The 72,089-nt window shown below is 35.7% G+C and overlaps 1 pseudogene; it reads left to right on the top strand.

Annotated features, from left to right (window-relative positions):
* Positions 1-29,943: 29,943 nt before the first annotated feature.
* On the top strand, positions 29,944-39,195 carry LOC138306503 (uncharacterized; annotated as a pseudogene).
* Positions 39,196-72,089: the final 32,894 nt, after the last annotated feature.

Raw genomic sequence — 72,089 nt, 5'->3', positions numbered from 1 at the left:
TCCTATTTATCATACAATTGTGACACTTACATACAGCTTGATGCGAGTTCCTAGCAAAAACTTCAAGTTTTCATCTGAATCTTGCTTATTATCCAAGATATTCACAAAATATGACTGATATACAAATTATTAGATTCATATGTATCAATTTGATATGCGCTTTGCCATATTTGATGAAGAATAAAGAGTGTTTGACCCATTGTTTACATCGTTGTGTCAGCCTTTGCGCAACGGTTTTGATCGATGATATTGCGAAAAAGTGTACGGTTTGGAGTTTGAGATTGCAACGGTTTGGTATTATTTATATGATGGCATTTCCATGCGTAATATCATCCAACCGTAACGTATTAAGCACAGGGATCTGAGAATTAGTTACAGTTTATATAATTATTGACCCGCCAGAGTGCCCATAGACTATTTTAGACGTTTTAAGGACCTAGATAAAAAGAAATCAGTAAAAATCCTATTCTACATTAAACACACATAGTACAATGTAGAATAGGATGTTTACCGATTTTTTATTTAGACCCCTAAAACGTCTAAAATGGTCTTTGGGTACTCTTTATTGCGTATGCGTAACTCTATATACTTAATTATATCGTTTTTATGCCCATCATTACAATGCCTATAAGGTCTCTCAAATCCTTTGATGTGGGACTAAGGAGTTTTTACTTTAGAACACTTTTGAATTTATGAAACTTTTTATCGAATACCTACAAAAACTATTTTGGGAGAATTTTAACGGCAAAATTTGCTGTTAATATGCAATAGAGTCGAACATCTGAACTTGCTTGTCCCGCCGTCCTCGAATCCTAGCGTAACCACACGGATCTGAGAATAAGCTTTAGTTCATTTCAATATGGACCAAAGAGCCCATAGACCATGTTTACACGTTTGAGAGGTCTAGATAAAAATCGGTTAACTCACATTCTACAAAGTACGTATATATTGCGAAAGATGGAAAGCTCCTCAACACAAAAAAAATCAAAGAAAAACCTACCACGCCTGCGCTTTAGCGGCCAAAAAACCATACTTTTAGGAAGTCTTAAGAAACAGATTACTGTCGTTGGAAAGAACGATACTTTTTGCTTTTAAAATCGTATAAAATGGTCCATGGGCACTGTTTTGGATGTAGATTGATACAAACTTTATCTAATTATCAAACTCTTGTGAGCGTAACGTCTTGGTTTCTTGATGTCCCTTCATCGTTTTTGAAATGACGTCAGATTGAATTTCGTGCCCGTTAATAGCCGATATTTATATTGTCACTGTACATGTGTACAGTACCTATGTATGGCTATTAAACCCAATGTATGATAATTCTCATTATTAACATTGGCAGTTACATGTAGATTTTGGTGTGCTAATTATTTCTTCAGAGTTCAAGAGGTCACATAAACACTGAGTTTAAGTCAATGTGAGAATTCGTTGAATAATATCAATGTATTCTTAAAATTGAAGAAGTATATATATCTTTGTATATTTGGTTTATCGGCAGTCAGATACTGTCATTGTTTAATCGGTTGCTGATTACAACACACCAGAAGAAATTCCCCAAAAAAATCATCAACTGTTTATCAAATAGTATTCTTACTCTATACAGACGTATAAACGAACGCGTTTTTTTATCAAACTTAAAGGCCCACTACCTTTGCGGAGCAAATTTTATAGGTTTCTTAAAAACATTAATAACATAAGAAAATACCTATCGATGGCCTAAGATGAGGTTACAACACCAAACAAATGCAAGATTTCCTGCGTAATATATGAAAACTGTGGAGATTCATTTCGCTGTTTTGCCGTCTGGCGCAGTAGTATTCAACTACCGCGCGGTAATTAGGACGTCGGCGGGAAACATAAGACGACCCGCGTTATGAAAATTAACATTTTATTTATTTTAATTATTTTGTTCAGGAGATGATGATGAGTGTAGTATTAACGGTAAGTTAATAACTTTTGCGACTCTACACAATTATCGATCTCGTTTTACATTCCCATTTTAAAAATTAAAAGCCGTTTCGGAAAGGTAGTGGGCCTTTAAGCTTTTTTTTTTCCCTTTATAACTGGAACGCTAGAATGTCGCTACGACAAATACACAAATGACGGTACCGTACTCATAATAGGAGATTTCAACGCCCACGTCAGTAAAGATTTTGGGACAAAAACCATAAAAGTGCAAACGGAAAAGGAATTTTATTACAATCATTCATACAACAAAGACAACTGTGTTCAATAAATAGTCAAACTTGGTCTTTCGGACCTGATTACACATATATGACAAAAAATGGAATTTATAGAACATTTATCGACCACGCCTTGTTTCCAAAGTACGAAATGGATATGGTTAACAGAAGTGGAGTAATCGATGAGTGTGTTCTAAATACGTCCGATCATTGGCCGATTGGCTTGACACTTACTCTTCCGCATTATAGAGCAAACGCGATCCCTTACCGATCGGACAGTTTTGTTGTTAACTGGAAACGAGTTTCCAAGGACCAACTCGACACTTTTCGTCTACAAGTGCAACAAGAAGTCAAAGCGCTAGACGACGCTATATCGGCTGATCTCAGTGACAATGATATGCTTCTGAAAAGGTTTTGTAAACAAATTGATAAGGCTGCGAAGGAGTGTTTACCGCAAAAGACGCATAGACCTTATTTGAAACCATATTGGAAAGACGGTAATGTAAAATCAGCACACAAGCTTATGCGAGAACAACGTATCATGTGGATCGCACATGGTCAACCGCGCGGATTCTGCTATGCATCATACGCTAAATATAAAGAAGCAAAACGAAACTTTAGGAAAGAGATGAATAAAGGCAAGAGAAGAAGCTTACTTAAACAAGCATTATTGAAGGGACTTATGACGGGCCGCCAGGGAACTTGGGACGTCGGAAACATTTTTTCTAAGGGAAGTGCGCTCAAATAAATTATACCGAAAAGAATCATGTTACGAGGCTGCGTGTTATTGGCGAGTTATTACGAGATCCTGATACACTTCAGAGATAATATTGTACCTATCACTATTAGCATTTAAGTAGTCCTAAAAGGCAAGGGATCTCTTTGATGAAGAGTTTATAATAACCCATATTGAATCGGAAATGGCAAATTCTTCAGGTGCAGTAATTTGATTATGTTGATAACAATTCTTGGATTACTCCAATTACTAGTGAGGACAATTTTTGTTTGTATGGAAATTCATGAAAAGAGTAAAAAGCCGCCTGGCACTTGGAAATGATATCTGTTGAACATCTTCAATGTTTGTCAGACATTATTGTGGAATTATTGACAAAATTATTTAACAACATTATACGAACCGAAGTCTGCCCGGATCATTTCAAGTTAGGAATAGTTATAACGCTATATAAAGGAAACAATAAAGACAGACTTGACGTCAACAGTTATAGGGATATATCATTAATGTCGGTAATTCAAAAGCTTTTCGAGAAAATAATTTACAGACGTTTACTTATATTTTCGGAGATTAACAATTTTCCCTCTAAATTCCAACAAGGATTTCGCTGGGGATGTGGTAGTATTACGGCAGGATTCATTCTAAATGAAAGTATATCTAGCTATATGGAAACGTCATCTCCGGTATGTGTAGCATTTTTAGACAATCAAAAAGCCTTTAACAGTGTTTGGATAGCAGGCCTCTTCTACAAGCTATACCAGCTCGGAGTCAACTCGAAAAAATGGAGACTTGTATAACCTCCTTTCAAAATATGAAAGCTATGGTACTATATGGCGGGAAAATGTCGGACACCTACTTCGTCAAACAAGGCGTCGGTCAAGGCCGCATCATATCTGCCTGGATGTTTCTCGTCATGATTGACAGCTTAGCGCATGAATTGGACGTCTCTCGAAATGGAATAGTTGTGGAAAATATACATATTCCATGTATACTTCTAGCGGGACGATACTTGTGTCATATCTGGAAGCAATACCACACTGCAACGACTCCTCGATATCGTATACAACTACTCACGGAAATGGCGGCTCAACTACAATTCAACTAAAAGTGCAGCTGTAATATTTCGTAGAGAGAGAAGAAGAGTCGATTTAGGAAAATGTAAAGTATCACTTGGTGAAGAAACAACTTCCTATGGAAAGATCGAAAATATACGCGGGCATTACTTTCAACGAGAACCTCAAAAACCGACCTCGCTATGCAGGAGTCGACTGCCAAGAATAGGAGGAAATTGAACAGTTTCATTTCGATAGGAATCCACAAAAATGGAATGAACCCTATCTCAAGTGTTTCAATATGGAAAAAAGTGATTTTACCATCTCTCTTATTCGGATGTGAACTGTGGAGTAATTTTTCCAACACCACGTTAAACGATATGGAAATATTTCAGCGTCAAGCCGCGCGCAGAATACAAGGATTCGACACCCGCTCTCCGAAAGCTGTAACTATATCATCATTAGGCCTTTGCGAGATAAATGCAGAAATTCAGAAGTACAAGCTCTTCTTCTGGAATAAGCTATATACAGGGGATGACGTCTTTCTATGGAAGCAATTATTTGATGTCAGACTGAAAACATATACGACAAACAACATCAATTCATTGGGATTTTATACCGGACGTGCACAATATAATGAAAAATTACAATATCGAGATTTTCTTTGGATTGAACAACCCTGACGACGATATTCCTTCAAAGGGACGATGGAAACAGTTCATAAAAACGAATAGTACAAAATCGCGAGGAGGAGAATATGGAGAGAATCTTTGGCTGCTAAAGAAAGTCTACACATTTTTGCTAGCATACATACTAAGCTGGATACACATCCACTGTGGATGATCTTTGAATTAAATTTGAAGGATACATGGCAGATGAGTGACCTTATACACCTATCCTTTGTCTGGGAAGTTGTTCCTGTTATTTGCAAATTATGTGGTAAAACGGTAACTGATATAGTAGTACATTTTCTGATAGAATGCCACATTCTGTTTGCTGAGAGGGATCTAATCCTGGAAATCATTGTTAATTTTCTTCATGTTAATGACTATGTTACATTTACGAACATGAGTGAAACTGATCAAACAAAATTTATCCTTGGCAGGCGATCACAAGATATCGATTTGTCAGACGAAAACTGGACAGAAATGATGAAATACATCTCAAAATTGATACCAAAAATGTATGCAAAAATTGATGAATATTTATAGTGACGAATCTAAGAAACAACTAGAATATGAACAATATGAACAATCAGTAAACCAGACATAACGTAGCAACGTTGCTCGAACTTGTAAATATTAATGTTCAAGTATTTCACATGAACTGATTGTACACTGCAATTTTTTTTCTATGTTCCTTGCTGTTGTAATCTCATAAAAATGAGGAAATAAAGAATATCTATCTATCTATCTATCTAGTGTAATTAAGCATTCGTTGTCATATTTTGACATGCATTGGTGTGCGACATAAATTGGTTGTTCTCGCATATCTATCATGGTGCGGATATATGTTAAAACACAGTTAATGATATACATCATGTACATGTATATGTATACATTTCTATTATGGTGTGCTAATTCGCACCAAGTATTTATAAGTATATTTTTTAAGTCCTTGTGCGTGCCATTTGATAAGGTTTTTTTTTAATTAAAATAGCCGATGTATGCAAAAATATGACATGAACAAGGTTACTGTATATCAAGCGCATTATGGGATAAACTAGTATACCCATTTCTAGTCTACTACAAAATTAAGATAGCACACACACGTTAAATATTACGTCTAATGAATTTAATTCTAATAATAGTACACAAATTGGTCCATTTTCATGTCATTATCTGAAAGAAAGAAATCCAAACCGTACACTCACTTTTGTTTTAAACTTGTGTCTCAACCGTACACTATTGAAATTCGAAACCGTTGCGACACTAGTCTGACATCGAACACAAATTGTTGAATTTCATATGTATTTTTAACATTATTGTAAACATATTATATACCAATGGAAACGGAAAAGTCTAAAGATTTCCAATATTGAATCACAGTAAAACTATACCTCAATATAAGTCGGCAAATCGAAGCTGAACGAAAAAATCTAGCTGTGTTTTCTGTCATGTGTGATATTCAAATGCATTTTTTGAAATATAAGAAAACAGAAAATAATATATTTTTTTGTATGGTTGAAACTTATACTCTTCAGCAATCACTACATACCATGAATCATGGTATCATCCGTAACGCCAGCAAATTAGTGATACAAAGCACAGTACCGTGGTCTTCATGTCGCCGAAGCGATACCGGAAACGGATCAAAACATCGTTGCCGTACTAGTTGCACTACAGTGACCCAGTTTCACAGTAAATAGAGTTTCTGCTTGAGAACGATGGTAATCCCGTAACAATGCGACCTGCCTCTATGTAATTGTAATTTTTCTAAGATTTCAGCTTCAGCGACCGTACAACCGTCCCACAACTCACAACAATATTCCAATATAGGAAGAATAAAAGTTCTATAAATTTTGCTTAACGTTTGTCTAGAGAGAATGAATTTTAATTTCCGTAGAACACCTAATTGTTTCGTGACAGTTTTACTGATATGGTCTATATGTCTGCCCCACTTACACTCGGAATCAATATACACTCCAAGATGTCGGTGGCTATCAACAAAGTCAATATTTACATTATTAAAAACAATATCAATTACATAATTAAGGTCAATATTCGAAATGAGGATGGCCCGTGTTTTTACTGGATTAAATTTCACTAACCATTTCTCGGCCCAAGACTGGATATTCGAGAGATCATTATTAATTTTTTGTTCTATAACTTGTGGGGATTTATCAGTGCATAAAAGAGAAGTATCATCAGCGAACAGCTTAGATAGGCTGTCTAAATTATCAGTAATATCATTAATATATAGAATAAATAAAAGGGGACCTAGGACAGACCCTTTGGGCACCCTGCCTTAGTAATTTTAACATTAGATTTAGCATTCCCCAAACATACTTGTTGCGACCTATTCTTAACATAATCAGCTAACCATATCAATAATTTTCCCGATATACCATAGCTAGTTAATTTTTTTCCAATCCCCTGTGCCACACTCTGTCGAACGCCTTAGAGATATCACAGAACACTAAACAGGTTGGTTGTCTTTTTTCCAAATTATCACATATATTTTGAAAGATTTCTATGAGTTGATGAGTAGTAGAATGGCCAGGTTGAAAAACCAGACTGATATTTATAAATAAGCGAATTATCTAACAAATAATTATGTAAATATTTTGCGACTAGTCTCTCAAATACTTTACCAATTGTACATAATAATCTTGTTTGTCACCTTTTTTAAATATAGGAATAACTAATGCACGTTTCCATTGTGTAGGAAAGGATCCAGTCTCTAATGAGGTACGAAAGATAATAGAAAGAGGGTAGGCTACTGCACTTGCAGTGTTTTTTAGCATAATGTGACTAAGGCATTTACGGTAACTGGTACGTCAGAGATTATAGAGTCAGTTCTAGGTTCAGCAATAGGAACTTCCACCCCCCCCCCTGTCATCAATATTGGATATTGATATAAAGTAGTCGTTTAAAATATTTGCCTTTGTGTAGTCATCAATTTCAATAATTCCAGTCGCACTCCGCAGAGGAGGAATACAGTTAGATACATCAGAATTTTTAATAAGTCTGCGGACAACTTTCCAAAAATTTCTGGGATTTGAATTACTAAAGTTATCGAGGAGACCATTAATGTCCGCATAAAACAATTCTTTTTTTCTTTTCTTTTGATTGTTAACTTTATTGCGCTGTTTTCTGAAGTTATTTAAATTTAACGGAGTGCGATTAGATTTATATTTATGAAGCAGTCTATCTCGTTTCCTAATTTCTCGTCTCATGTCCGAGTCAAACCATGGTTTATCATTTGGCCTAATGGTTACAATTTTGGAAGGAATGCACGTGTCTGCTATGCCTAAATATTTATCTGAAAAAACTTGACACATGTCATCTACATTACCTGTTGGAGAAAAAAGTTCAGTCCAGTCAGTCGTCTCTAATTTATTGTTAAAAAGATCAAAATTTGCATCATTATAACACCAGATTTTACGCTTAAAGTTTTTAGTTATCATTGTGCCTACAGTCAATTCTACACAAGTCGCCTGGTGATCAGAGATATCACGATCTATATCGATAGTGTCCGCAAAGGTGTGACTACACGTGTCAGATAGAAGAATAACGTCAAGGAGTGTGTCGCACGTGCGCCCGATTCTAGTCGGTCTGTCTATTACATTGGTGAGGTGAAAGTGATTTATTATGCTTATGAAAGGATGATTTCTGTCTGCTGTAAGAAGGTCTACATTGATATCGCCTACAATGAGTATATGTGAAGTCTGTCTGCTGTAAGTAGGTCTACATTGATATCGCCTACAATGAGTATATGTGAAGTCTGTCTGCTGTAAGTAGGTCTACATTGATATCGCCTACAATGAGTATATGTGAAGTCTGTCTGCTGTAAGTAGGTCTACATTGATATCGCCTACAATGAGTATATGTGAAGTCTGTCTGCTGTAAGTAGGTCTACATTGATATCGCCTACGATGAGTATGTGTGAAGTCTGTCTGCTGTAAGTAGGTCTACATTGATATCGCCTACAATGAGTATATGTGAAGTCTGTCTGCTGTAAGTAGGTCTACATTGATATCGCCTACAATGAGTATATGTGAAGTCTGTCTGCTGTTAGTAGGTCTACATTGATATCGCCTACGATGAGTATATGTGAAGTCTGTCTGCTGTAAGTAGGTCTACATTGATATCGCCTACAATGAGTATATGTGAAGTCTGTCTGCTGTAAGAAGGTCTACATTGATATCGCCTACGATGAGTATATGTGAAGTCTGTCTGCTGTAAGAAGGTCTACATTGATATCGCCTACAATGAGTATATGTGAAGTCTGTCTGCTGTAAGTATGTCTACATTGATATCGCCTACAATGAGTATATGTGAAGTCTGTCTGCTGTAAGTATGTCTACATTGATATCGCCTACAATGAGTATATGTGAAGTCTGTCTGCTGTAAGAAGGTCTACATTGATATCGCCTACAATGAGTATATGTGAAGTCTGTCTGCTTTAAGTATGTCTACATTGATATCGCCTACAATGAGTATATGTGAAGTCTGTCTGCTGTAAGTATGTCTACATTGATATCGCCTACAATGAGTATATGTGAAGTCTGTCTGCTGTAAGTATGTCTACATTGATATCGCCTACGATGAGTATATGTGAAGTCTGTCTGCTGTAAGAAGGTTCTACATTGATATCGCCTACAATGAGTATATGTGAAGTCTGTCTGCTGTAAGTAGGTCTACATTGATATCGCCTACAATGAGTATGTTTGAAGTTCCGTTAAATACTGATTCAACGAAGAATCTGAAGGAGTTCCAAAAAGCGTGTATGCAATTTGGAGGTCTGTCTACTGTGCAGAGAAGGTATTTTTTATTTGGAAATTGGATCTCAGTCCACATCACTTCACCTATGTGGAAAGTCGGCTCTACGACAAAATTTTATTCTGTTAACAAATACTGGTCAGATTTTACGTTATAATATGAAATATCAAATCTGTTACAGTAGATATACCACACATGTTCATCTCGCTTTCCAACAATTCTGAGTCCGACATTTTGTTTATTTTGATCCGCTCTGTCAACGTACAATGTAACTCTCTCTGCGCATGCGTTTGTCATGAAACACCACCTCCAAAGTGGCGGCACAGCTAGAAAGCATATTTTTCGGGCGTCGCTAAGAAAGTGTTCCGATGCTTAATATTGTTTCTTATAAGTATATATCATATAAAACTGACATCGTCAATAAGAAAATAAAAAAAATGAACGATCCGTAACCTTTTTTATTTTAAGGAATACCCCTTTAATCATCAATGTAATCCAGCTGAAACATAAAACATTTACAATAGATTTAGAAGTAATTGCAAAAATCGTCCGCCGAAGATGCGCGGAAGGATACTGTCTAGACTGTGTGATACGGGTATCTCCCGCTTCGATTCAAAATGGAGAGTCACCGTAACGTGATGAGAACGGAAAGGTTCTGGTGGTTTATGTAGCCTTTAGCCTTGATACAAGTTAACAACTGATTAAAGGTAAATCAACACTCATTGACTTTTATATAGTATTTCTTATAGCCGTTAAGGCTTCGTCATTTGTTTGTACCCTTGGCCTTACTGAGACGTTCTAACATAGTTTCGACACACGTTACACAAGGACATGGCACATTTTTATTTTGCTGCGGTAGGCAATGTTGCTGACTCGAACGATACACAAGAGTCACGGATTCAGTAAAATGAGAGTTCATAAAAATGCTTTTAAAATTGTAGAAATCTGTCCGTAATCTTTGCATTTTTTTTTAAACCACCACTGTTCAGATCTATGCCTAGGCTTAGTAGGAAGTTTCTGAGGTCTAGATAAAATATTTTCTTGCGCGAAAACCGATGTTAAGATACCCATGTTCATGAGCAAATGAAACCGCACGAATTTGGTCTAATTATATTATTGGGAAAAAGTCGTTGTTTAGTGGGTAGGGGTATAGAAACACTTATTTCTCAAAAATTCCGCGGTCATTTTTTTATATTCTTTCATTGTAACCCATACGACTGTCTAATTATGTAGTAAAAAAGTCAGGAAAATTAAACGACACAATTTTTTAAAATTATGTTATTTAAGTTGAAATTCAAATGGAAAAATTGGCTTTTTAGGCCTCATTTATACGCATTCGCGTAAAAATCACAATAAATGTATTTTTAAGAGTGGAAACGACATTGCGGTCAGTGATAGCTATATAAGCTTACATATTAAAGGTAAAAAAATGTTGTTGTTTGTAATATTTCAGTCTATTACCAAACTTTGGAAATATGTGTGTAAAATTGTATTTTGAGAAAAACAGATTGTAAAGTGGGGTTATTGAGAGTGCAATATTTCCAAAACCGCTCGTTCAAATTTCAAATAAAAGCCTTAATAAACAGTTTATCAACCAATCTTTCAGTGGGCAAATTTTAAAGAATATTAAACGAGGTTTATTTTTTTAGGCCTAACTGTATCGAACCAACTTTATGATTTTAAAAGCCATACTTACTACATATGTCGGCTATAACTGACGGCACAAAGTTTTTTATTCACTATTTATCAGCCCATTTTGTTACATTAATTATACATATAAAACATGTCTCAAACGGTATAAGTAATAAGAAACTATTGATGTTATATTTCCTCTTTGATATAAATTGATTGCCTATGTTTAACCCATCTCTATTGGTTAGATTAAAAAATATAGTTATAGCAGTAACATTCAAAAAGAAATGGTCACCAAAATCATTGAAATCTGTGATAAATATAGTTATAACAGTAACATTCAAAAAGAAATGGTCACTAAATCATTGAAATCTGTGATAATTTTGTGAAATGAATCAAGTTTTATCTCTGTCTCTCGTTTAGATATATATCTGTTTGAATATACGACGAAAATCATACTTTTCAATCATAACATGACATACCTGTCTATATTGTGCGCGAAATACAGAACAAAGTATAAAACAATAAAACCTTAATTTTGCTTCTACGCACTGGTGAAACATTCTACTGTTCCGTTGGCAACTTGTATTTTTTTTTATTATTGGCCGTGAGTTCAATACCGAGCAAATATTTATCACGTACGCTCCCCAAGACGACATTTTTCTATGTAAAAGAAGCGTTTCCACGAGCGTAAATAGCGTAGCTCGGTTTGTACGATTAGCCCATGTAATTCTGTGGGTTATTATGTGACACATTCCTGTTACGTGGATTTGTATATGTGACACGAATATACCTAAGTGATGAACACTCTTGTGGATTAATATGTGACACATTTCTTTTACGTGGATTTGTATATGTGACACTAAGATACCTAAGTGATAAACACTCCTGTGGATTAATATGTGACACATTCATTAACGTGGATTTGTATATGTGACACTAAGATACCTAAGTGATAAACACTCTTATGGATTTATATGTGACACATTCCTTTTACGTGGATTTGTATATGTGACACTAAGATACCTAAGTGATGAACACTCCTGTGGATTAATATGTGACACATTCCTTTTACGTGGATTTGTATATGTGACACTAAGATACCTAAGTGATGAACACTCCTGTGAATTAATATGTAGCACATTCATTAACGTGGATTTGTATATGTGACACTAAGATACCTAAATGATGAACACTGCTGTGGATTAATATGTGACACATTCATTAACGTGGATTTGTATATGTGACACTAAGATACCTAAGTGATGAACACTCCTGTGGATTAATATGTGACACATTCCTTTTACGTGGATTTGTATATGTGACACTAAGATACCTAAGTGATGAACACTCCTGTGAATTAATATGTGAGCACATTCATTAACGTGGATTTGTATATGTGACACTAAGATACCTAAGTGATAAACACTCCTGTGGATTAATATGTGACACATTCATTAACGTGGATTTGTATATGTGACACTAAGATACCTAAAGTGATGAACACTCCTGTGGATTAATATGTGACACATTCATTAACGTGGATTTGTATATGTGACACTAAGATACCTAAGTGATGAACACTCCTGTGGATTAATATGTAACACATTCATTAACGTGGATTTGTGTATGTGACACTAAGATACCTAAGTGATAAACACTCCTGTGGATTAATATGTGACACATTCATTAACGTGGATTTGTATATGTGACACTAAGATACCTAAATGATGAACACTCCTGTGGATTAATATGTGACACATTCATTAACGTGGATTTGTATATGTGACACTAAGATACCTAAGTGATGAACACTCCTGTGAATTAATATGTGAGCACATTCATTAACGTGGATTTGTATATGTGACACTAAGATACCTAAGTGATGAACACTCCTGTGGATTAATATGTAGCACACATTCATTAACGTGGATTTGTATATGTGACACTAAGATACCTAAGTGATGAACACTCCTGTGAATTAATATGTAGCACATTCATTAACGTGGATTTGTATATGTGACACTAAGATACCTAAATGATGAACACTCCTGTGGATTAATATAGTGACACATTCATTAACGTGGATTTGTATATGTGACATTAAGATACCTAAGTGATAAACACTCCTGTGGATTAATATGTGACACATTCATTAACGTGGATTTGTATATGTGACACTAAGATACCTAAGTGATAAACACTCCTGTGGATTTATATGTGACACATTCATTTTACGTGGATTTGTATATGTGACACTAAGATACCTAAGTGATGAACACTCCTGTGGATTAATATGTAGCACATTCATTAACGTGGATTTGTATATGTGTAAATGTTTTTTATTTGTAGAAATTGCACTCAATATTTTTTATTGCAAATTTCATTTTCCGGATATTTGATAGTATGCCTTTTTATATTAGTTTGTCCACGCATGCTCTGTTGTAACTTCCGGAACAAGAAGATGGCCATGTGCACTATAGAAGTGAAACACAACGAATTATACTAAATAATAGCTGCTGGTTGTAAGGGAATAAGGTACATATGTGTATTTTTTTTGAGATATTATGATGAAATGTTTACGCATCTAAAGAACCTGTGTGTTCCTCAGTATCTATCATATTTGTTTATATTATTGTTGAATGGATTGACGTTCGTTCCCGCGCATATAACATGTGTGTATAAGAGTTACGTCCCCTCCTCCATAGATAGTTTATAATAACGTTTCAACATTCTAGCTAAGGTTATTGATGTTAACTGATGTAACTAAAATCTGTTTAGTATTTCACATATACATGGATTTATTGAGATTGTGTTAATTCTGGCCATACAAGTGTTAATTCTGGTCATTTATAAGATCATGTAGTATAATAATTTTCTCGGATTCTCGGAATAACTTCCGGTTTCACTTTACTTCTTGGAATTGTCAATGTTTATGTTTACATATTTCACAATATTCATGCAAGCTTTGTATTACAAATTTAACATTATGTGTACCAATTTTACGCTGATCTCAGTTGTTACACTTTTGAGGTTTGTAATTATATAAAAATATTCTAAAATTGTATATGTACTTATTAACGGAGTATATTTAGGTTACTTAGTAATCGGTATCAAATATATGTACATGCACTTTGCTAATAACGTAGTTAAAATACAGTTATTTGTATTTTCAGTTTCTACGTTATATGGAGTTATGGAAAAAAGGGAAACGCAATAAACAGAATTCCACATATCAGTTCTTGAAATTTATTTATACACAACCAATCCAGCTACAATATGTGAACACTAAGATACCTAAGTGATGAACACTCCTGTGGATTAATATGTGACACATTCCTTTTACGTGGATTTGTATTTGTGACACTAAGATACCTAAGTGATAAACACTCCTGTGGATTAATATGTGACACATTCCTTTTACGTGGATTTGTATATGTGACACTAAGATACCTAAGTGATAACACTCCTGTGGATTAATATGTAACCCATTCCTTAACGTGGATTTGTATATGTGACACTAAGATACTCTAAGTGATGAACACTCCTGTGGATTAATATGTAACATAACGTGGATTTGTTATTACACTAAGATACGTGGATTTGTGGATTATATGTGACACTAAGTGGATTGTGTATGTGACACTAAGATACCTAGTGATGAACACTCCTGTGGATTAATATGTGACACATTCATTAACGTGGATTTGTGTATGTGACACTAAGATACCTAAGTGATAAACACTCTTGTGGATTAATAATGTGACACATTCATTAACGTGGATTTGTATATGTGACACTAAGATACCTAAGTGATGAACACTCCTGTGATTAATATGTAATATGTATATGTGACACAGATACATGAATATGTGACACATTCATTAACGTGGATTTGTGTATGTGACACTAAGATACCTAAGTGATGAACACTCCTGTGGATTAATATGTGACACATTCCTTTTACGTGGATTTGTATATGTGACACTAAGATACCTAAGTGATAAACACTCCTGTGGATTAATATGTAACACATTCATTAACGTGGATTTGTATATGTGACACTAAGATACCTAAGTGATGAACACTCCTGTGGATTAATATGTGACACATTCATTAACGTGGATTTGTATATGTGACACTAAGATACCTAAGTGATGAACACTCCTGTGGATTAATATGTGACACATTCATTAACGTGGATTTGTATATGTGACACTAAGATACCTAAGTGATAAACACTCCTGTGGATTAATATGTGACACATTCCTTTTACGTGGATTTATATATGTGACACTAAGATACCTAAGTGATGAACACTCCTATGGATTAATATGTAACACATTCATTAACGTGGATTTGTATATCTGACACTAAGATACCTAAGTGATAAACACTCCTGTGGATTAATATGTGACACATTCATTAACGTGGATTTGTATATCTGACACTAAGATACCTAAGTGATAAACACTCCTGTGGATTAATATGTGACACATTCCTTTTTACGTGGATTTGTATATGTGACACTAAGATACCTAAGTGATGAACACTCCTGTGGATTAATATGTGACACATTCATTAACGTGGATTTATATATGTGACACTAAGATACCTAAGTGATGAACACTCCTGTGGATTAATATGTGACACATTCCTTTTACGTGGATTTGTATATGTGACACTAAGATACCTAAGTGATGAACACTCCTATGGATTAATATGTGACACATTCATTAACGTGGATTTGTATATGTGACACTAAGATACCTAAGTGATAAACACTCCTGTGGATTAATATGTGACACATTCCTTTTACGTGGATTTGTATATGTGACACTAAGATACCTAAGTGATGAACACTCCTATGGATTAATATGTGACACATTCATTAACGTGGATTTGTATATGTGACACTAAGATACCTAAGTGATGAACACTCCTGTGGATTAATATGTGACACATTCCTTTTACGTGGATTTATATATGTGACACTAAGATATCTAAGTGATGAACACTCCTATGGATTTATATGTGACACATTCCTTTTACGTGGATTTGTATATGTGACACTAAGATACCTAAGTGATGAACACTCCTGTGGATTAATATGTGACACATTCCTTTTACGTGGATTTGTATATGTGACACTAAGATACCTAAGTGATGAACACTCCTGTGGATTAATATGTGACACATTCATTTACGTGGATTTATATATGTGACACTAAGATACCTAAGTGATGAACACTCCTGTGGATTAATATGTGACACATTCATTAACCGTGGATTTGTATATGTGACACTAAGATACCTAAGTGATGAACACTCCTGTGGATTAATATGTGACACATTCATTAACGTGGATTTGTATATCTGACACTAAGATACCTAAGTGATGAACACTCCTGTGGATTAATATGTGACACATTCATTTACGTGGATTTATATATGTGACACTAAGATATCTAAGTGATGAACACTCCTGTGGATTAATATGTGACACATTCCTTTTACGTGGATTTGTATATGTGACACTAAGATACCTAAGTGATGAACACTCCTGTGGATTAATATGTGACACATTCCTTTTACGTGGATTTATATATGTGACACTAAGATATCTAAGTGATGAACACTCCTGTGGATTAATATGTGACACATTCCTTTTACGTGGATTTGTATATGTGACACTAAGATACCTAAGTGATGAACACTCCTGTGGATTAATATGTGACACATTCCTTTTACGTGGATTTATATATGTGACACTAAGATATCTAAGTGATGAACACTCCTGTGGATTAATATGTGACACATTCCTTTTACGTGGATTTGTATATGTGACACTAAGATACCTAAGTGATGAACACTCCTGTGGATTAATATGTGACACATTCATTAACGTGGATTTGTATATGTGACACTAAGATACCTAAATGATAAACACTCCTGTGGATTAATATGTGACACATTCATTAACGTGGATTTGTATATGTGACACTAAGATACCTAAGTGATAAACACTCCTGTGGATTAATATGTGACACATTCATTAACGTGGATTTGTATATGTGACACTAAGATACCTAAGTGATGAACACTCATATGGATTAATATGTGACACATTCCTTTTACGTGGATTTGTATATGTGACACTAAGATACCTAAGTGATGAACACTCCTGTGGATTAATATGTGACACATTCATTAACGTGGATTTGTATATGTGACACTAAGATACCTAAGTGATGAACACTCCTGTGGATTAATATGTGACACATTCATTAACGTGGATTTGTATATCTGACACTAAGATACCTAAGTGATGAACACTCCTGTGGATTAATATGTGACACATTCCTTTTACGTGGATTTGTATATGTGACACTAAGATACCTAAGTGATAAACACTCCTGTGGATTAATATGTGACACATTCCTTTTACGTGGATTTGTATATGTGACACTAAGATACCTAAGTGATGAACACTCCTGTGGATTAATATGTAACCCATTCATTAACGTGGATTTGTATATGTGACACTAAGATACCTAAGTGATGAACACTCCTGTGGATTAATATGTGACACATTCATTAACGTGGATTTGTATATGTGACACTAAGATACCTAAGTGATGAACACTCCTGTGGATTAATATGTGACACATTCATTAACGTGGATTTGTATATGTGACACTAAGATACCTAAGTGATGAACACTCCTGTGGATTAATATGTGACACATTCCTTTTACGTGGATTTGTATATGTGACACTAAGATACCTAAGTGATGAACACTCCTGTGGATTAATATGTGACACATTCATTAACGTGGATTTGTATATGTGACACTAAGATACCTAAATGATAAACACTCCTGTGGATTAATATGTAACACATTCCTTAACGTGGATTTGTATATGTGACACTAAGATACCTAAGTGATAAACACTCCTATGGATTAATATGTGACACATTCCTTTTACGTGGATTTGTATATGTGACACTAAGATACCTATATGATGAACACTCCTGTGGATTAGTATGTGACACATTCCTTTTACGTGGATTTGTATATGTGACACTAAGATACCTAAGTGATAAACACTCCTATGGATTAATATGTGACACATTCATTAACGTGGATTTGTATATCTGACACTAAGATACCTAAGTGATAAACACTCCTATGGATTAATATGTGACACATTCATTAACGTGGATTTGTATATGTGACACTAAGATACCTAAGTGATAAACACTCCTGTGGATTAATATGTGACACATTCATTAACGTGGATTTGTATATGTGACACTAAGATACCTAAATGATGAACACTCCTGTGGATTAATATGTGACACATTCCTTTTACGTGGATTTGTATATGTGACACTAAGATACCTAAGTGATAAACACTCCTATGGATTAATATGTGACACATTCCTTTTACGTGGATTTGTATATGTGACACTAAGATACCTAAGTGATAAACACTCCTATGGATTAATATGTGACACATTCCTTTTACGTGGATTCGTATATGTGACACTAAGATACCTAAGTGATAAACACTCCTATGCATTAATGTGACACATTCATTAACGTGGATTTGTATATGTGACACTAAGATACCTAAGTGATAAACACTCCTGTGGATTAATATGAGACACATTCATTAACGTGGATTTGTGTATGTGACACTAAGATACCTAAGTGATGAACACTCCTGTGGATTAATATGTGACACATTCATTAACGTGGATTTGTGTATGTGACACTAAGATACCTAAGTGATAAACACTCCTGTGGATTAATATGTGACACATTCATTAACGTGGATTTGTATATGTGACACTAAGATACCTAAGTAATGAACACTCCTGTGGATTAATATGTGACACATTCCTTTTACGTGGATTTGTATATGTGACACTAAGATACCTAAGTGATGAACACTCCTGTGGATTAATATGTGACACATTCATTAACGTGGATTTGTGTATGTGACACTAAGATACCTAAGTGATGAACACTTCTGTGGATTAATATGTGACACATTCATTAACGTGGATTTGTGTATGTGACACTAAGATACCTAAGTGATGAACACTCCTGTGGATTAATATGTGACACATTCATTAACGTGGATTTGTATATCTGACACTAAGATACCTAAGTGATAAACACTCCTGTGGATTAATATGTGACACATTCATTAACGTGGATTTGTATATGTGACACTAAGATACCTAAGTGATGAACACTCCTGTGGATTAATATGTGACACATTCATTAACGTGGATTTGTATATGTGACACTAAGATACCTAAGTGATAAACACTCCTATGTGGATTAATATGTGACACATTCCTTTTACGTGGATTTGTATATGTGACACTAAGATACCTAAGTGATAAACACTCCTATGGATTAATATGTGACACATTCCTTTTACGTGGATTTGTATATGTGACACTAAGATACCTAAGTGATGAACACTCCTGTGGATTAATATGTAACACATTCATTAACGTGGATTTGTATATGTGACACTAAGATACCTAAGTGATGAACACTCCTGTGGATTAATATGTGACACACATTCCTTTTACGTGGATTTATATATGTGACACTAAGATACCTAAGTGATGAACACTCCTGTGGATTAATATGTGACACATTCCTTTTACGTGGATTTGTATATGTGACACTAAGATACCTAAGTGATGAACACTCCTGTGGATTAATATGTAACACATTCATTAACGTGGATTTGTATATGTGACACTAAGATACCTAAGTGATGAACACTCCTGTGGATTAATATGTGACACATTCCTTTTACGTGGATTTATATATGTGACACTAAGATACCTAAGTGATGAACACTCCTGTGGATTAATATGTGAACACATTCATTAACGTGGATTTGTATATGTGACACTAAGATACCTAAGTGATGAACACTCCTGTGGATTAATATGTGACACATTCATTAACGTGGATTTGTATATGTGACACTAAGATACCTAAGTGATGAACACTCCTGTGGATTAATATGTGACACATTCATTTACGTGGATTTGTATATTCTTACGTGACATTAAGATACCTAAGTGATAAACACTCCTGTGGATTAATATGTGACACATTCCTTTTACGTGGATTTGTATATGTGACACTAAGATACCTAAGTGATAAACACTCCTATGGATTAATATGTGACACATTCCTTTTACGTGGATTTGTATATGTGACACTAAGATACCTAAGTGATAAACACTCCTGTGGATTAATATGTGACACATTCCTTTTAAGTGATGAACGTGGATTTATGTGATTCCTTTTACGTGTTTTTGTGACACTAAGATACCTAAGTGATGAACACTCCTGTGGATTAATATGTGACACATTCCTTTTACGTGGATTTGTATATGTGACACTAAGATACCTAAGTGATGAACACTCCTGTGGATTAATATGTGACACATTCATTAACGTGGATTTGTATATGTGACACTAAGATACCTAAGTGATGAACACTCCTGTGGATTAATATGTGACACATTCCTTTTACGTGGATTTGTATATGTGACACTAAGATACCTAAGTGATAAACACTCCTGTGGATTAATATGTGACACATTCCTTTTACGTGGATTTATATATGTGACACTAAGATATCTAAGTGATGAACACTCCTGTGGATTAATATGTGACACATTCATTACGTGGATTTGTATATGTGACACTAAGATACCTAAGTGATGAACACTCCTGTGGATTAATATGTGACACATTCATTAACGTGGATTTGTATATGTGACACTAAGATACCTAAGTGATGAACACTCCTATGGATTAATATGTGACACATTCATTAACGTGGATTTGTATATGTGACACTAAGATACCTAAGTGATAAACACTCCTGTGATTAATATGTGACACATTCATTAACGTGGATTTGTATATGTGACACTAAGATACCTAAGTGATGAACACTCCTGTGGATTAATATGTGACACATTCATTAACGTGGATTTGTATATGTGACACTAAGATACCTAAGTGATGAACACTCCTGTGGATTAATATGTGACACATTCATTAACGTGGATTTGTATATGTGACACTAAGATACCTAAGTGATAAACACTCCTGTGGATTAATATGTGACACATTCATTAACGTGGATTTGTATATTGTGACACTAAGATACCTAAGTGATGAACACTCCTGTGGATTAATATGTAACACATTCATTAACGTGGATTTGTATATGTGACACTAAGATACCTAAGTGATAAACACTCCTATGGATTAATATGTATTCATTAACGTGGATTTGTATATGTGACACTAAGATACCTAAGTGATAAACACTCCTATGGATTAATATGTGACACATTCATTTTACGTGGATTTATATATGTGACACTAAGATACCTAAGTGATGAACACTCCTGTGGATTAATATGTGACACATTCCTTTTACGTGGATTTGTATATGTGACACTAAGATACCTAAGTGATGAACACTCCTTTGGATTAATATGTAACCCATTCATTAACGTGGATTTGTATATGTGACACTAAGATACCTAATTGATGAACACTCCTGTGGATTAATATGTGACACATTCCTTTTACGTGGATTTATATATGTGACACTAAGATACCTAAGTGATGAACACTCCTGTGGATTAATATGTAACACATTCATTAACGTAGATTTGTATATGTGACACTAAGATACCTAAGTGATGAACACTCCTGTGGATTAATATGTAACACATTCATTAACGTGGATTTGTATATGTGACACTAAGATACCTAAGTGATGAACACTCCTGTGGATTAATATGTGACACATTCATTAACGTGGATTTGTATATGTGACATTAAGATACCTAAGTGATAAACACTCCTGTGGATTAATATGTGACACATTCATTAACGTGGATTTGTATATGTGACACTAAGATACCTAAGTGATAAACACTCCTATGGATTAATATGTGACACATTCCTTTTACGTGGATTTGTATATATGACACTAAGATACCTAAGTGATAAACACTCCTGTGGATTAATATGTGACACATTCCTTTTACGTGGATTTGTATATATGACACTAAGATACCTAAGTGATAAACACTCCTGTGGATTAATATGTGACACATTCCTTTTACGTGGATTTGTATATCTGACACTAAGATACCTAAGTGATGAACACTCCTGTGGATTAATATGTGACACATTCCTTTTACGTGGATTTGTATATGTGACACTAAGATACCTAAGTGATGAACACTCCTGTGGATTAATATGTAACACATTCATTAACGTGGATTTGTATATGTGACACTAAGATACCTAAGTGATAAACACTCCTGTGGATTAATATGTGACACATTCCTTTTACGTGGATTTGTATATGTGACACTAAGATACCTAAGTGATGAACACTCCTGTGGATTAATATGTAACACATTCATTAACGTGGATTTGTATATGTGACACTAAGATACCTAAGTGATGAACACTCCTGTGGATTAATATGTAACACATTCATTAACGTGGATTTGTATATGTGACACTAAGATACCTAAGTGATAAACACTCCTGTGGATTAATATGTGACACATTCCTTTTACGTGGATTTGTATATGTGACACTAAGATACCTAAGTGATGAACACTCCTGTGGATTAATATGTGACACATTCCTTTTACGTGGATTTATATATGTGACACTAAGATACCTAAGTGATGAACACTCCTGTGGATTAATATGTGACACATTCCTTTTACGTGGATTTGTATATGTGACACTAAGATACCTAAGTGATGAACACTCCTATGGATTAATATGTGACACATTCATTAACGTGGATTTGTATATGTGACACTAAGATACCTAAGTGATAAACACTCCTGTGGATTAATATGTGACACATTCATTAACGTGGATTTGTGTATGTGACACTAAGATACCTAAGTGATAAACACTCCTGTGGATTAATATGTGACACATTCCTTTTACGTGGATTTATATATGTGACACTAAGATACCTAAGTGATAAACACTCCTGTGGATTAATATGTGACACATTCCTTTTACGTGGATTTGTATATCTGACACTAAGATACCTAAGTGATGAACACTCCTGTGGATTAATATGTGACACATTCATTAACGTGGATTTGTATATGTGACACTAAGATACCTAAGTGATGAACACTCCTGTGGATTAATATGTGACACATTCATTAACGTGGATTTGTATATGTGACACTAAGATACCTAAGTGATGAACACTCCTATGGATTAATATGTGACACATTCATTAACGTGGATTTGTATATGTGACACTAAGATACCTAAGTGATAAACACTCCTGTGGATTAATATGTGACACATTCATTAACGTGGATTTGTGTATGTGACACTAAGATACCTAAGTGATAAACACTCCTGTGGATTAATATGTGACACATTCCTTTTACGTGGATTTATATATGTGACACTAAGATATCTAAGTGATGAACACTCCTGTGGATTAATATGTGACACATTCCTTTTACGTGGATTTATATATGTGACACTAAGATACCTAAGTGATGAACACTCCTGTGGATTAATATGTGACACATTCATTAACGTGGATTTGTGTATGTGACACTAAGATACCTAAGTGATCAACACTCCTGTGGATTAATATGTGACACATTCATTAACGTGGATTTGTATATCTGACACTAAGATACCTAAGTGATAAACACTCCTATGAAATAATGTGACACATTCATTAACGTGGATTTGTATATGTGACACTAAGATACCTAAGTGATAAACACCCCTGTGGATTAATATGTGACACATTCATTAACGTGGATTTGTATATGTGACACTAAGATACCTAAGTGATAAACACTCCTATGCATTAATGTGACACATTTATTAACGTGGATTTGTATATGTGACACTAATAAGATTTGTACACCGGATATAGATAGTATAACGACTTGTACACCGGATATAGATAGAATAACGACTTGTACACCGGATATAGATAGTATAACGACTTGTACACCGGATATAGATAGTATAACGACATATACACAGGATATAGATAGTATAACGACATGTACACCGGATATAGATAGTATAACGACATGTACACCGGATATAGATAGTAAAACGACATGTAAACCGGATATAGATAGTATAACGACTTGTTCACAGGATATGGATAGTATAACGACATGTACACCGGATATAGATAGTATAACGACATTTACACCGGACATATATAGTATAACGACATTTACACCGGATATAGATTGTATAACGACATTTACACCGGATATAGATAGTATAACGACATTTACACCGGATATAGATAGTAAAACGACATGTACACCGGCTATAGATAGTATAACGACATGTACACCGGCTATAGATAGTATAACGACATGTACACCGGCTATAGATAGTATAACGACATGTACACCGGATATAGATAGTATAACGACATGTACACCGGATATAGATAGTATAACGACATGTACACCGGATATAGATAGTATAACGACATGTACACCGGATATAGATAGTATAACGACATGTACACCGGATATAGATAGTATAACGACATGTACACCGGATATGATAGTATAACGACATGTACACCGGATATAGATAGTATAACGAAATGTACACCGGATATAGATAGTATAACGACATGTACACCGGCTATAGATAGTATAACGACATGTACACCGGATATAGATAGTATAACGACATGTACACTGGATATAGATAGTATAACGACATGTACACCGGATATTGATAGTATAACGACACATACACCGGATATAGTGGACGATAGAAATCCTTTCCGTAGTTGGCGTGGTTTCCTCTTCGCGTAATCTTCCATGTTTGCAGTACATGATTTTGATTTAAACCAATATTTACTAAAATTCAGTTTTAAATGTAGTGTACCTGACGTTTGGTCGGAGACAACACTTGAAAAGTTGGGGGTAGTGTAGGGAGGGTAATAGGGTTCATTTTGATGGACAGGTTGCGTAGGGTGTTCGTATTTATAGTAACAGTAAGCTAAATTTAGGTAGTGGTCACTCCGGACAGCCAGTTAGGGTGAGGTTGGGAGGGGGATGGAAGTAGGTGAAGATACGTAATAGTAGTAGAGATTCAGCCAATGAACGTGAGTGAGGAGCGAGTGGGGAGCGACATGCAGGTCGGAGGAGCACGGTTTTAGCCAATTAGAGGACAGAATGAAAGCGGTATGCGACACGCGTGCCCAGAAACGATCACGTGGCGGCACGTAAAACTCTTCAATTCAAACGTAACTCCGCCGTAGCCGGTCCCAAGTCCGTGTTGAGGAAGGAGGAGGGAATAACCTGGTTACTGACAAGTCCAGAGTAAAGGTTGTAACCTAAATCAGGACTTTCAAGGTGACAAACATAGAAATTATGTTTACATTAGGATACATTTTCCAGTTCAAATTTATCATAATAAACGATATACGCTAAATTTTAGAAAAAAATAATGCTTTTGTAACACTTTGCCTCAAACAAAAACCCCGATTTTCAGTGTCGTTTTCTCGGTGAAGGATTCCGATACGAGTTACGTCCCCTCCGCTGTGACGTCATCTGAGCCACTCGCAGATGACAGATGACAGCTGAGCGCGCCATATGTCAAATACTCGGTCGTGTCGTAATATGTAAACAATGGTTCAGTGTGCGGCATTTAATTGTACGAACAAAACGGGAAACAGAGTGAAGATCAGTTTGTTTACATTCCCGAAGTTTCCAAGGCTACGTAAAGAATGGACTCTTCGATTAAAGAGGAAAGACTTCGTGCCGACGGATTATACAGCAGGCTGTGTCAGGTAGAGTGGGGGTACGTAATTTCGCACACTTTTGGCATTGATTTTAATGAATTTCAAATACTTTCATTCCGAACCAAAAAAGGCTGAACTTACATCGGCAGATGTACAAGTGCTTCACAACACACGAGTATGTAACCGGATATGCGCAGACGTATCACTGCGCACGGGAGCTGTTATTAACTTGATGTTAACCTGTAGTTGAACGGGTTTGGGGGACGTAATTCCGCACACCCCTCAAACTTTCTTGTTTTTGGAGAAAATAATTGTTTTCAAACATTTCATGGACCAACAACATCATAAACAAAGATTAAGTACAGTTCCAATCTTGAAATGACATCAAAACACAATTATATTTCTAAATGAAAAAGTGACATTTCGCCGCCATTTTCGTTATGAAAAATGACCGCTCCCTATAGTAAACAATGTAAACGAGGTCAAGAAAGTCATAGGGTGTGCGCAGAAAATATCTGTTTTCCGCTTATATTTGATGGATTTTCATACGGGTTTCGATATATTCTAAAAAAGGATAGTTTCTCTACATATTTGTACGTGAATCAGTTATTTATCACCCAGAATTATTTTATGTCAAGTGGTTTATTTTCTATAAATTTCTTTACTGAGATGGGCCGTATTGTTCCGATTTCGTTTTTTCAAAACAAACTTATCCTGAAAAGTTTAGCTACATATGACAAAATCACAGTGAGAGGCCTCCTTTAGTCACAACATAAACAACAGAGCAAATCTTTCTGACATTTAAAGGAAGATTGCGAAAAATCGTCAGGTGTGCGAAATTACGTACTGTGCGAAATTACGTACCCTCACTCTACACTTCACATCGGAATCTTTTACCAAAGATCCCCGCATTGTAAACTCCATCGGATATGAGCCTAAGACTGAAGCCGGATGCTGTCCCCACCATTTTTAACTTTTCTTCGCCTACATCTAGAGATGTCGATAGTGAAAGAGCAAATAGGGATCGAATCCCCTCTGTTTATCATGAAACACCAAGCAGGAAACGATCAACATCAAGGAGTCGTTACAGTCGTGCGATACAGAAAAGACGAAGATTTGAGGTATGTTATGCATTTTAAGTAAACATTCGTTTTTTATGTGTGAAAACGGATTTTTAACGAAAAATAATTTCATTGTGCGAGTATTATATATCTATACCATGTTAAAAAAATCAACAAAAGTTAAAACATAGGCCAAACATGTGCAGTAACATGGGTTCCAATATGGCTACCAGGTTATCAAGGTACACAAGTCAGAAGGTGTACAAATGTATTTTTTCTGCTAAAACAGTAGCTAGGCTATATTGAAAAAAAAACCTAACTGTATTGAAATATTGCATCATTAACATGTACAAAAAAGCAAATGTTGATAATATATATCCTTGAAATAAATTCTAATAGACAAAAATATTTATTGTTAGCTGATATCACTGACATATTGCATCAGGATGAGAATGAATATGACAGTGTGCACTACAGACCAGACCAGTGCCATATTGAGACACAGACAGAAATACCAGGCCCCAGGGACAAATGTGTTGGGACAGATGATCTGGATACAGGGAGATTTTCTGTTGGATGTCAGACTTCCTACAATATAGTGGTATGTTATACCGAGTCAAATATAATTGTACAATTCTACAATTTTACATACATCTTATTAGAAGATTTGATATATTATTTCTTTAGCATTACCAGAAGTATATTATATGTACCTGTAAGAAAGGAAAAGTATTTAATACTATTTAATTATTTATAATATGTAATTTATATTTGTATATGAATGTTTTGAAAACACCTTGATGAAAAAATATGCTCCTCATACTTCAGGGGTTACTGTAATTAATGGAGGTTAAATATATATCCGCCCCTAGACTATCTCATACATGTAGTAAAACTGGTAATGATCCTTGATGTACATCAAAGGATGGTATATTTACACTGTGTTGCTTTGAAGTGGGGCATCACTCTTTGAAATCTTCAAAGGAAGTTTCTGGAGGCCTGTGATTGACTGATTGGATCATTTTTTTCTCCTCAATTGCCTCCAGTTTTACTATGAGATAGTCCAGGGGCATCCGCGATATAACATCAGTGATAGTAACCCCTGGAGTATTGTGGATGGGAAATATCTTACTTTAATTTTAATGATCATTAAGAAAACTTAACTTGTTGAATGGAATTACCTTTTGAAGTACTTTTATCTTGATTTTTTTTAATGAAGGTTTTAACTAATTATATCTGTTTAATTTTCTCTTACAGCAACGACGGCATGTGTCGCTGCAGGTGACTTCAGCTAGACCAAAATCTTCATGTGGTGTTCAAGCGACTTGTATGATGGAAAACACATCGACACAGTGTACCAGATATTAAAACAAGAGGCCCATGGGCCTTAACGGTCACCTGAGTTAGAAATATATAATGAAACAAATAATGAAACAAATTAAAGACATATAAACACTATATGCTGGGCCTTGAAGTTGGTCAGTGATTTATAAATTTGACTTTTTAGACTATGAAGAGTATTTGCTTCCATCAACCTGTGAACTTAGAGGTATTTTTTGAAATTTTAATCATTTTGACCCTGTTTCGTCCTGCCCCTCTGGTCTCCCAGGGCGTCATCGAGGACAGATATGGATGTTAAAATGCTATATCTTAGGCTAATAATTCTAACCAAGTTTGACTCATTTCCTACGAAAATTGGGCAAATAATGTTCACAAATATGTTTTTCCAAGGACGTATATGAGAAGGATAAGTCACACTGGGTTTTGGGGAAGTCCAAGGCAGGCGCTTTTGTGTTTGTGCACTGACCGAGACGTTGGGCGACGACTGATTTTCCTTTGATATCCGCCGGCGCAGCCTTTGATGTAGCTTGCGGGTGCGAGGGTTACCGTCTTACTTTCTGAAGCGGTGCTGTCATTTCATGAGCTGTCGATTTTTTTAACGAAAATATAAGACATATCCCCTAAACATTCCGTCTTTAAAGCAAGTTATAAACGTCGTGAAATTTAATAAACTTTACAATGGTGTTTCGTTTGACTCGATAAGACAAGTATTTGTTGAGAAAAACGGTTTTTATTCCCGGTTCATAGTCGTCTCGCGTGGTATTAAGTAATGTAAAGAGACAGACACGAATCCTTCTCACTTATAAATCCTTGGTTTTTCCTATATAAACTAAAGTAAACTTGACCCCTCCCCAGGGGGTAACGTGAGACCCCAAGGTCATATAATTCACAATTTTTATAAAAACACCTTAAGACCTTTCCATCTATAATTATTTGATTCTACTATATCCAGAATTTTAGAAGATTTTTGAAGTTTCGGCCTATTTGACCCTTTTTTACCCCCGCCCCTCTACCCCAGGGGGTCAGACAGGACCAATGTGGATATGATATTAAAATGCTATCTCAGGCTAATAATTCTAACCAAGTTTGACTCATTTCCTATGAAAATTGAGCAAAAAATGTTCATTAATGTATTTTTCCTATATAAACTATAGTAAACTTGACCCCCTCCCCAAGGGGAAACAGGAGACCCCAGGGTCATATAATTTACAATTTTTATAAACAAACTTTAAGACCTTTCATCTATAAAGTGTATTTGATTATACCATTTTCAGAATTTCAGAAGAAGATTTTTGAAGTTTTAGTAGCTATTTGACCCCTTTTGACCCCGCCCCTCTGCCCCCAGGGGGTCGGCCTGCACCGATATGGATACGACATTAAAATGCTATCTCAGGCTAATAATTCTAACCAAGTTTGACTCGTTTCCAATGAAAATTGAGCAAAACATGCTCATAAATGTGTTTTCCCTATATAAACTATAGTAAACTTGACCCCTCCCCAGGGGGGAAACGTGAGACCCCAGGGTCATATAATTCACAAGTTTTGTAAAGGACCTTAAGACCTTTCTATTTATGAAAAGTATTTGATATTACCATTTCCAGAATTTCAGAAGAAGATTTTTGAAGTTTTAGCCTATTTGACCCCTTTTGACTCCGCCCCTAAGGCCCCTGGGGGTCAGTCATAGAAAATTTGTTAATAGGATTAAATGGCCTTCTCATACTGATAATTCTGACAACATTTGACTCATTTCCTATTACAAATGACCAAATAATGCGCAAAAATGTGTTTTCCAAATATAAACTATAGTAAACTTAACCCCCTTCCCAGGGGGAAACTAGAGACCCCAGGGTCATATAATTCACATTTTTTGTAAAGGACCTTAAAATCTTTCTATCTATGAAGAGTATTTGATTCTACCACATCTGTGAGTAGAGAAGAAGATTTTTGAAATTTTACTCAATTTTACCCCTTTTGGCCCCTCCCACAGCCCCCTGGGGGGTGGGGACCATATAATTCACAATTTTGATTGGCCTTATGCCTTAGAAGGTTTGTGCAAAATTTCATTGAAATTGCTTCAGCAGTTTTGGAGAAGAAGTCGAAAATGTAAATTGTTTACGGACATACGACGGACGACGCACGCACGACGCACGACGACGGACAAAAGGCGATTAGAATAGGTCACTTGAGACTTCGTCTCAGGTTACCTAAAAATGGGTACCGGTAGTGGAAACTGGAACAGACCAGAGTCTGGATGATTATCAGGAGGAGGTTGATTCATCAACATATGGTCCTGACTGGGTGCCGACGTGTGAGACTGAGGACGATAATGATGAAACTGCTGATAATCAACAAGTTAACATGGATACTCAGGAAACTGAACCGGACAAGGCCAAGAAATATGTGGTGTTTGAACATTGTCTGATGGAACCTTTAGATTCCTGTCCAGATTGTATGAGAACAAGTTTGCAACAAGTTTTCAGAACTATTATAGGGACATGTGTGTGTTTTTCTTCCAGATGTATGTGTGATTTTACACGGCAGTGGTGTAGTCAGCCATTTTCAAAATCTATGCCTTGGGGAAATATCATTATTGCCAGTGCAATATTTTTCAGTGGAAATAGTCCAGTTAAGACTTTAAATTTTATGCACCATGCAGGCATTTCCAGACTGTGTTGTACATCCTACAATATGCTGCAACGGACTTACATAGTTCCTTCCACTTTCCACTTTGTCCTGCTGGCAGTTTCAGCAGTCAATTATGTTTGAACAACTGCGAAACAGTGGTCAAAAACTTAAACTTGGGGGTGATGCTCGATGCTCTTCACCAGGCCATACTGCCAAATATGGGAGTTACACCTTAATGGATGCACAGACTTCAAAAGTCATTGACGTACAACTTGTTCAGGTAAGTGTAATATAAAGTATTGTGATGTTGTTATAGTTATTTTTAAATTTTCTTGTTGTTTTAGATATTTTGATAATATTTATACACATAAAACACATGATGGATCAAGAATGAAATGAAACTTTTTTTCTGATAATTATATACTAAGCATAAAAGTATATTAAAAAAGATTGTTTTTCAAATATTAAAAATTGGATAATCATAATCACTGTAATACATTGTGAGATCTGCAGAACATATAAAAGTCTGAATCAATTAGCAAATCAATAAGTGAAATGATTTGTGTGTGTATATATATTTAAGGATTAACTTGAATAGATTTTTGATGTTATGGAGATATAACTAAAAACTCTGAGTGTACTCTAAATAAACCGCGAAGCGGTTTATGATGAGAGTACACTCAGATTTTTGTGTTATATCTCCATAACATCAAAAATCTATTCAAATTAATCCTTATTATTCAAATTACGCTGTCATCTCAGCCAATCAGAAGCAACGTTATAAACGGCAACGCCATTTTTAACACAAAGGCATGTATATGCCTTGTGTTTATACAAGCACGTATGGCTGACCTACATTTGTACTCATTTAAATGCGGTTGACCTCTCATTTAAACGCGATTTTTTCTTTATCTTCCTCTTATTCATATCTACCTTCCATCTACCTACACATCTTTGAATTAACAAATATCTATAATGATGATTTAATTTGGGAATAAGATACCAAGGACTCATAAAAAAGTACGATAAAGTCGCTATTTACGTAAAATGGTCAAGACAATTTGCATAAATTATGATGACCGATGACCTTATTTCCGCCCGTCATTTGCATATGTGTACGTATCTGTGCAACTTCCGGTTGAAAGAAGGTCACACTAAAGACCAACCTGAACGACATCGGGCATTACACATAATTGATAAGCTCCCATCGGTAGCTCCGGTTGACTAATGACAGGATTTTGCCGATATTATTACGTGTAAATATGAAAGAATGTTCAGCAATTATATATAAAGCAATTGATATTAATAAAACAATCATGAACGGCCATGAGCGAGGTCTTTGTAACACGTGTGTAAAAACTATATATATATAGCTAGGAAACTTATGAAGTGAAATCGGTTGATAGCTTGGATCTGACGCACTATTCCATACTCAGCACATACTCGTAGGGCCTACCACAATAAATACCGTACAGAAGGCCTATGTTGTACCGATATTATTTAAGCAATGATATAATGACAATCCTCATCAGACATATGCCAAATGAAGTGGAAGTTCTCTGTAATCTTTTAGAATCTCGATCGTTACGGTTTTCACGACATGCCGGAAAATGTTCTTGATACAAATAGACAAAGTTGTCGTACATGTGATGTCGATCTAATATTATTTATATTACGTGAAGCATTATCCAAATAAAACAACATAATGCCTGTTAACTGTTTACTAAATAGAGTATTAACAACAAAACTTGTCGGAAGCGACAGTTCTTTGTTTAGAGAGTGTGTCTACGGCATTCTTTTGTGACACATATGTGTTAGTCACGTGATTATTCAGTGCGGGGAAACACAGGCATGTGTGTTTGTTTACGTAATGTCTGATTGCTGAATGTAAACAAATACGGACACAGACTGCTTGGCTTACAACCGATGTTGACCATGCTTATATTTTTATACACTGGAGAACATAGACTTCGTGAGGACAGCAGAATAGTTCTTCAATACATCGATGATTACGACCGGTAGGTATGACATACATATACGGCAAACTTCACAGTAATATTTTGAGAGATGGAGTTATTTGCCATGGCTGATTAATTTGTAATTATTGATTTTAGCTTAGATATTTGTGTTTATGATTGTTTGCCAAAAGATATAATGTGACGTTAAATAAAATCTATAATTTAAAGTTTAGTACCTGGTATTTAAATGTATTTAAGACATTATAGCATATTTTTTAATTTTTAAGAAGCAAAGTAAAATTAAAACTGGGAAAATGTAGAGATAAAAAAACAATAAGGCCGCCTACTGAAGTAGACTATATCAAATTAATTTTTATTTTTGATTTTGAAATATTTGTATACATGTATTAATTAGATTAATTTACCATGCAATCTGAGTGAGATATATCCAATTTGATTATGTAGTATATATCCTAATTATTAAACTACACAATTTTTGTCATCATGCAGAATGAGAATACATTCATTCCAAATTTGGCTGATCAATCATGAATATTACAGAGCTACATGTCCTCTATTATGAAGTCATTCAAACAGGTATGATTGTAGTGATTCTCAATATTGATCCATGTGAAAATTACAAAAAGTCATGATTTATGTATATCATGACAAAAAAACGTTATTTAAATTTTTATGAAGTGACATTTGATATTTTTTATCTGGAAATCATTCTGTTCAATTTCAACTTCAGAGATTTACATTTCAAAATTCAATTTGCCTTGTATTTAGAATCTAAATATTTATTTTGGTACCAGGTAATCTTCTAGTCAATGATCATAATATTCCTAAAGGTTTTATTCCCGAAGAAATAAAGAGCTTCCTAAATGTATGTTTTATTGTTTTTGAAGAAATGTACAAGAAATGAAATCTGTATCGCCGGCCTAGAAGAATGGAGACTGCGGGTACAAATGTGTAGTCTAATCAACTCCTTAATTTATACTGGGTATCTACTTTGTTGTTATGAAGATGTTTTTAATTAATGAAAAAGGGTCAGTATATTATAGCCATAAGGCCTTCCATTTTGTAATTGATTAAAACCCCTCCTTGGGAAGCAGTGGCCTTATGGCTATATAAATTGAGTCCTACTGCCTTCGTACACCTCTTTTGTCAGAGGAATGGCGAGGACCATATTTGAGATATTCATTTTAAAATCAAAGTTGTATGAATTTACAGTCCTTTGAATATGAAACTATTATTAGGATTGTTAATAAGAAATCTCAACAAAACAAAACCAAATAGTGATGAATACATCTTGTACCGTATACAAAAATACATCATTCAACAGAAATTCATCACACATGCAAAAACTATTAATGTTTTCTTTTTTATTACATGCATTTCAGACACTGAAGTAGACTGCGATGACAGAAAGACATATGCTGTTCACAAAAAGACACTAAAAACAACATGTGAATTATTTTAAAGTTAATATTAACAAAGAAGAAAGAAACCAAATGAAGAAAATGAAAACTCATGGATTTTGACCAAACTCATCAATATAAAATATTATTGTGTCTTCTCATATAAAACCTATTCAATCTTTGCAGATTACAGAATTACCTCCCTTGCGGGTAGGTATCCATTATGATGTCATTATTTTGTGTGTGAAATTCTGGTAGATTTCTCTTAAAAGTATGATATTATGCCTGCAAACACATGATATCACAATCAATACCGACCCGCTAGGGCAAATAACTCTATAATATGCAAATACAGAATATCATTAGTCAATATCTATACTGTTAAGTAATGACTGTGCTGTTATATTACAAAATATATATTTTAAATTGAGTATTTAGGGGATTATATGTAGATTGACATGCATGTTGTCATGTAATTATGGTATTTATTTCTAATTTTTATGTGTACTACCATTCAATATTTTATCTATGAATGTATTTAAAAAAAAGAAATAAGAATGTATATGAAATACAATAAACTATTATTTAGTTGTCTCTTTTGTTATTTTTCAGAAATAAGAGCTATTCCAGTAAAACATTTTTCACAAACCCCTAGAATCCAGGTTTGTTTAGATATTCAAACAACAGCTGTTACAGCAGTATATTTCTTTTCAGCAAGAAGTTACCAAAGATGAATTTAATGAAATAACTCTTGTTAAGCACCATTTGATTTTTAGACGCTTTAAATCCCCTAAGTGAGACCCTATCAAATCCCCCTAAGGATACCACTTAAAATCCACTGGTGTCCTCATTTACATATTGTAGACGTTTTTTAAAAAATGCCCTTTGTGTGACCGCTTCAAATCCCCTTAGCTGGACCACTGCAAACCCCCTTAGTGGGGTCAATTCAAATCCCCTTATCAAAACCACTGGATAACCCCTTAAATGGACCACTGCAAATCCCTTAGCAGAAACACTGGTAAATAATTCCCTTATGTGACCCACTTCAAATCCACTTAAATTACTGTAATTATGCGTGAAGCATACTTTTTAAATTTTTAGGTCACCTGACCATAGGTCATGATGACCTGTGATATTCTTTTGTCCATTCTTGTGAACACATTAACTTGAGTAATTTTGAACCAACTAAATGAATAAACGAGTTTGAAAATCAGCTTGATTTGACTGTAAGTTACGGCATTATTGCCCTTTGAACTAATAATTATTACTGGAATTTGTTTATACGATAACTTGAGTAAGTATGTTTATTGAAACTTTGTGTGTAAAACAACCCCGGAGAAATCCTTGGACGAGTATGAAAATCAGCGAACATTGTGAACATTGTAACTTGAGTAGATATGCACCAAGTGTAATGAAACGTTGTGTGTAGACTAACATTGGTAAGATCTCACAGGATTGTGAAAATCAGCTTGATTCTACTGTAAGTTACGGAGGTATTGCCCTTTGCACTAATAATTATTTTTGGATCTTGTGAACATGATAACTTGAGCAATAGACCGACATTGGAGAGATCTTTGACAAGTTCGAAAATCAGCGTGATTTGACATTAACTTACAGTATTATTGCCCTTTGCAATAAAAATTAATGAACATAGTGAACACTTTGAATTGAGTAAATATGCACCGATCTTAATGAAACTTTAAAGGAGACTAACATTAGAAAGATCTCAGACGAGTTCGAAAATCAGCTTGATTCAACTGTAACTTACGGACTTTTTGCCCTTTGAAATAATAATTGTTATTGGACTTTGTCTTTTTATAGAAATTATCCATTTATTTCTTATTTTCAATTTGTTATACCTACTTAAATGCTTTTTCTCTCTTTCTCAATTACTATTAGCATACGGTATGTATAAAATTTGTCTCTATCTAGAATGCAATAATTTCGTGCCAGTCTCGGAAAAGTACATACATTCATGAAAAAATTGTAATCGGCCAATTTACTCCTTTCATAACAATGGTAATGGTATTGCTATTAGAACCAACTTGATCAGGTAGCCTTTGTGTTCAGTACTTTCAGTACTTTGATTTCCTTTATGGGCTGATAAAGTAAATTTTTAAGCCAATGAAAAATGCTCGTAACAAGCAAAATTATGATAATATATATCAATTTTACAGTCAAATGAAGTGAAAACTCCTACGGTATGGAACTTGAAGGGCTGAAACGGGCACTACATCATCTGCAGGAAGAAGGTGTGACTATATCAGACTTGGTTACAGATAGACACAGTCAGGTGCAAAAGTTCATGAGAACAGAATGTCCCAGTATCAACCATTGGTTTGACGTGTGGCATGTTGCTAAAGGCAAGTGTTTAGATTTCAATCTCATATATTTCAAAAGAGTAATTAAATAAATAGTACTTTCTTCTTTCAGCTAATTAATTGTTATGCATAACTTATGTACACCAAATGCCACATACATATTGGTTAATTTATAGTAGTAATTATCACTACATTCACTACATTGTATTTATGGAGTCCCTTTATTCAACCACTTTATAATACAGTCACATAGTATTAAATTCTCAAAAGGTTATAACTTATATTTAGTTCTTTAACTGACGTATTTAAATTGAAAATATAGCAGTATACAACATTTTATGATTTTGTTGTGACTGCTATTTGAATATATAATTAACTTGAGGTTCTATGAAACTATATACATGTATTTAATAATTATAAGTCTTATCCAGATCAATGGCTATTCATTTGCCTTGCATCAATTTTTTATCTTCTGACCTTGTCATTAATCTAATATTTTCTGGTATTCAGGTGTCTACAAAAAACTAGAAGCTGTTGGCAAGACAAAGAAATATGCATTGGCCGGACAATGGGCAAGATCCATAGGCAACCATGTGTATTGGTGTGCTGCCAGCAGTGATGGGGATGGGGAACTCATACGCCAAAAGTGGACTAGCATCACTAATCACATAGCTAACATCCACGAGGGTCATGGTGACAAATTTCAGAGCTGCCAGCATGGAAATCTTGAAAGGAAATGGTTTAAGCCAGGTATAACTAAGACTTAACTCATAGTACAACCACATTATTTCAAACATTATTTGAAACAGACATACCAGGTAACTTTTGAGGAAATTACTAATTATGCTGTGAAGAAGACAGAAGTTTGTTGAAGTAAATAACTTTAAGTTTTGATTACATCAAACAGACTGAAATGTTGCTACTTCTTAAATTCACAATAACAAAATTGAATTGAGATAAAGAAAGTTGACTTGCTTTTGCTTGAATAGTATAGTGTGTTAAAAATCCATTCCCTTGACATGGCTAGGTTCCAAATCTTTATTAATGTTATAAAGACTATGTAATATAATTACAGCAAGATTTATTTTAAAAATTATTTAACTTTTTAATTGTGATACATTGTTAGCTGATGGGTGTACTGTGTCAGTGTAAGGAAACACTAATTTTACATTGTATTATCATTTCAGGTAGCAAGGCTTTGGGAGAAGTGGAAAAGATTGTCCACAGTAAATTGCTTCTGAAGGACATTGGTAAACTGTCTCCAGCAGAACAGACGTCAAGCCTCGAATCTTTCCACAACATTGTGAACTTCTTTGCACCAAAGTCAACACACTACTTTTACAACCAGATGAAGGCCAGGTAGTGAATGATAGTTCATTGTTGTAGTTATAACTTTCTAAACTAACATATATATAAGTATAGCACAGGATAACATTTAAATAACTAAATGTTTAAAGAATCAAAACAAACACATGAATATATATTCAATCAACAACATAACATGTTCAAAATTTAAATAACTAATTGTTTTGTTATTGCTCTTGTAATCTTTCACCTTTTCTAAAATTGTCTTTTCATTTCACAGAGTCTGCCTTGCGGCACTTCACTTCAATGCTAATTCATCAAGATCATAGGCAATGAAGGATGGAAAAGGGCAATACAGAGTGTAATTTCCTAAGAGTAGGAAAGGTGATCCAGTGGCAAAAAAAGTTAAAGTCAAGCAGAACTTCGGTAAATAAAATTAATTCATATTGATTCTGCTACATCCTTTAACTATTCTTCTATAAATTACTCACAACTGGTCAATGGTTGTCCTGAAATTTCTTTAAAGTACATTTAAGGCCAAACAGAGATTTTTTTTGCGGTATTTTTCCAAGTTTATGTAAATATTTTCCAAAATAAAGAAAAAAAACTCTTAAACAGTTTCAAGAAAGATGCAATGTAGGATTTTCCCAATCGAAAAGGTACGCCCCTGAAGTTATTGAGTAAGAAAATCTCTGATAGTCTTATCATTATGTAATATAATCTTATTTGATCCCTGTATCATTTTATAATCTGACCATTTTCACAAGGTGATAAATATAAAGACAAATGACAGATACATTTTTACACTGATAATGGTATCTTTCTTTTATTGACAGATTACATCCAAGAGCTTATGGAGGAAGTGGTAGTCAGGAGAGAGATGTTTAGCAGCTATGGCCAGGCCCAAAGAGCACTAATTCAAGAGATTGATCCTGCTCCACCATCCATCTCTGGATAACGGAGAGCAGTGATCACCAACTATGACAGAGACACTGTTATACAAAAACACTTGCAGGAGATTTAACTCTTATCCATGTCAGAAATGACGGCTGATAAACACAGTGAACTGTCCCGATGGAAAATGGTCCTCTATACAAAACCTCAGCTTTTCAGTTAGAAACGAGGGTAGAGAAACCCTGTGAACTGTTCTGATGGAAAAGTTCTTCTAATAGCAGAGACAGTACAAGATGGTATTACTTTACGATTCCTCTTGCCTAGAACTTTCCACGTCCATCTGATGAACCTTCTGTATTGCAACATGTCTAAATAAAGAGAGTTCTAAATTAAAGAGAGACAAACAAGTTATAAATGCAATTTACCCTTTTATAGTACATGAGACATAATGTATAATTGTGCTATAATAGAGGTACTTCTTACACTTCGACACAAGTTTTATAAATGATCTTAACCTTCTATGTTTTCTTGTGAAACATAATTTTCTTCTGCATATTCGTAGAAGGATGTTTCCAAGAACATGGATGTTTAAGCAGTTTGCTGCAAATCCTTCATACTAAGTTATACACTCAATGCCTTCTAGTTTGTCCTGTAAAATGTCCATATCGTGGCAACATTTTCGCTCCTCACTTGTGGGCATAGGGGTGCAAAAACTACAAGAACACCTGTTCAAGGAATTTTTATTTATTCGAGTAAGATTACCGTTAAAGTTAATACTGTTTTGGTTGTTTGAGGAAAAAGCGCGATGAATAATGATATACATGTTGAGTTTAATATGTTTTAGTATCAATATTGTTGGGATATTTTTGAGTCTCTCTGGTGTGTTTTTAATGACCAAAATCAATAACTGATTTTGTAGTTTGAATTAAATCATCAGCAGTCATCATAACATGTCCATATGACTGCCTGGTTTATTTGCAACAAATTAATCAGTACATTATATATATATATGTGTGTGTGTTTGTGTTTCAAAATGATAAATTATAAATAAACAATGATATTTATGCACTATTGTTTTTACATTGTCTTTTCACTGATATGAAGTGGGTCTATATCTAACACTATCAGGATAGTACTGTAGACGTTGCACAGCACTGTATTTTTTTTTATCAAGCTTTGTATTAATAATTGAAGTTCAATCTATAATGTGCACGTGGTCTTTTGTCAAAAAAAAAAATAAATAAGAAAATTAGGCAGCTGATTATAATAAAGTCACATTATTTTGGTTGCTTTGCATGATTGGTACTGCAATGCAAACAATGTCAGGGGTTTAACCATTACACGACAATTTTGAGACGTTCATTAGGCTACGTCGGAGTGAAAACATGACCCCCGGATACCAGAATGATCAGATACTCAAACTAAATACAATCTTCTGGTGAAAGGGTTAATCTCGGTGCAAATGAAGTGAACTGCGAAGCAGCTCATGTAACTTTGCACGAGATTAACTTTTTTCATCAGTCAATGCAAGCAACAAAATTAATAATCAATCCTTATATTTACGCTAATCAATTTAAAAATCCCGCTGTTGAAAAAAGTCAGATGGATAAACCTTGCATTTAATAATCTTAGCAGTGGTCAACGGATTCAGGGCACACTGGTGAGCACCAGAAGGAATAAGAGTTTATTTTCATAAACTGTAACATTACAAGAAACATTTGGCTTATTTTTGGAAGTAAATATGACAATTTTCGATTTAGAAGCGGAAAATGTAAACCTCCATTTTCTACTGTAGTTCTCAAAGATGGAAAGTAAGTATTGAAGGTTAGCTACATTATTGCTAATAACACATTATGTCGTCGGCTTGGGTTGGTATATTTACCCGCGATGAATTAACTACCGAACCTTTCCTGCTGAATTCTACTTCATTAAGCAAGTCATTGATGAAAACGAGGTACATTTTTGCAGATAAAGAAACCACCCTGTAAGATTCCTCTTTCCATTATTACTTTTTCCGATATAAAACCATTAAAGACAACATTACTGGAGAAGCGGGAATACATCTGTTTTAGAATGATCCATACCTTTCCATTGATACCCATTTGATAACGTTTATAGAATAAGCCTTCTTGCCATACAGAATCGAAAGCCTTATTACTATCTAAAAAAGCAACGAGTTCATTTGATCCATTATCTAGGTTATAATTTATACTTTCCTGCATGTTAAAAGAGGTGCATAAACTACACAGTTTTTTACGATATGCTGATTGATATCTATTGGGGTAATGTCCGTGATTCTAAAACTGGACTCAAACGGGAAGACAAAAAGTGACTCAAATATTTTGAAAAATATTGGAATTAATGTAATACCTCTATAACTGTTAGGGTCGTCTTTGGGTTTCCGATTACCTTTATATAAAGTGACTATTGTACCAACTTTCCACGATTGTGGAATATATTCGTACTTTACAATAAGGTTGAATAAAAACGTGATATGTTTTAACATAAGATTGTTGCAGTATTTTACATGCTCATATACAAGGCCATCTGATCCACCAGACTTGTTTGTCTTAAGACACTTGCAAATATCAGAAACCTCTTTAATACCGAATTCTCTGTCTAGAAAAATATCTTTGTCGTGTTTCGCTTTTTCAGACATATCTTTTACATGATTAAGAATATGGTTTGAAAATTCCGTGTCGAACAATTCATTAGGTTTATTTTGGAAAAGAGCGCTGAAATGAGAACCCCATGCTTTTGCTATTGCTTTTGGATCACGAAAGACTTGTCCGTTGTACTTGAGTTCTGTTTGAACCAATTTGGGTTTACTTGATTTATTTTTGTATAATTGCCAAAACAGAGCTTGGTCGACTCCACCTGATTGATCAATTTTTTTTCAAATTGACGTCTCATGTATTCGTTAAAGGCACATCTCAACTTATTTCTAAACACACTTTTACAAGATCTGTAATCTAAGAAATAAACATCGTTTCCTCTACGTTTACCGTTAGCTTTCCAAAGTTGTCTTTTACGAAGCACAAGCTTGTGATCACTTGTCAAATCGTCACTCCAATAGGGTTTCAAATGGCTCTTGAATTTACGTTTCGGAATGCATTCTTTTGATGCTAGTAGGAGAACGGATTTCAAACTTTCGTAATAAATATCAATATCTGATGTTGAGCGTATGTTTTTTGGGAAAATCTACTGAATTGAGATAAGAACTAATAAAATATTTATACTTTTGTATTTTATCATTCTTTGCTGCTTTGCGCCAGTTGTATCTTAAAAATTCTGTAGTGCCTTGTTTTGGCGATACTCTTGGAATGGTAAAAGAACACAAAACAGGAAGGTGTTCAGACATATTTGTCATCACATTCGTCTAGTACCTCAGATTCTTTACTAAATCACAATACTGTTTTGCTACAAGGATATGGTCAATCATCGTACAATTACCCTGACAGGACAGAATGTATAATTAGGACCTTTACAGTGCAACTTGAAACGTTTATCGAACTTAAATTATTTCTCTGTAAGAACAATCAAATACATCCGACCTTTTTTTTGGGTTGGAAATGGTACCTTGGACCACGGATTTTTACATTTAAGTCACCAATTACGATAATTGTTCCTTTGTCTTGAGTAAACGGAAACTAAGAGTTCTAATATATCAAGAGTCTCTTAAAAACATCTAGATGTCTTGAGGACGAAGGCAATGTATACCACAAAAACATAGATGTTATAACTATCAGATTGTTGAAATTTCACCACCAACAATACGTGGACTAATCGGTTCACAATTTCTTAGAATAATTTAAATGGAGATTTGTAAAAGCAATGACAAACGCCTCCTCTTAAACTGTTGTCATTTTATTAACTGAATGGGTCCAATTTCAAACACCACATTGACTAAAAGTATTGAAAAATGACATATTATATTGCGCATCACTCCAATGTTCGGTAGTAGTCCACAAATATCAAATGGTCGTGTTTCTTATCAATACATTATATAGAGGAGTATGACGTGGCTCAGTCCCATTACACCTATCAATGTTTCCAAGCAAGTAAATATTTCTAGTGTGCTACTCATCGGTCGTTTGTGGGTCATTGGATAAAAAACAGATTTAGTTGGAGCCTCTGGCGTATAGATGACACCTTCCGGCCGAGAAATAGGGATTATTCAAGCGAGTGGTTGTTTGTCATTATCATATGACGTTTACTTGAGCTGACGCGGTCCGTTTCCAACGCATTTCGAAATATCTCTTATAAAACGTTTTACAGTAACGGTTTTTCTCTTCAAGAAATTTCCTCATACCATTTTTCGGAGGAAAGTTTTTTTGTTTATACCATAAAACATAGTATCTGCGTGTTCGATTTTCTTTGGTATTTGTAAATCCAACGAAGTCATTTCTTTTTGTGGTTCTGACGTCGACTTACCGAAAGAATTTACACACTGGACGACGGAAAATGTACAGGGTATGGTTGACGTCGCGTTCGCAGTTGAACCAATATCTTTCGTTTATTGGGGTTTGTATTTCCAACAATTGATGAGTAGGTTTTCGGCAAATCCAGGATGACTCGCTATTTGTGTTTGTGAATTTTCGAAGTTTCGGGGCTCTGTGGTTTGTTTTTTGGGGGAGAGTAAGTCCAGTTCTAAGGGCATCGCACGAGGGAGTTGAGATTGCTTCATTGGGCGACCCTTGTAGTGGAATAAATCGGTTCTAGTGGACTTCAACTTGGTACATATCCTGATCAGCGGTACACTTTTGATTCTTCGCGTGATACCGTGGTATTATTTTGTTTACTCTCCCTCTCTCTCACTCTGTTTTTTCCCTGTTTTTTAATATCAAATATGTTGGTTCTGTGTATTGTCAGCTGATGATTAGTAAATGCGTTTGTTTGATTCTCCCCATTGTATGTAATGTCATCTTCGCACTGTTTTGTTGTTTCATTGCATGCTTAAGTCTGTTGTTATTATACTTTCCAGTTGCCATTTGACTGCTTGTCGTCGAACCTTCGAGCTATTATCTACAGTCCAGTTTTACTATCATCATTCATGTCATTCATGTGAAGATTTATGAGTTTTTAATGCCTAATCCTTTAAGTTGTCCGATCTGTTTTCTCAGTTTTGAGTTGTCTTGCTGTAAATCTTGAATTTCAGAGGAGAGAGAGTTGCGATGGATTGCTTCAATGTCGAGTTATCATTAGCCTTTTTCTCCAGTGTTCGGTGTATGTCTTCATTTTCTTTTTCTTTTTTTTTTTTTTTCCTTTTTTTTTTTTTTTTTTCACTCAGATAAGAGAATATTCACTTTTATGAGCAAGTTGCTTATCATTCTCAATTATATTACAATTAAATACATACACATACATACATACAAACAAACATACCCTCACACACACACACACACACACACACACACACACACACACACACACACACACACACACACACACACACACACACACACATACATACATACATACATACATACATACATACATACATACATACATACATACATACATACATACATACATACATACATACATACATACATACATACATACATACATACATACATACATACATACATACATACACACACATACATACTAACATATATATCTACGTACAAAACGCGCGCCACGCACGCGGACACAGATCCATACATCATCCAACAATTCATTCAATCATATCAAATAGTACCGTTATCTTCTTTTTTTATAATTTTTTTTATTTTTTTTTACATCTTGTATACTTACCATCTGATGATTTTGCATTTGCTCATTGTTTATATTCTCATTTCATCATAGTGGTTTTATATTTATTTTTTATTTTTACATTTCATTACATTTAAATATAATTTTTTGCGTTCTCATACAGTATTCAGTATATTGCAAAAATATCTCTAATTTTCATCCATTTTTATACATATTGTGTATAGTACAAATTATTTCACTAATTTAAAAAAAATAGTTTCCTTATAAGTATTTTATACGTTACAAACAATAATTTCACTAACAGTCTGATCAATCCTACCGATAGTCAAATTTCAGTGTTGGTCGTATCAACTCTTGCCACATCGATTTGACAATCGGTACAATTGATCAGGCTTTTCTATATTCAATTCAATAGATATCAGCAGATATCTTATTTGCTAAATATTGCATATCTTACAGAAAGTTATGTAATAGTGACATATCTTGGTAAAATTTAAAGTTAAATTTCCTTTTCAATTCATACCTAAATAATTGAAGTATATCTACGTGTTTCGTTCTTGATTCACTGAGATGATACCATTTGTATATTACGAAGCCAATCAATGATAAAAGAATGTTAATATCATAATAAGCATCATAAGCCATTTTATAACCCAAAACTAAATATTTCAATTTTTTTAAGTCAATGGTGTATCCAAGTTTATTCATCGATTGTTTTATATGGTGCCAAAGTGGATCTACACAACAACACTCGATAAAATAATGATTGTAGTCATCCCTTATATTGCAAATATGACAGTTTTCGCACTCTTTAATGCGCCATCTTTTTAATAAGACACCATTAGGAACAATGTTATGAAATAATTTCCAACGAAAACATTTTTCATCATTTTCAAGTATTACATTAAAAACAAAACGAAATAGGTTAGGTAAATAGTAAGTCTCTTCTACAATATTTAACATATCTTTCCATATAGTAAGATTACGACTAAAAACACCTTTTTTTCGTCTTAATATATCATAAATGTGACGGTTATTTATTTTTGTTAAAGATATTACACAGTGTTTAATAGAATTATATAGGCAAACGTCTTTCCATAAGATTTGAACTACTGACTTAGATTTTTCTGTATTTAGCTCCTGCAACCAAATTCTAGGTATGGCACGTTTAATAATTGATAATTCCGCGATCCAGTTTCTTTTACTTTTTAATTTCTGATATATAAGATTTTCATCGATACTTCCGTTCTTTCCAATTATATCATTTATATAAATTAGACCGAATCACACCAATTTTTAAAATATAAAGCTTTGCCATTAAAGGTTATATACTTTATTACCCCATATTACTTGCTGTTTGATTTCTCTAAAGTTTTTTTAACTTTTGTATCGGATTGTGTTTTATACCAAGCAATAAGCAGATCCAAATAAAAATCAGTAATGCAATGTTGTTTTGGCAAAAGCTTAATGGATCCAGTGTTCATTTTGAAAAGTAAATCATTCTCTCCAAATCTATCAAAATACAAACGAGGAATAAGTTTCCAATTAGCATCATCTTTACCCACCCTTCTCAAACATTCGCATTCCTAATCATTACATTCTCGCTCATAACCTTATCGGGTTTTCCCTCCCATATGAATTGATATATCATTTTTTTCTAGAGATGTTATTGTGTTACTATCAATCCCAATCGTATTTACAAGGAAAGTTATCTTAGGTATCATCAAACTTTAGTATGATAATAGATTTGCCCAAGTAAAGTGAGTTTTCTTTTTTTCCAATTCTTTAGTAGAAGGTCTATACTCATTATTTTTTCTTTCCAACACAGATTTGAACACGCCTTGTTTATTTCTGCCAAAATAAACCCCAAGAGATTTAACCATTGTGACCCATTTAATACCCGCATGACCTTCATCTTTATTCTTGTTTCTCCCAACAAATATCCCTTCTGTTTAATCCTTGTTTAATTTCAAACCTGACACATCGCCGAACTCCTCCACCAACTTCAACGCCTTTTCAATGTCATTATATTTCATAAAACAATGTTGTGTCATCTGCTAATTGAGATACCTTTATCATCTTTTTATTTATTTTGATGCCGTGCAAATCTTTTTCATTTCGTATTTTACAGGCTAGAAGCTCTGCAGATATCACAAATAATAGACAAGACAAAGGACAACCTTGCCTTATACCACGAGATATCTTGTAACTTCCGGTTAACCAATTATTGTTTTTCACACTTCCCCTTATATCGTTATATAATGTTTTCACCCAATTAATAAAAGATACTCCGAAACCAAATTTTTCTAAAACTTTTGAACATGAATTCCCACTCAATCGTATCAAAGGCCTTAGAAAAATCTAAGAATAAAATACAAGCATCATATAGTTATTTTTTTCCGAAAAGTCAATTACATCTTGAATTAATCTGATATTATACCCAATGAACCTGTTCTTTATGTACCCATTTTGGTCAGTACTGATAATTTTTGACATAAGGGTTTAATTCGAGATGCCAAAACATAGGCAGCTACATTGTTTGTATCTTATAATCTGTATTCAAAAGAGAAATCGGTCTCCAGTTACGTAAATTTAAGGGGTCATTTTTCTTATATATAAGTGAGACAATTCCTCTTTTTTTGTGAGTTACTTAGCTCACCTCTTCTATAACAATTATTCAAGGATCCTATTACAATTTCACCAATTTTTTTCCAAAACTTTTTGTAGAATTCGGCTGTTAATCCATCACTGCCTGGACTTTTATTTGATTTCATATTGATTACGGCATTTTCACATTCCTTCATTGTTAATTTTCCCTCACAACACATTTTCTCTCCTTCATTAAGTATGTAATCCACTTTACAATTTTTAATATAAGCATTTACTTTGTCTTTATCAGGATTATTCGATTTGTATAAGTTTGAGTAAAAATCTTCAATTCCAGTAAGGATTTTTTCCGGATCTTTTTCCCAATTTCCCCTCATCATCAGTTCTTAATTGTGTAATCGTATTTTTCACTTGTCTATTTTTTTCCATACCCAAAAATTCTCTCCATTTTCTACCCAATCTACTCTTGCTCTTATTTGGGCCCCTTTAGCTCGTTCTTGGTAGAGAACGTTTAACTGATTTTGAAGCTCATTTATATTATCCTTGTGTTTCGTTACAGGGATTCTCATCGAAATTAATATTTTCCACAACCAATGCGTTTTCCAAGCAAGTTATATCGTCTTTCTTTTTCTTGCTTTTTTCTTTACAAAATTCAACAGTTTTATATTTAATCATAACTTTACAGTAATCCCATAAATCAGAAGGATTCAAATTTTCATTGCCTTTTACAACATCATCATTTTCTGCTATCAAGCTGTCAATCCGAGTCCTCATCGATTTAATTTCGTCTTTGTAGTATTTGTTTTTGTTCTTCTTTGACTTTGCTTTATCGTCACGCAATTTGTTCCATTTCTTTTCTAAAATTCTCCATTTGTAACACATAAGTCGCTTGTTGAGACTTTAGGGTCTAAGAGATCTGCGTTGACGGTTACGATGCTTTTCTCTGAGGGTTTTTAACACCTCCTTCGTCTACCGTGTGTTGTGATTTAGCCGTATGTTCGTTGACTTTCTTTGTCTTAGGAATTATTTCATGAATATCCTCTGTAATATTTCACCGGTCACTGCCGTAATAAGACAAAGCAGTCTTTAGCAAGTTTTTTGATAGATCGGTGGGGCACTAGCTTTTCTAAAATTACTGTTTTTCATGGGAAAATTGTGTGTTCCGAACACACATCCGGATTGGTTCACGGTGTATATAGTTAACGAAATTTTCAAAATCAGCAAGGATCATTGAAAACAAATTTTCTTACATTAATTACTGTCAGTTTACTAGTAATAACACAATTCGCATTCATCTCAAAACCATTGTTCATTCTGCAGAAGTCTATATTCGAGCTAGAAATTGCCTAGGTATTGTGAGTTATAGGGTCTCATAAAAGTTGCATTGGCGCATTGAAGAAATAATGTTTTTGAACAAAGGTATTATCAAATTATGCAATACATCTAGAAAAGTTATTGCCAGGTTACCTGTAAAACAATATATTCAAAGTCTCAATTCTAATCCAAAACAATTACATTTTGACTAAAGGCATATATTTTATTATATTCAATATCTCATGGCATTTAGAAATTATTAATCATGAAGGATATATTTTAGCATCCTTCTGATGTTTATCCAAAAAATTGCGAAAATATCATCCTTGATGAAAAATAGCTGGATTTTCTGCAATGTCTAATATACAAATTTATACAATACATGTATGTTTGACTTTCTTGTTACTGTAGAATTGGAATGTCGGGACATCAGTAAAGTTTGATATACAATGTATATTGGAATACAAACGTATATGATATATGTAATAAGATACATGTATATATATTACACGTATTTTGTATTTCATGTATCATCCTATAGAATTGAACAGTTTCTTGTGATATATTCTCTATATAGCTATATAAGGACACGTGCGCTAATATTACAAGCATTATTGTCTTGATTGGGTTCTCTTAATTAACGACAGATGTAGACGTATTTTTATGATTTTAATTAATTCTTGAAATTGAAACAATTTGTAAATAAAACAATTTGCTCTTCCTGTGACACTTCTCCTAAATCTTGGATGCTATTTTGTTCTTTATTCTTATCTCAATGTTGAAATTTATAAAGATGTAACATATAAAAAATAATGCATAATTTTCTATCAAAATGCATAAAATATATATAGTATTGTATACTGTAATATATTGATATCTCTCTATTTCCCCACTTTTGACAAACTATAGGTAGCTCAGGTAAACAAATACAGGTAAGCACAGGTAAAAATTATTATGAAACTGACTATAATTGGTTTGCCATTTTTCTCCTATACCAACACTTTTCTTTGTTCTCTAAAAAGTGGGCAAATGGAGAACACACCGCAGAAAGTTCATTCAAAACTGAAGCGGCGTAAAACTAGGTCAAAATGTAAACAATGTCAAAATGTATTCTCACGCCGGTCAGAGGTCAGCGCGTGACCAAGCATCTTCATTGGGAAATGAAGTGATCGGAGTTTACTAGTTTCATTGAGGCGGAACGAAGTGGAAATGTAAATATTTAAGGATTGAAATACATATAATCTCAATGTACGTAGCTTACTCTAAGCTATGAGACGCATAGACATAGAAAGTGCATTCCAAGCAGTAAAATATCAGTAATCACTTTGATCTGTTAGATCCAAGTGGTCATATATCAGGAGATGTTTTCCGAAAAGCACTTTCCACTTTGTCTTCGAAGGAAAATATCAAAATTTCACATAGTTATGAATATAATCCATTAAGTTGTATTTACTAAGAATATAAATAGTATCAAACCCACTGTGAACAAGTCAAAGTTTGACCAAACGGTGTCGTCTTATTCCACGTTTTGATATAGCACTGCGCTTTGGCCCTAAACCAGACATCAATCTGTCATAATGTCCAAGTCTGGTGTCAGGGCCAGAGTATCATGGGGTAGTCTATATATAGTCTTATTATATAATAGGCAAAAAAAAAAAAAAAAAATCCTAATAATATAAGGCAGGTTTAGCGGTCTAAGGCACATAAAATCAAATTTATATTTATATACATGTAACTTGTACTTTATATCGACCTGGATTGATAATAAAAATTTAACTTTAAGTATTTAACGATGTAGATTCAGGCGCGTATAAAATAATACCACCGAATTTTCATGTTTATTTTATAATTAAGATGCTCCACCGCCGACAGCCATAAATAATATTCATCATTTGAACAATAATTGGAGTTTAATCGTGTATATGTATGTCTAATTAACACAAAAAATAATTCAAAAATAATTTGTTTTGCCTTTGGTGCATACGCAATCGGTACTTCATTCCGTATAGGATAAAGTGGCACGGAATGCAATAAATTTTTTTTTTATTTTTATCTTAAAGTAAAATTAGAAGCTCAAACTTTTAAATGGTGGTAATGGTGTAAAGTAAGTAACTTTTGTAACTGATGAAAAATACTAATTTGTCTGCTCCTATTTTTGATAGTGAAAAAATACCATTTGTCAGCGGTGGAGCATATTTAATAGAACGTCTACTGATTACGTTTATACACAGAAATCCATAAGTTCTTATTGTTTTACCTGAATCACAAATAGTGCCAATGAGAATTAATTAATACATACGCTTAAAGTTGTTATTTGTAATTTTTATCATTTGTGCATTCTTCCGTTGTTCCAATAGTAATTACACTATATACATCATTGTACATACAGTTGCATTACTTTTTACATACATGTTCAGTGATCAATCTGCAATAGGATAAACAATGTGTATTTCATTTCATTGAAAAAAATAGTCCACGGTAGAAGTTGGTCCTCCGATATGCGCTATATAAAAATCGGGAAAATCTCTACTAAAATTCGCAAATCGCACGACTACGCAACTTTGCTGTCGTGTAATAGATTATTTATTGGATTCTACAAACTGCTTTTTTCACAAATACATTGTAGATCATTTATATATTAGATGTTAAGTATATAAACATATGTATTTAGAAACCCATATTTTACAATTATTTTCAGTCGCACGTTACTTTGAAAATGGTCACCTCTGTAGGTCCAGTCGGGACGGGCCGATATCACGAGTGGAACCATGCCCCTTTATAATTAACAATGTTTGCTTTCTTATCTTTATATTTTCTGTATGTAGTTCATATACACTTTAACTTCCAAATATGCAGATAGACGCCGTGTTTTTGTCTGCTATTCAATAGTTTTTATTCGTAGTGCTCATGTTCTGAAGTCTAATTAGCTATGTTTTGCCGCTTTAGTTCATATGTTAGTTTTAAATAAATCACCCCATTCCTTTAATTTCCAAATAAGTACTGATTTCTGTTGAATTTGTGACGTTAATTATGCAAGAAATGGAAAGGCATTTGTGACAGTAAAAAACGAAACGTAATTCATAATTAAGCACTTCTTATAGATAGCCAGTATTAGAAAATCGCTTACGTCATTGAGAACATAAATCACCTATTCCAACTAGGTCCATGGGCCACTTGTTGTTTTAAATATTTACTGCAAGAGCGGAATCTTTCCTAACAGTATATTTGACTAGGAAAATATATCCGCTGAATCATATGCAATAACACTTGTACAATGTGTATGATTCAACATTTTGTGAATTATATATATCTTTAAGGTTATCGTGTGTGGGTGTTGAATGTGATCGAGTAATTAGAGTTCATTAAAATAATTACTTTACAATCTTTTGTAATTCAATCGAACATCTCATAACCCGCGCATGCCGATAGGCCGCAATATCTACTCATGAAGAGGGTCGAGGGTAGGGGTAGAGGGAAGGGCATAGGGGGTAGAGAGTAGAGGGTAAAGGGAAAAGGGTAGGGGGTAGAGAGTAGAGAGTAGGTGTAGGGGGTAGAAGGAATAGGGTAGAGGGTAGGGGGTAGGGTGTAGAGGGTAGGGGGTAAGGGAAGGGGAAGAGGGTAGGGGTAGAGAGTAGGGGGTTGGGGGTACAGGTAAGGGTTATAGGGTAGAGGGAAAAAGGTAAGGGGTAGAAGGTAGAGTATAAGGGGTACAGGCTAGGGAGTAAGGGTAAAGGGTAGGAGTACGCAAGTATGACTCGGAATAAAAATGACCGACTACCATTGTCAGGAAAGTAATTGAGAAATTGCTTTTAATTAAAATATCATAAGAGGTTCATTTAAATGATTTCGAACATCTAAGGCGTCATAATCCGCGCATGCGCACGCCGATAGGCCGCAATATCTACTCATGTAGAGGGTAGGGGGTAGGTAGGGAAGGGGATAGGGGGTAGAGAGTGGGTAGGAGGGTAGAGGTTAGGGGGTACAGGAAAAAGGGTAGAGGGTAGGGTGTAGAGAGGGTAGGGGGTAGGGGTAGGGGTAAAGGGTAGAGGGGGGGTGTAGAGGGGTAGGGGGTATAGGGTAGGCGGAAGAGGGTATGGGTAGAGGGTAGAGGATAGGGATAGAGAGTAGAGGTTAGGGGTACAGGGTAGGGGTATAGGGTAGAGGGAAAAGGGTAAAGGGTAGGGTGTAGTGGGTAGGGGTAAAGGGTGGAGGGAAGGAAGTAGAGAGTAGGGGGAGGAGGGTAGGGGGTAGAGAGTAGAGGGTATGGGGTACAGGCTAGGGAGTAAGGGTAAAGGGTAGGAGTACACAAGTATGACTCGGAATAAAAATGACCGACTACCATTGTTAGGAAGTAATTGAGAAATTGCTTTTAATTAAAATCATAAGAGGTTCATTTAAATGTATTTATGATCTTTTGGAATTCACTCGAACATCTAAAGCGTCATAATCCGCGCATGCGCACGCCGATAGGTCGCAATGTCTACTCATGTAGAGGGTAGAGGGAAGGGGATAGATAGTAGAGAGTAGAGTGTAGAGGGGAAGTGGAAGAGGAAAAAGGGCAGGGGTTAGGTGTAGAGGGTAGAGAGTAGGGAATAGAGGGTAGGGGTAGAGGGTAGTTGGTAGAGGGTAGACGATAGGGGTAGGGAGTAGAAGAAAAAGGGTAGGGGGTAGAGGGGTAGAAGGAAGGGAGTAGATGGTAGGGGTAGAGTAGAGGGGAAAACGGTAGAGGGTAGGGTTAGAGGGTAGAGGGCAGGGGGTAGAGGATAGAGGGTAGCGGAGAGAGGGTAGAGGGTAGAGAGTAAAGGGTAGGGGACGGGGGTAGAAGGAAAAGGGTTATGGTGTAGAGGGTAGAGAGTAGGAGGTAGATGTTAGAGGGTAGGCATTGTTAGGAAAGTAATTGAGATACTGCTTTTAAATCAAATAATAAGAGGTTAAATTAAATGATTCCTTTATAATCTTTTGTAATTCACTCGAACATTTAAGGCGTCATAACCCGTGCAACCACACGCCGATCATCCTCGATATTCCAGGGGTTCCGATCACTTACGATCTCTACACCCCTGTGTAATCCGCGCATGCGCACGCGATAGGCCGCAATGTCTACTCATGTAGAGGGAAGGGGATAGGTGGTAGAGAGTAGAGTGTAGAGGGAAGTGGAAGAGGAAAAAGGGCAGGGGGTAGGTGTAGAGGGTAGAGAGTAGGGAATAGAGGGTAGGGGTAGAGGGTAGTTGGTAGAGGGTAGTAGATAGAGGGTAGGGGGTAGTAGAGGAAAGAAGGAAGGGGGTAGAGGGTAGAAGGGTAGGGGTAGAGGGTAGGGGGAAAGGGTAGGGTAGGGGGTTGAGGGTAGGGGGTAGGGGTGGAGAGTAGAGGGTATAGGGAAAGGGGTAGAGGTAGAGAGTAGGAATAGAGGGGGTAGGGGGGGTTAGGGGTGGGGTAGGGGGTACAGGGTAGGAGGTAGAGGGTAGACGGTAGAGGGTAGTTGGTAGACGGTAGAGGTAGAGGAAAAAGGGTAGGGGTAGAGGGTAGGGAGTAGAGAGTAGACAGTAGGAAATAGAGGGTAGGGGGTAGGAGGTAGACGGTAGAGGTAGAGGAAAAAGGGTAGGGGTAGAGGGGTAGGGAGTAGAGAGTAGAGGGTAGAGAGAGTAGAGGAAAAAGGGTAGGGGATAGAGATGGTAGAAAGTAAAGGGTAGGGGATAGAGGGTAGCGGAGAGAGGGTAGAGAGTAAAGGGTAGGGGACGAGGGTAGAAGGAAAAGGGTATGGGGTAGAGGGTAGAGAGTAGGGGGTAGATGTTAGAGGGTAGGCATTGTTCGGAGAGTAATTGAGATATTGCTTTTAAATCAAATAATAAGAGGTTAAATTAAATTATTCCTTTATAATTTTTTGTAATTCACTCGAACATTTAAGGCGTCATAACCCGCGCAACCACACGCCAATCATCCTCGATATTCCAGGGGTTCCGATCACTTACGATCTCTACACCCCTGGACCCTGGACTATCTCATAGTGAAATTGAAGGCATCTCAGCAGAAAACATTTGACCAATCACGGGCATATGATGATGACTACTAAGTGATCGGAACCCCTGGATGAGGATGCGCCTACATGTACATCCGGTGAAGCAGGAGTCACCTTCTATTCTGGGGGCCCCGGGCGTATACAGTGGCGTAGGAAGATGACACGTAATGGGGGGGGGGGGGGGTGGGTTGGAATTTGGAGCGGGGGCTGGGAGGGTTGAAAAGGTCCTCAAGATTTTTCATATCTTTGAATTCAGAAGATTTTTTGAAGTTTTAGCAATTTTGACCCCGGGCCTCTGGTCCCTGGGAGTCAGCCAGGGACCTATATGGATTTGATGTTAAAACACTATATCTCAGGCTAATAATTCTAACAAAGGTCAACTCATTTCTTTTTAAGATTGAACACATAATATTCATAAATTCACAAAGTATTTTTTTTTAGAGGGCCTTAGGACCTTTCAATCTATGAAGAGTATTGCATTCTACAACATCTGCGAGTGGAGAAGATTTTTGAAATTTAGTCAATTTTACCCGTTTTTTTCATTGCCCCATCCCACAGCCGCCTGGGGGGGGTGGGGCCATGTAATTCACATTTTCGATTGACATTATGCCTTAGAAGGTTTGTGCAAAATTTCATTGGATTTGTGTAGAATAGGTCACTTCAGACTTCGTCTTAGGCGACCTAAAAATAATAAATATTATAACATACGAGTCCTTACACAGGAGATTAACGCTCAACCATATGTACTATTTTTGTGTCTTTGGGTCCAGGAAAAAATATTACTATTTAGAATGGCTGAGATGAGTTTCTCGATGTATATTGATGGTTTTAAAGCGTTCTTATCATGGTAAATTTTTCTATTCAAAGTTACCTGCATTTAGAAATGATAATTGTGAATGTCGTCATACCACTCTGCAACCCTGCTCGATCTGAACACAGGCATTTGGCTCAATAGACATTTTTCTGTATATATATTATATACATGTATATATGTCTATAGAGCCAAATGCCTGTGATCTGAACAAAAGACATGCCGCTTCCTAAGCCCTTAGTATAAATACAAGTATAACAGTGTATCATTTTGAATAGTGTGTGCTGTCCTGGAGAAGGCTACAATGCATATTTATCGGTATCTGACTAAATAATGATTTATGACATTGATTTGGGAATCACATTTGATTTGGAGGGATAAATAATAACTAGGGGTTTCTTTCCTTAGAAATCTTTTAATTATTAAGACATTCAACAGACACAGTTATATTATTACACATACCAATATGATTATATTGACTGATGTTTATGTGATTAAATCACAGTAACGATACACGGATTTAAAACCAACTGTTTGATGAAATACAAATAATACAACAACAAAACGAAGACAATAAAAATAAATACAATATGGAAAATAACAAGGAATAAGATACATAATAAGTTGTGGATTTGTTTGTTGTCCGTGTTAAACACCGGGATGTTTCACCATCATTCTGGACCTCATCATAGGTACGGTACCCCGGTCAGAGTAGAATTCCCACCACCACATCGATAGACGATCATCCCCAGTATCCTGTACGTACCGCCCGTTCAGGTTACTCAGCACCACAGAATCCGTACCACACCAGGCGCCGTGATGACTTAAAAGCACAATTACCTCCATACACGTCATTGTCATTGTCGTAGGTAGTGAACTGGCGACCGTCGTGGTACCCCATACCATCAAACTGTCAAAACACAGACAGGTTATACAGGATTGATTACACCGAACATCGCGGTTATATTGTACTGTCATACTAGTTCGGGGACCAACTGAAGCTGACTAAAATCTTAAATATACTTAACTACTAGATTCATACACTCATATGTGAATCAATGTGTTTTAACTCAAGTCGGTATTCAATTTATATGTTTGTAAAAAAAAAGACTGATGGACCAGGCTAAGTTGTAGTAAACACACACAAATCTAATTGATAGCCGACATTATGTGTTTCTAATTTCTCACCTCATTCGGTGATGATTATATAACTGTTTGTCTATCTAATGTAACTCCTATGTTAGTAGACCCAAATTACAAAATATATCGTATGTATGATATTTACATTCTAATTTGAATTGTATGTTTAGGGTTTAAACGCTCTCCTGGTATACAAACGTACAATGCGGGAACTTTTACAATTGTCTTATTAATAAAATGATTTGGTAATGATGCTCTCTAAATGTTTGTTAAAGAGATAAAAACTCTTAACAAACAAACAAAAAACTTACAGGTGGCATTCCCGGAGAATCCCGATACCGACAGTCGGTACTTCGATGGACTCGTCCCCCACACGGAAGTCCCGGTACTCGGCGTTACTGTGTATCATTCTTCCAGGACATCAAATTGATACGAAGAATGGAACCATCTGGGTTAGGAGGTGTATTTTATGTTCAGACCCTAAACAAATATTTATTGAGTCGTCAGGCATCATTGATTTTTTATATATGTACGTCTTTGTATCATCATGTTGCTCAATTCCGATATTCAATCATACTGTTATTCATGAGGGCCCAGAGTCTGGGCCTGTCTTCGATCAACTTTTTTTGTAATGACAAGTTAAGGGAGGTTCATTGATTTCTTTTCTGAGCGGATTTTGAATATTTGACTATAATTTCCCCACTATGGGCCCCACGTCTTTCTTGCACTTACTGCTCAAGTGGGGTCAGAGCTCAAAAAATTCTATGAGGTAATTTCTGTTTACCGCCAAGGATGTTCTAGGCCTTATAAGTTGGTTAAAACTCTCTAACAGAATCCTAAAGACTAGCTAGGCGATTTTATAGGATTTACCTAAATATTTCCTTTACTTGCGGCTCCTCAGACCGCCTCCTTGCCTCTCTAACCTATACATCAGAGGGGAGGGGGGGGTGGGGGGGCGGGGCGGGGGGGTCAGAGCCAAAAATTTATACTAGTCTTTCTGATTCTCCTTCACCCAAGGGATTGTTTACTGGCCAAATTTCTGGTATTCAGAGACTCAAAACAACCAAAACAATGCAGAACTGCTAGCGGTACTTAGTCAAGCGATTTATAGGTTTTAACCTCTCATTAACCCCCTACATTGGAGGCCCTTCGCCCCCATTTTACCTGCCACACGGGTGGTACAGCAGTCACCATAATTTATATAAGTTATCTAGTTCCCCTATTCCCTCTAAGAATGTGTTTCTGGCCAAATTCTTGGTTACAATCCATGCATATGAAACTCTAGGAGCAAGAAGCTGCTTTATAGGATCTTACCTCTATTTCCCCATAATGGGCCCCACCCCTCCTGTCCCCACCAGGTGGGTCAGAGCAAAAATTTATACAAGTTCTTATTCCCCTTCCCCCTAGGGATGTTTCTGGCCAACATTTGGTTACAATCCATGCAGAACTTCTAGAACAAGTAGCAATTTATAGGATTTGGCCCCGCCCCTCCTTGTACCCCGGTGTGGGTCAGAGCCATAAACATAATCTTTTTACCTCCTTCAAAACCAACATGGTGGGGTCAAATTTGGCCAAAATTAGGACATGTTGAGATTCTATAGGATTTTACAAGTTCACTATTGGGCCCCGCCCCTCCTGTCCCCCACAGAGGCATTTATACAAGTTTCTGGCCAAAGGATTTGGGTTAAATTTATGGTTTACAATCCAATGCAGAACTCTAGGACAAGTAGCGATTTAAAGGATTTACCTCTATTTCCCCTATTGGGCCTCCACCCCTTCCTGTCCCCCTAGTGGGTCAGAGCAAAAATTATATACAAGTTTCTGTTCCCCTTCCCCATAGGCGTGTTATCTGGCCAAATTTGAGGTTACAATCCCATCGCAGAAACTTCTAGTATAGCAAGTAGCAACATTTATAGGAATTTACCTAAATTTCCCTTATTTGGGCCCCGCCCCTCCTGTCCCCGGGGGGGTCAGAGCCAAAACATTTATACAAGTTCTGCTCTCCTTCTTCCCCAAGGATGTTTCTGGCCAAATTTTGGTTACATTCCATGCAGAACTCTACGGGATCACATGTACGAGCGATTTTATAGGTATTTGTCACCTAAATTTCACCTTATTGGGCCCCGCCCCCCCCTCCTGTCCCCTGCGGGGGTCAGTAGCCAAAATTTATATTCAAGTTCTATTCCCCTTCACCCCAAGGATGTTTCTGAGGGACAAATTTGTTTTCCAATATCCATGCAGAACTCTAGGACAAGTAGCGATTTATAGGATTTACCTCAATTTCCCCTATTGGGCCTGCCGCCCCTCCTGTCCCTGGGGGGACACAGAGCAAAAATTTATATATTCAATGTTCACGTTACTGCTCCCCTCACCCCAAGGATGTTTTCATTCTGGCACCAAATTTGGTTAAAATCCATGCAGAACTCTATGACTTAGTAGCGATTTAAAGGAAATATGTTACGCGACCAGACGGACGGACGGAGGAGGAAGCGACGGACGGACGTCTGGTCGACGGACGAAGGATCAGCCAGCGCACTTGACCATTTTTAAGCTCACCGGCCCATTGGGCCCAGGCTGACGATCTAAAAATTATTGTTGTATATTTTCGATATTTAAAGAAACATATTTATTTTAAAATATGACCGAGGACATTTTCTTTGAAATTATATACGTGCGCTTTATTTCAGATGGTCCTCGATATCTTACGAATCTAACGCGGGCACCCAATTCGCCTAGCAAATACATACCAAAGACTTCTTACAACCTGCGCCCACAAATCATCGTACTCATAATGTGAAGTTATTCGAATGAACGATAATTGACTAGTCAGGTATCACGATTTGCTGACAATGAAATACTCTGTTCAAATATTTGTATTCATATAATAACATTTAAAAGCATGATTGAGTTATTCTCGAATAGGTATTAATTTTGTTTTTTTATATCATAAGTAATCTAACACATTTCATTTGTTAGTAGTAATCTTAATTTTAATTATGGTACGTAGATTAACATAAGACAATCTAGTCGTGGATATTATTAGACTTGTTATTAATTAATCTCTGATATACATCTGTACTTTCCCGGACTGTGTTTTAACCGTACTTTTATCACCAATATCTCTGTCTCGAATATTCCGGCCAGCGTTCCGGTAAATGTCTAACAGTACCGTCACAGTCGGTTATGTATGACCTGTTAGTTAATTATAAACAAAAATTTTATTATCTTAATATGATTATATATTTAATTCTAATATTATATAATATGGAAAACGTTAGTACTGCATTTATATTGTTTAGTTAAAGTAATACAAATGATGTCACAACGTATTTTTTAGTACAGATGACAAAGTGAAGTTCAGAGTTTTTTTTCACCATCCAGGGGTGTCGTAAATCACTTACGATCTCCAGACCCTCCTAGACTCATAGAAACAATGAAGTGAGCATCATGGCCACGACCCGTTTTTAGGTCATTTATATATTCCAACAATACACTTAAGGGCAAAAATGTTTTTTGACCACTATGTACATTAAACTCCAATCCAATACCTAGGGGACTAGAATTTTATATTATTACAGGTCATATAAATCTATTTTGCCCTTAACAGTTTATTTGTGCCGTTAATAATGGAGACACGATAACTTATTGGGCATGCTGATGTCTTCATCATATAATTTATTCAAATTTCATAAGGTTTTGTTGTAATAAAGCTGTACAAGAATATTCATTCTAATTACTATATTAAGGGCTTTCTGGCGATGGACTTATAAAACGTTTTGTTAAGATATCAATTCTGGATTCATAGGATCTATCACGTAGTCTGTACTCATTTCACTTACTAATTGATTGTAAAATAAATGATTTTTGGAGTACTGCCTAAAATCATTTTCATAGCATCTTTTTTAGTACATGTAAAAATTAAAAAACTATTCCATTGAAAGCACTGTTATTTTTCAAAAAGTTGGTAATATTTTGGTGCTGAGAATAACATAATTATTTTTCTTTTTTTTATAAAGCTACATCTGGATGATTTAGTGAGTATTGAAAAAATACAGAGCACTTATATTTACTTAAGGTTAAATGTGTATAATGGCAAATAAATAATATTTAGTAGAACGTCTATCTATGCTATTCAATACCCACTAAACACATAATGGAGTTGGTCAACATATTCATGGACATGAAATGAAAAACATCTGAGGGAAAATTAAAATATTAAGCGTTCCTTTTTTTTATATAAGATGATGAAAACACCAAATTCCAATTGTATAGAATTTAAAAATCCCTTTATTAAAAGAATTTAACACATTTGTTTTTAAAAAGTTGTTATTTTATTCGACACTAAATAAAGTCTCAGTCTAGATAACAATTCTTTTATATTTCTACTTTTAAACTTAAAACAAGCTTGAAAACCTGTTAGGTCAAGATATCTGTTGCCCTTATAACTTTTGCTTAAGTGTCAAATTAACATTCAACCTTCAAGGTAAACTAAACTATCTTTTGAACGTGAAGGTCAAAATTTAACTTTTATAACTTAAGGTAAAAGAAATCTTTTGTCCTTTAAAGGTAAATAAAATCATTTTGCCCTTAAGGTTATATAAATCCTTTTGTCCTATACAGGTAGATTTCATATCTTATTGCCCTGAAGGGTAAATAAATCTTTTGTGCCCTTAAAGCTTTAATAAAATCTTTTGTTCTTATGGTAAATATTTTTTTAAATTCTATTTGCCCCTTAAAAGTATAAATAAATCTTTTGCCCTTAAAGGTCTAACATTAATCTTTTAGCCCATGAATATTAATAATTCTTTATGCCCTTAATGGTAAATAAATGATTCTAACCTTAAGGTATAATAAATGTCTGACACCTTAATGTTAATAATATCATTATTACCCTTAAAAATTAATAAATCTTTTTGCCCTTAAGCGAAAATAAATATGTTTGACCCTTAAAGTTTAAATAAAATCTCAGCACTATTAAGGTTAAATAAATCATTTTTGGTCCTTGATTGGTCTAATATAATATTTTTTACTCTTAAGGTAAATCAATCTTTTTGTCCTTTTACTGGTAAATTCAAAATGATTTGCCCTTTTAAGTTAATATATATATTTTGTCCTCAATAAGGTAAAATATATCTTTTGCCCTTAATAAGGTAAATTAAATCTTTTGCCCTTAATAGTTAATAAACCTTTTGGTCTTTAAGGTAAAGAAATCTTTTTTGCCCCTTAAGGTAAATAAAATCTCTTCCCTTAAGGTAAATAAATATTCTTTGTCCTTAAGGTTCAATAAATCTTTTGCCCTTGAGGTAAATATAAATTTTTTTGCCTTAAGGTAAATAAATATTTTAAAACCTTAAGATAAATAAATATTTTAACCTTAAAGTCAAAAAAACGTTTTTTAAGGTCAAAGAAAACTTTTAATAAACCTGAAGGTAAAATAAATATTTTGTCCTTAAGGTAAAAAAATAAATCTTTTGCCCACGTGAGTGCGTAAATAATTTTTTTTTGTCCTTATAGGTAAATAAATATTTTAACCTTAAGATGTAATAAATTATTTTAACCTTAAAGTCAAAAAGCGTTTTAAGGTCAAAGAACTTTTAACCTGAAAGGTAAATAAATATTTTGCCCTTAAGGTAAACAAATCCTTTTGCCCTTATGATAAATAAATATTTTGTCCTTATGATATAGTAAATCTCTTTGTCCTTATGAGTAAATAAATATTTTGTCCTTAAGGTCGAAAAACGTTTTTAACAGGGGTTCGAACGTGTCCTGGTATGCGAAGGTGTAATTTGGTATGCGAAGCAAAATATGGCGTCGTCGCAAAGCTCCGCTTCGAGTGTCAACCCATGATCGGGAAATCACTCATGTCTCTTTATATGCTTCATGCAACACTCTTTGTAGATATTGCGTTTCGGTGACAAAATGATTACAGTTTCCTAAAAAATGCAAGAGATAATTACTGTCCTCACTTAAATAAAAAATCTATTGAAGAAAAACACTCGATTTAGATCACGGAAAAAACAGGCACCTGGGCATGGTACTCAGGACTTTGTTTGGCTGAATGTGAAATTATAGTTCATTATAACAGGGGATATGATAGACAGAATTCCTGTAAAAAACCATATTAAATAATGTTACCCACCCTGTTTCCCGCTGTGAAAAAAATGTCTGAATTTACAGTAACCAGATCAATTTATTTCGGTGTACCGTATTCATTAGTATGCGCAGTCGTGGACACCACCAGTTTTGGTATAATGAATTTTTGTGTTTGAACTACTAAATTCGTATTTTTCCATTATTTTACACCAACATGCTACTTACCAAGAACTAATGCTCTTAATATATATAACAGATGGTTAAGATAAACCAGTTTTGGTCCAACAAACAATGAACCTAGCTGTGTAGCAGATACTTAGTATGTTCAATTTTTGGAATCGCCCTCCTCCTCCCCCCTCTCCCCCCTACCTCTCACTCGCGCAAATTAATACACACACTAACACATCACACTGTTTGTGTGTTTTTATCGTTTTGCATAATTGGTTAGTTTTATGTTCTGGTTATTCCAATATCATTCACCTATGCTGAATAAATTTTAATGATTTCTGTTTTATTAAATCGCAAACGACGTTTGCGTGGTGATGCATTAAGATATAGTTCCATACGCAGTATATCGTGAGTTATTACTCGTTAAGTATGTTTATTATACATGTTTGATATGATATACCTGTTTCTCAGCTCACAAATAGTCGTCTACTACGTACAAGCACTGCCCTGTCTCTATACGTGAAGGCTGACTTATACATGTACCTGTGTCATGCTTGAGTGCATATCCCGACCACAGGGCCCCTCTCGTTCCAAATGACGAAGATATATATTTAAGATAGGTGACGTCTATTTAACATAGCATTACATATATAATGTTATGAGGTCCTGTGTCTCGACCGAGAGATCGTATAGTTTTTTGATTTTTTGTTTGGTTTCACTAAACACAAGGGTGCATTCGATAACTTGAACTTACTGCATAGCTCCTTTGTTTGATTGGGGTTATTATATTAGTATTGCCCGTTGCTATGCACGAACACAGATAATTAAGTATATTGAATACTAACTAAATTGTTTCGAGCATCGTGCGTGGGTTAGTATTTGGTTATCATCCTACGTCCATGCATCAATAAAATAAAATAAAAAATCAATTATTACTATTGCGTGTTTTTTTAAAGTCGTTCATTGAATGAGTATTTAATTACGCCACCCCCCCCCCAAATCTAGAACGTAATACCGGCTAAAGACGACGACATACATTTTCTTAAGTCTAAGAAGTCATTAAAGTCTACAATAATGCAGCTAACCCGAACCGCCCCCCCCCCAATCACCAACCCACCCCCAACGTGCCTTGCGATTTTGTTCCTCTCCGTTCGATGCTGTCCCGCCATCAGACATTTACGTTGTGTCAGTACTGGACGGATATATACAGAGCTATGTGGGGCATATTTAAACAAACAAGAGGCCCAAGGGCCTTCCACGGTCATCTGACTACCTTGGCAATAGCTATATATAGGAAATTAATAAGATATGGTGTCCATGGTTAAAAAATAAACACACTTGTTCATGACCATGTAAGGATCATTTAAATGCAAGTTTCAGTCAAACTGCATGGGTAGAACTTCAAGAAGTTTCAAATCAATGTTTTGAAGATGGGCGGCTTTGGTGGCCATCTTGGTTTTCAGGTCAAATCCGCTGACAAATAACAACACTTTGTTGGGACAATGTATCAGTATCCTTTGAAATTATTCAGACAAGTTCCAGCAAAATCGCACTGGTAGAAACTTGAGAATAAGTTCAAACTTTATTTTTCAAGATGGCGGGAGTGGTGTCCATCTTGGATTCCAGATCAACATAAGAAATAAAAAACAACTTGGTCACGACCATGACAAGGATCATTTCATGCAAGTATCAGCTAAAAATCACACACTGGCAGGAATTTGAGGAGAAGTTCAAAATTCAAGATTTTAGAATATTTTGACCCCCACTGACCTTGATAGTTGGTCAAGGTCATTCATTTCATCAATAACTTTGGTTAACCCTTCATCCCTGCATGCCACAGGCCAAATATGAGTACCCTGGAGCATTTTGGTTAGTTAGAAGAGAAGTCATTCACAGTAGGATTTTAATGCCTATTTGACGCCCTGTGACCTTGATAAGTAGGTCCTATGGTAAATTTTACACAACTTTGGTAGCCGATGTATCCCATTGCATACTACAGGCCAAAATATGAAGTTACTCTGGGCCTATATGGTTATTGAGGAAGAAGATCGTTTCAAAGATTTTAGCCTATTTCACACCCAATTGACCTTGTGACCTTGACAGCAGGTCAAGGGTCATTTATTTATCATAACTTTGGTAAGACCCTTTTTTCCCCGACATGGGTACAGGCTAACACACATGAGTACCTCTGGGGCCTTAATGGTTATTGAGGAGAAAAGTCATTGAGAAGTATGTCAAGGTCCATTTATTTTCACACACTTTTGATGATCAGTCACTTTTTATATTATCGCCGCACTGCTACAGGCCAAATATACGTGACAGTACTTCTGCTGGGACCTTATGGTTATTGAGGAAGCAAGGTTGTTTTTGACACCAAGAATTCAGACCTATTTGAACCCAAGTAGACCTTGGAAAGTGTGGTTCCACATGGGTATTTATCATGTTCAAAATTGTGTTAGCTTCTATGCATACCAGCACTGAATACAGGCCATAGAATGAAGGACCTCCTGCACAATACTCTTGAGGCACGCATTATGCGTTTAATGAGAAGAAAAAAGTTCCATTTTCAACAAGATTTGCAGCGTATTTGAACCATGTGAACGCTTGAAAAGTACAGGCTACAAGGCTCATCTTGCATTTTCAAAATACTTAGGTTAGGATCATTCATTCCGCCAAGCATGCTTCAAGGACCACCTAGATATGGAGTAAACTCTGGGGCTTGTGGTTTATTGATTACAGCAAGACGTTGCTATTGTTCTTCTCATGGCTTCATGGTTAGACCACACTGTGACCTCTTGAAAGTTGTTCACAAAGGTCAGTAATTTTCCACATCTCTAATTAGACCCTGGTCATTCCAAGCTTGCTACAGGGTCCTATAATTATGATCTAGGCCTGGGCTGGCTTAGTGGTTTATTGCAGAAGAAAGACCGTTTACACAAAATAGCATTTCTGGCCTATTTGACGCCCTAAGACGCATTGAAACGTAATAATGATCAAGGTCATGATATTTGAGATCTCAGAGCAAACCTTCACTCGTTTGCTAGCTTTTATTCCCCGCGCAATGGCTTACTGGGCCAACATATGAGTTCTCTGGGCCTTATGTTATTCGAGAACGACAGAAAGTTATATTTGCAACCACAGACATCTCAGTCCATTTGTCCCACTGCTGCTACTATATGAAAGTAGGTCGCAAGGAAATACTCATTTTAAAAATTGTGGTAAGCCTCTTTCAACTCGTCATCAGCATGATACAGGCTAAATATGACTACTCTGGGCCTAATGGTTATTGAGGGAAAAAGTCGTTCAAAGATTTTCAGCCTATTTGAATCATGTGACCTTGAAAGTAGGTCAAGGTCATTCATTTTCAAAACTTAGGTAGTTCCCATTCATCCCAGCATGCTCCAGGCCAAACATGAGTACTCTGGGCTTTATGGTTACTACTGAGAAGAAGTTGTTCAAAGATTTCAGCCTTTTATGACCCCTGTGACCTTGAAAGTAGTTCAAGGTCATTTATTTTCACAACTTTGGTAGCCCTTCATCCCAGCATGCTACAGGCCAAATATCAATACTTTGGGCCTATGGTTATTGAGAAGAAGTCGTTCAAAGATTTCAGCCTATTTGACCCCTGTGACCTTGAAAGTAGGTCAAGGTCATTAATTTTCACAACTTTGGTAGCCCTTCATCCCCGCATGCTACAGGCCAAATATGAGTACTCTGGGCCTTATGGTTATTGAGAAGAAGTCGTTCAAAGATTTCAGCCTATTTGACCCCTGTGACCTTGAAAGTAGGTCAAGGTCATTTATTTTCACAACTTTGGTAGCTCTTCATCCCAGCATGCTACAGGCCAAATATGAGTACTCTGGGCCTTATGGTTATTGAGAAGAAGTCGTTCAAAGATTTCAGCCTATTTGACCCCTGTGACCTTGAAAGTAGGTCAAGGTCATTTATTTTCACAACTTTGGTAGCCCTTCATCCCAGCATGCTACAGGCCAAATATGAGTACTCTGGGCCTTATGGTTTTTGAGAAGAAGTCGTTCAAAGATTTCAGCCTATTTGACCCCTGTGACCTTGAAAGTATGTCAAGGTCATTAATTTTCACAACTTTGGTAGCTCTTCATCCCAGCATGCTACAGGCCAAATATGAGTACTCTGGGCCTTATGGTTATTGAGAAGAAGTTGTTCAAAGAATTCAGCCTATTTGACCCACGTGACCTGAAAGTAGGTCAAGGTAATTCATTTTCAAAATTGTGGTAGCTCTTCATCCCAGCATGATACAGGCCAAATATGACTACTCTGGGCCTAATGGTTATTGAGAAAAAGTCGTTCAAAGATTTCAACCTATTTGAACCATGTGACCTTGAAAGTGGGTCAAGGTCATTCATTTTCAAAACTTAGGTAGCTCTTCATCCCAGCATGCTACAGGCCAAATATGAGTACTCTGGGGCTTGTGGTTATTGAAGAAGAAGTCGTTCAAAGATTTCAGCCTATTTGACCACTGTGACCTTGAAAGTAGGTCAAGGTCATTAATTTTCACAACTTTGGTAGCCCTTCATCCCCGCATGCTACAGGCCAAATATGAGTACTCTGGGCCTTATGGTTATTGAGAAGAAGTCGTTCAAAGATTTCAGCCTTTTTGACCCCTGTGACCTTGAAAGTAGGTCAAGGTCATTTATTTTCACAACTTTGGTAGCTCTTCATCCCAGCATGCTACAGGCCAAATATGAGTACTCTGGGCCTTATGGTTATTGAGAAGAAGTCGTTCAAAGATTTCAGCCTATTTGACCCCTGTGACCTTGAAAGTATGTCAAGGTCATTTATTTTCACAACTTTGGTAGCTCTTCATCCCAGCATGCCACAGGCCAAATATGAGTACTCTGGGCTTTATGGTTATGGAGAAGAAGTCGTTCAAAGATTTCAGCCTATTTGACCCATGTGATCTTGAAAATATGTCAAGGTAATTCATTTTAAAAATTGTGGTAGCTCTTCATCCCAGCATGATACAGGCTAAATATGACTACTCTGGGCCTAATGGTTATTGAGAAAAAGTCGTTCAAAGATTTCAGCCTATTTGAATCATGTGACCTTGAAAGTAGGTCAAGGTCATTCATTTTCAAAACTTATGTAGCCATTCATCCCAGCATGCTACAGGCCAAACATGAGTACTCTGGGCTTTATGGTTACTGAGAAGAAGTTGTTCAAAGATTTCAGCCTTTTATGACCCCTGTGACCTTGAAAGTAGTTCAAGGTCATTTATTTTCACAACTTTGGTAGCCGTTCATCCCAGCATGCTACAGGCCAAATATCAATACTTTGGGCCTATGGTTATTGAGAAGAAGTCGTTCAAATATTTCAGCCTATTTGACCCCTGTGACCTTGAAAGTAGGTCAAGGTCATTATTTTTTTTACAACTTTGATAGCCCTTCATCCCAGCATGCTACTGGCCAAATATCAATACTCTGGGCCTACGGTTATTGAGAAGAAGTCGTTCAAAGATTTCAGCCTTTTGACCCCTGTGACCTTGAAAGTAGTTCAAGGTCATTTATTTTCACAAATTTAGTAGCTCTTCATCCCAGCATGCTACAGGCCAAATATGACTACTCTGGTTCTTTATGGTTATTGAGAAGAAGTCGTTCAAAGATTTCAGCCTATTTGACCCCTGTGACCTTGAAAGTAGGTCAAGGTCATTAATTTTCACAACTTTGGTAGCCCTACATCCCAGCATGCTACAGGCCAAATATCAATACTTTGGGCCTATGGTTATTGAGAAGAAGTCCTTCAAATATTTCAGCCTTTTGACCCCTGTGACCTTGAAAGTTGTTCAAGGTCATTTATTTTCACAACTGTAGTAGCTCTTCATCCCAGCATGCTACAGGCCAAATATGAGTACTCTGGGCTTTATCGTTATTGAGAAGAAGTCGTTCAAAGATTTCAGCCTATTTGACCCCTGTGACCTTGAAAGTAGGTCAAGGTCATTAATTTTCACAACTTTGGTAGCCCTTCATCCCAGCATGCTACAGGCCAAATATGAGTACTCTGGGCCTTATGGTTATTGAGAAGAAGTCGTTCAAAGATTTCAGCCTATTTGACCCCTGTGACCTTGAAAGTAGGTCAAGGTCATTAATTTTCACAACTTTGGTAGCCCTTCATCCCCGCATGCTACAGGCCAAATATGAGTACTCTGGGCCTTATGGTTATTGAGAAGAAGTTGTTCAAAGAATTCAGCCTATTTGACCCACGTGACCTTGAAAGTTGGTCAAGGTAATTCATTTTCAAAATGTTGGTAGTTCTTCATCCCAGCATGATACAGGCCAAATATGGCACTACTCTGGGCCTAATGGTTATTGAGAAAAAGTCATTCAAAGATTTCAGCCTATATGAACCATGTGACCTTGAAAGTAGGTCAAGGTCATTCATTTTCAAAACTTAGGTAGCTCTTCATCCCAGCATGCTACAGGCCAAATATGAGTACTCTGGGGCTTGTGGTTATTGATAAGAAGACGTTCAAAGATTTCAGCCTATTTGACCACTGTGACCTTGAAAGTAGTTCAAGGTCATTAATTTTCACAATTTTATTAGCCCTTACATCCCAGCATGCTACAGGCCAAATATGAGTACTCTGGGCTTTATGGTTATTGAGAAGAAGTCGTTCAAAGATTTTCAGCTTTTTGACCCCTGTGACCATTCTGAAAGTAGTTTCAAGGTCATTTATTTTCACAACTTTGGTAGCTCTTCATCCAAGCATGCTACAGGCCAAATATGATTACTCTGGGAGCCTTATGGTTATTGAGAAAGAAGTCGTTCAAATATTTCAGCCTATTTGACCCCTTTGACCTTGAAAGAGTATGATAAGGTCATTTTATTTCTTTCACCACTAACTGGTTTTTAGCCATTTTATCCCCCGCTATGTCTACCAGGCGCGAAAATAATCAGTACAACTGTAGGCCTTATGGTTATTGAGAAGAAGTTGTTCAAAAGAGATTCCCAGCCTATTGACCTCGACGTTGATCTCTGCTAAAGTATGGTCAAGGAAATGAGCATTTTTAAAAATTGTGGTTACACCACATCATTTCCCACATGATACAGGCCAGAATACGAGTATTCCTGGCTCAATGTATCACTGAGAAAACTAGTCGTTCCAAGAGTATTTTAGCCTATTTACGTACCCTCATAGCATTGACCTTGAGAAAGTAGGATACAAGGTCATATCCATTTACACAACTATTGGTACCCTTACATACCCATAGTCTATGCACCAGGCCAAAATATGAGTACTCCTCTTGGCTTTATGGTGAGTAACTGCGAGAAGCAATTCTGTTCAAAAGAATTTCCAGCCATTATGACTCCCTGTAACCGTTGAAAGTAGGTCATAGACATTTATTATTTTCACAACATTACGGTATGCCGTTCATCTTAGAGCATCGCCTTCGAGGCCAGAATACAAGTACTCAGGGTCTCATGGTTATAGAGAAGTCGGATCGGTTCTAAAGATTATTCAGAGCCTGTTCTTCAACTCCTGTGACCTAGATAGTAGGTCAAGGACATGTATATTTTACATACTTTGCACACCTTCATCCACAGCATGCAACACAGGCCCAAATATGAAATACACGCATTGGCCTATGGTATTATGAGAAGAAGTCGTTCGCAAAGATTTTAGCCTATATATGACACCCCCTGTGACATTCGAAAGTAGGTCAAGGTCATTTGTTTGTCACAACTTTAGTAAAATGCCCTTCATCTTAGCAATGCTACAGCCAAATAAGACTAACTTCTGGTCTTTATGGTTATTGAGAAGAAGTCGTTCAAAAGATTTCAGCCTTATTTGACCCCCCGTGCACCTTGAAAGTAGGCTCAAAGGACATTAAATTTTCCACATCAACTTTGGTAGACCTACATCCCAGCATGATACAGGGACAAATATGAGTACTCGGGGGGGCCTAATGGTTATTGAGAGAGAAGTCGTTCAAACGATTTCAGCCTTTTCCACTTCAACCCCCTGTGACCTTGAAAGTAGTCAAAGGTCATTTTATTTTCACAACTTGGTACGCTCTTCATCCACATGCATGCTACAGGCCAAGTATTGAGATCTACACTCACAATCTGGCTGCAGAAACTATTATGGTTATGTTAATGAGAAGTATGTCGTCTTCAATCAGATTTCTCAGCCTTTTATTGACCCCCTGAGTGAGCCTTGAAAGTAGTTCAAGGTTTATTTATTTTCACAACTTTGGTAGCTCTTCATCCCAGCCATGCTAACAGGCCATAATATGATACACTCTGGGCCTTATGGTTATTGAGAAGAAGTCGTTCAGATCTATTTCAGCCTATTTTGACCCCTGTGACCTCTTGAAAGTAGGTCAAGGTCATTAATTTACACAACATTGGTAGAGACCCTTTATCCCAGCAGTGCTACAGGCCCAAAACATATGAGTACTAGCTGGGCTAATGGATTACATGAGACAAAGAAGTTGTTCAAAGAATTTCAGCCTAATTGACCCGACGTGCCAGCTTGACAAGTAGGTCAAGGTAATTCTCATTTTCAAATTGTGGTAGCTCTTCATCCCAGCATGATACAGGCCAAAATATGACTACTCTGGGCCTCTAATGGTTATTGAGATAGAACAAGTCGTTCAAAGCATTTCAACCCTATTTGATACATGTGAACCTTGAAAGTGGGTGTCAAGGTCATTCATTTTCAAAAAACTTGGTAGGTAGATCTATCATACTTCCCAGCATGATCTACAGGCCAAATATGAGTACTTTAACTCTGGGCTTGTGGTTTTTATTGATAAGAAGATCGTTCAAAGATTTTCAGCCTATTTTTGACCACTGCGTGACTACTGGCGAAAGTAGTTCAAGTTCATTAATCTTTCACTCACAACTTTGGTCAGCTCTTCATCCCAGCATGCTACAGGCCAGAATATGATTACTCTGGGCCTTATGGTTATTGCGAAAGAAGTCGTTCAAATATTTCACGCCTATTTGATTGACCCCTGTGACCTTGAAAGTATGTCAAGGTCATTTAATTTTCACAACTGTTGTAGCCTTTTATCCCCCGCATGCTAACCACAGGCCAAATATGACGTACTTGACCTGGGAGCCTTATGGTTATTGAGAAGAAGTTGTTCAAAGAATTCAGCCTTTTTGACCCACGTGATCTTGAAAGTAGGTCAAGGTAATTCATTTTAAAAATTGTGGTAGCTCTTTCATCCCAGCATGTTTTATACAGGCTAAATATGACTACTCTGGGCCTAATGGTTATTGAGAAAAAGTTCGTTCAAAGATTTCAGCCTATTTGAATCATGAGTGACCTTGAAAGTAGGTCAAGGTCATTCATTTTCAAAACTTAGGTAGCCATTCATCCCAGCATGCTACAGGC

Source organism: Argopecten irradians, chromosome 13, assembly GCF_041381155.1.
Source record: "Argopecten irradians isolate NY chromosome 13, Ai_NY, whole genome shotgun sequence".
Lineage (NCBI taxonomy): Eukaryota > Metazoa > Mollusca > Bivalvia > Pectinida > Pectinidae > Argopecten > Argopecten irradians.
Note: the sequence above shows the minus strand (reverse complement) of the source record. Positions and strands in the feature narration are given on the sequence as shown.